Consider the following 72089-nt stretch of genomic DNA (forward strand, 5'->3'; position numbering starts at 1 on the left):
GATGGCTTTGCGAGAGAAGAAGTGGCGACTGGGTAGGTCATAGCGTGGTACTGCATAGGCCATGAGTTCGCGGAAAGCTGTGCTTTCCACCAACCGAAAGGGCATCATCTCAAACGAGATTAGTTTGGCAATGTGGGCGTTCAAACCCAGTGTACGCGGATGAGAGACTGAGTACTTTCTTGACCTACTCATAGTGTCTGGGAGGGTGAGCTGGACTTGAGAGCTACATATGGTGGAAGTAGCGGTGGACAGGGCGGACTGAGAGAGGGTTGATGATGGTGATGGAGTTGGTGTTCTTTCTGATGGCCTAGAATCAGTCTTTCGTTGATATAACAGTGGGATTCCCTGACTGCTGTGGTCTTGCAACGACACCTCAACATTTGCTGCTGTGCTAACCGGTGGGCTTACAGTGGGGGAAACAATGTAGCGTTGCTGACTACCTTCGTTGTGATCAGTTGCACATGTGGCACTTGAGGTTTGGTGTTGTGTCCACGCTTGCAAGTGCATGCTGGTTAAATGTCTAAGCATGCAACTGGTATTCAAATTTTTCAGATTTTTCCCTCGGCTAAAGGTCTTTGCACACTTCTTACAGATAACGTTGGCCTGATCATGAGGATTTTGTTCAAAAAAGTGCCACACTGCACTCTTCCTACTTTGGCAGACATTTTGCGGCCTGGCACACTGTGATCTTTTGACCCTCTGGACAAGCTGTCCAGCAACTCTTTTGATGTTTGGAACCTGTCTTTGGAGTGCTCCGGGCCTGCCAGATAACAGCTGTTGCGATGTCGATGTCTGCTGTGGATGCTCCTCATCTGAGCTATTGGAAGCAGCACCCTCTTCCCCCAATGGATGCCAATCTGGGTCAACAACTGGGTCATCCATCACCTCCTCTTCTATGTTATGTGCACCTTCCTCTGTGTCACCGTGTATGGTGGTATAGTGTGCGGGAAGGGGCACCTGAGTCTCACCAGGGTCAGAATCTGGCTCTGTACACTGCGAGGACAATGTAGTGCTCTGAGTGAATGTACCAGCAGAATCATCCATCAGCGGCTGTGCATCAGTGCACTCCATGTCAGATTCATCTTGGCCTGGGTAATTCACCATTTCACTTGATAATCCAGGCATGGTATGTGAAAACAGCTCCATGGAGTAATCAGTATTATGGCCTGCGTCATCCTTCAATCTTGGTTGGCGTGAAGGACACAAGGAAAGGTGTGGTTCATGAACATGAGCCTCCAATGACGACTCAGTGCTTTTACTTTTTACAACTGAAGAAGAGGAGGCGATAGAGCTGGAGGCTGAGTCAGCAATGTAAGACAAAACTTTTTCCTGATGCTCTGGCTTTAAAAGCGGTTTGCCAACTCCTAGAAAACTAAGCGTTCGAGGCCTTATGTAGCCAGACGATGACGCAGGGTCAGCACCTCCTGCATTCGGTCCTATTTTGCTCTTGCCACTACCATCAGATCCACCACCAACACCATCATTACCAGCTGCCAACCCCCGCCCAATTCCACGGCCTCTTCCACCAGCCTTCCTCATTTTTGGTAGAAATGTAGACAAAATCCAACAAACTATATAGTAATGTAAAACAAGGTACAAGGTGTCTATAGGACAGGGGAGATTTAGAATTTCTGCACACACTTGTGGACAGTGGACACTTTTGGATTGTGTGAGGCCCACTGATATCTGAGCGCTATGTGACAGGCTCGATGGCACAGCTGCCTGTGACAAAAGTGACGAGAGGATAATGGAGATTTTGAATCTCTGCGCACACTTTTGGACACTGGACACTTGTGGATTGTGTGAGGCCCACTGATATCTGAGCGCTATGTGACAGGCTCGATGGCACAGCTGCCTGTGACAAAAGTGACGAGAGGATAATGGAGATTTTGAATCTCTGCGCACACTTTTGGACACTGGACACTTGTGGATTGTGTGAGGCCCACTGATATCTGAGCGCTATGTGACAGGCTCGATGGCACAGCTGCCTGTGACAAAAGTGACGAGAGGATAATGGAGATTTTGAATCTCTGCGCACACTTTTGGACACTGGACACTTGTGGATTGTGTGAGGCCCACTGATATCTGAGCGCTATGTGACAGGCTCGATGGCACAGCTGCCTGTGACAAAAGTGACGAGAGGATAATGGAGATTTTGAATCTCTGCGCACACTTTTGGACACTGGACACTTGTGGATTGTGTGAGGCCCACTGATATCTGAGCGCTATGTGACAGGCTCGATGGCACAGCTGCCTGTGACAAAAGTGACGAGAGGATAATGGAGATTTTGAATCTCTGCGCACACTTTTGGACACTGGACACTTGTGGATTGTGTGAGGCCCACTGATATCTGAGCGCTATGTGACAGGCTCGATGGCACAGCTGCCTGTGACAAAAGTGACGAGAGGATAATGGAGATTTTGAATCTCTGCGCACACTTTTGGACACTGGACACTTGTGGATTGTGTGAGGCCCACTGATATCTGAGCGCTATGTGACACGCTCGATGGCACAGCTGCCTGTGACCAAAGTGACGAGAGGATAATGGAGATTTTGAATCTCTGCGCACACTTTTGGACACTGGACACTTGTGGATTGTGTGAGGCCCATTGATATCTGAGCGCTATGTGACAGGCTCGATGGCACAGCTGTGACAAAAGTGACTAGAGGATAAGGGAGATTGGATTGCTTTTAAAAAAGCAGTTTGCGGAGCAGTGGGTAAACAGCAATGCCAGCGTGTCAGGAAGCCTTAAAAGGCAGCCCAACAACCAACACCACTGATACACCACAATATAGCCTCCCCTTGCACTGCACACACAGTGACTTGCGTGTTGTGCAGGCCAAATCGCTAGCAGCAGAAGCAGTTTTTTTGTCTTCTTCCCTGCCTAACGCTCTCCCTACAGAATCAGCAGCAACCTCTCCCTATACTAAGATCGGCAGAAGTAAGATGGCGGTCGGCGTGCACGCCCTTTTATACCCCCTGTGACGCCCACCAAAGCAAGCCAATCACTTGCATGCCCTTCTGAAAGATGGTGGTGACCCGTGCCTAGGTCATCACGTTGCCCACAGTGTCCGTGGATCCTGATTGGCTGAAAAAGAGCGCAAAACAAACTTTTGAAACGCGACTTTGGCGCGTAAGTCGCCGACCTCGTGGCCGACCTCATCCTAGGGTCGGGTTTCGTTTCATGAAACCCGACTTTGCCAAAAGTCGGCGACTTTTGAATTTTTTTGACCCGTTTCGCTCAACTCTAATTGTCACTGATTAGAACCATCCAATGGACTCCAAAGCCTAAAATGAGCAGAAGTTTAAATGAATAAATTATAGTTTATACTTGATCTTTTCTTAGAAATATTTTTTAGAAATTTTTTAGAAATTAGAAATTTTTTACTTAAATAGCAACAACAAATTCTGCAGCACTTTATAATTTGTTGGGGCAGAAACTGACAGGTGATATCAGTTATTACACAATAAACACATAATTCAATGATTTAAAGTAGGGGAGTGAGGGCCCTAAGCGTAAGACCTTATACTATAAGGATATAGGGATTACACAAAAGGTAAAAAGCCTTATATTGCATAACCCAGTCATCTATATGATAAATTATGGGTATTCATTTCAAGTAGCATGAACCTATCAGCCAATAATTGTGTATGTCCGCATAGAAAGTGTTACTAAGCACATGGAGTTTGTGGGAATAGGTGATAGAAAGGACGAGATTCTGTGGAAAATGTATAAAGGGAGAACTGAGTAAAGCTATATTATCAAGATGATATGATAAGTCAGTCTAAAGAGATGTGTTTTCAGGGCATAATTAAAATTGTAGCCATTGGAGATGCATCAGATGTTCCGGGGAAGTGCATTCCAGAAAACTGCTGCAGCATGAGAAAAGTCTTAGAGATGATAGTGCAATGAGAGGTTTAGATTATGGAGGATGTTAGCCTTAAATCATTTGCAGAATTGAGTGCTCTGGTAACGTGGTTGACAGAGATTAAGAAAGAGATGTAGGGTGTTGCAGCACTGGAGAAAGCATGGGAAGGGTGGAAAATGTATAGCAGACCTGCACTATGGTAAGAATCGGTATGGTGGTAGACAAAGATCAGTGAGGAGTAGAGATGAGCAAACCCGAATTGTAAAGTTTGTGGTGCGTACCTGACATCTACAGTATGTCTGGCACTGAACTCTAAGAACGGACTTCTTCCGGAAGTCGGTTTTAGTGTTTTCAGTCCCGGGAGGAGAGAGACCAAAATTCAGGTCCCATTGACTTCTGTTGGGTTCAGGTTCTGGTTAAAGTTTAAGTTGAGTTCTAGTACCTGAACCGAACTTTGGACTAAAGTTCGGTCGACAAACCCTAACTTCCACGGGTTCACTCATCCCTAGTGAGGAGATGTAGGACATTGCAGTATGATGTAGAACTTTGTGGGTGAATGTTATAAGTTTATAAAAGTCTATAGTGGTTGGGCAACATGTGCAATGACTGGCACAAGGTGGAGGCATCAGTGTAGCAGCTGGATGAAAATATGAGCTTGGTTGATGAATTCAGGACAGGTTGTAGACGGGAGAGTTTAGTGAGAGTCAAACTGATTAGTAGTGAGTTACAACAGTGAAGATGAGAATGGAACAGAGAGACAGAGTATTTGCAGGTTCAAATGTAAAGAAAAGGTTGGCGCCTGGGGATTTTTTGAGGTGCAGGTGACATGAGGGAGTGAGTGATTAGACAAAGTTCTATGCGGGCTGCTTAGGAGTCAAGGTAGTACCAGGAAACTAATTTTTGTTATTAGAAAAAGACAAATGTTGCATCTATTCAGCAAATACTATAGGCCTTTAACAGCACCAGCATGACTCTGAGCCCCCTAACCTACAGTATGTGTACAATTAAAGAATATATAAATACAATTACTTTTTCCATATCTCATTTATTAATTATAATTTCTTTAAAGGAGTCATCTACCACTCCCTATAATCCACTATGTACAATATGGCATAAAAATGAATCTCACCATGAGCATGTGCCGCATTAATTACTGTACTGTACCGTGTGATATTTTCTACTGTATATGATTACCTTTGAGGCATATGACATATCTATTCAAGGCACGGTCCTTGATGTGATTATTTGTTTCAGCCCGGTACACATCTATTTCATTAGTCTAAAATGATGGATTCATACCGTCATAAATACCCGTTGTCAGTCACTTTATAGACATTTCTGGCCTTGATTGCCGGCAATTTTTTCCTTTTAAAATCTCTAAAAGACTTAATCTTATAAATTGAGAGCTATTTTTCATGTCCCTCAAACATTTATGGTGACAACACTTTATAATTTATACAAAGAGCATTGACATATATAAAATATAATAGTAATGTAATTTGCTCATTCCCGCTATAAATCATAGCGTTAAGGGAAGGTAAATTGGTTGATACGGAAATGTACTTTGTTCGTGATAACAATATTAGTGCATATTTCCAGTTACATTTTTCATTTGCAAATTACTTTATCATTTATTTTGTGGTTTCTGCCTCACCATAGCGGTAATTAAAATGAATAAAAACCATTAGCGTTCATATTGCTGCCTCCCAATGTACATGTGAGCTGTCATGTGTAAGGTGCCGTCAATGTTGAGTTACCAACATTTAGTGCAAAGTTTGGGAAATGTTAAGGGGTTATCTACTTCCAGAAAAGTGGACCCCCAAAACACAATAAAATAGCTAAAATAACAAACAGAGCTGGTCATTAGAGTTGAGCGAATATCTTCGGTTCCCCGCTTATTCGGCAAGCTATAGTGCTTACCGATTAAGCTAAAGCGGGAACCCGGCTTCCTAGATCACACCGGCTGAGTAGCTGATCACTGCCGCAGCTGCATGTGTCGCAACACATGCATGGAGAGCCTGTGTGTTGGGCTCTGCATGACAGCGCCAGAAACTCTAGCAGCTCTGATTGTCATTAAGATTATTACCACTGGTTAGAGAGCTACGGTTCCCATGCTATCAGATGACAGTGTGAGCCAGCAACTGTGACTGGTGGTAAAAAGTTTACTGCCAGTCACAGAGGCATCGGCTGTGAGTACTGATAGCAGCGAGAGCAGGAATGGAGCATAGGTTGAGCCTGTTCTGTACTTTGCTTAGACAAAAAAAGGAGTGGAAGTTGAGCATGCTCTATACTTTGTTTAAACATTTAATGGAGCAAAGTTTGAGCATGCTCTGTACTTTGTTTAGACATTAAATGGAGTGGAGGTTGAGCATGCTCTATACTTTGCCTAGACAATGAATGAAACAGAGGTTGAACATGCTCTGTACTTTGCTTATACATTGAATGTAGTGGAGATTGAGCATGCTCTGTGCTTTGCTCACAGTGAAGTGCTGGTGAGAATGCAGCCTCAGTGATCTGCGGTAGCCTCAATGACGTCACTGAGGCTGCACTCACAGTACCTCATTCTACCGTCTTTTTCAGCCTGTACGGTTGCATCATGGCAAAGTCCATGTTGTAAAAGACATATCGCAGACATGATTATGGCGTGGGACATCTCACTTCAGACAGGTGAAGGATATGGCTGTTTATAATTTTTCTATTTTTACAGGGGACAAGGGCATCAATGGAATGGGCGTAAGGTGAATATTATTGTTCATTATTTTATGTTTTTTACAGGGGACAAGGGCTTGAATGGATTGAACATAAGGTGAGTATCATGGCTACATATTATTTTCTGTATTTTACAGGTGACAAGGACTTCAATGGAATGGGCGTAAGGTGAGTATAACTGTTATTTTTAAATAAATTTGTAAAACAGGGTGTGAATTTTTATTTCAAATAAATCACTTTATTCTCAGTGTTTTGTATTTACAATATGACTATGAGGGTAAAAGTGACATCAACCCCACAAATATTACCCCGCTTGCCACCACCACAGGGTAAGTGGGAAGAGCCGGGAAAAGCACCAGAACTGGCACATCTAACAGATACGCCTTTTCTGGGCAAGTTGCGGACTGCTATTTTTAGGCAGGGGGGCAATATCCATGACCCCTTACCACCCTGAGAATACCAGCCCACAGCTGTCTGCTTAGCTTGGCTGGTTGTCAAAAATGGGGGGACTCTAATGCCATTTTTTAAAATTATTTATTTAAATAATTTAAAATAAACGATGTGGGGACCCCTCTATTCTTGATAACCAGTCACGATAAAGCTCAGTTTTGCCTGCACTTCAAAAATAGAAGAGACCCAACATTAGTTTTTAAAAAATGTATTTTTTATAGCACAGGCAGAGCAGCGACAACAGGCATAGTGACCAGTGGTGAACTTTCTACCTCTGGTCACAACTGCTGGCTCATGCTGTCATCTGACAGCGTGGGAAACGCAGATGTTTGGGCCCCCAATTATTCTGAATGGGGTTCGGGTACCATTCTGGTACTCAAAGCAAACTTTTTTTTAAATGTTCGGCCGAACTCGCCGGACCCAAATATCCAGGGGTTCGCCCATCACTAGTCTTCAGCCTGACTAGACTTCATGTTCAACCTTGGTAGTTAATGCATCACCCCTCATGTGATCACGAGGTGAGGCCAAGTCAGCACCGGAAGACCAGAAAGACTGAACATAGATCACAGATCCAAATGTAGCCAAGGACTGGGCGGGAAGCTGCGATGGCAAGAGAGATTAAAGAACTGGGCTAAGACGGGGAATATATTTTATTATTTTTTAACCCCTTCCCGACCCTATTAAAGCATTCAGAAAAATGGCAGTCAGCAAGTTGCAGATTTACTGGATTCATGAAAATCGACCCAAAATTTTGATTCTCGCAAACCCAAATATTTTAGTAAATTATTGTTATGCGCCCATTTGTATAATATTTGATAGTTTTTTTATGATACCATGTCGTTTTCTTAATACTATCTTGATAGAGCTGGTAAATGCTAATGTTATATCCATGAAAGGTTTAGGTAACCTCTACAGTGCGGCAAGCTAGAAAGACCTGCTGGGAGTTACAGTGGAACAACAGCTGGCGAGCCACAGGCTGCCCATCCATGATCTGAAGACACACAACTTTTAAAGGAGTTAGTAGCAGGTTTGTGAAATACATGGAGGTGACTTTCACGAAAGTGAGAGCAGCAGCTGCCACAGGTACGTTCTGCACTACACTGCCCTGATCAATGCTTCGCTTTGTTTATTCCTCTTTGCAGAATTCCAGCTGTCAGATTTTTCTGAAATAACTTACTTGTTCTTCTTGATGGTAAATTCAGGATTTATATTCCTCTCTGTGCATTATATGTTATAAATTATGTTACGTTTTCTGCAGAAAACTGCAGTTTCTTAAAGGGGTTTACCCATAATTGAAGAATATCCCCTATAAGTAGAATAGATGGTACCTCACTCATAGCTGTGGATTCAAATACTGGGACTCCCAAGAACTGGGCTTTGCAGTACCCAGTCTGAATGGATTGAAGGTGCATCTGTTCAACCTCATCTTCATTACATGGTTAAGCAAAGTATGGAGCATGCTCAACCTACGCTAAATTCAATGCCAAAGCAAAGTATAGAGCATGCTCAACCTCCGCTCCATTCAATATCTAAGCAAAGTATAGATATAGAGCATGCTTAATCTCTATATCATGTCTAAGCAAAATATAGCGCATGCTCAACCTCCACTGCATACACTGTCTAAGTATAGCACGTGCTCAACCTCTGCTACATTCAATATCCAAGCAAAGTATAGCACATGCTCAACCTCCGCTACATTAAATGTCTAAGCAAAGTATAGCACATGCTCAACCTCCACTCCATTCAATGTCTAAGCAAAGTATAGAGCATGTTCAACCTCTGCTACATTCAATATCTAAGCAAAGTATAGAGCATGCTCAACCTCTGCTGCATTCCTTGTTTAAGCAAAGTATAGAGCATGCTCAATCTCCTCTCCATTCAATGTCTAAGCATAGTACAGAGCATGCTCAACCTCTGCTACATTCCTTGGTTACGCAAAGTATAGAATATGCTCAATCTCTGCTACATTCAATGTCTGTGCAAAGTACAGAGCATACTCAACCTCCGCTACATTCAATGTCTAACCATAGGACAAAGCATGCTCAACCTCTGCTACATTCCTTGTTTAAGCAAAGTATACAGCATGTTCAAGCTCTGCAAAATTCCTTGTTTAAGCAAAGTACAGAGCATGCTCAATCTCCACTCCATTCAATGTCTAAGCAAAGTATATAGAGCATGCTCAACCTCTGCTACATTCCTTGCTTAAGCAAAGTATAGAGCATGCTCAATCTCAACTCCATTCAATGTCTAAGCAAAGTACAGAGCATGCTCAACCTCTGCTACATTCCTTGTTTACGCAAAATATAGAGCATGCTCAATCTCTGCTACATTCAATGTCTATGCAAAGTACAGAGCATACTCAACCTCCGCTACATTCAATGTCTAAGCATAGTACAGAGCATGCTCAACCTCTGCTACATTCCTTGTTTAAGCAAAGTATAGCGCATGCTCATTCTCCGCTCCATTCAATGTCTAAGCAAAGTGCAGAGCATGTTCAACCTCCGCTGCATTCCTTGGTTAAGCAAAGTATAGAGCATGCTCAACCTCTGCTACATTCAATGTTTAAGCAAAATACAGAGCATGCTCTACCTCCGTTTCAATGTCTAAGCAAAGTATAGAGCTTGCTCAACCTTCCACTCCATTCAATGTCTAAAGCTGGTTTCATATTAGCGTATTTTAGCGCAGCGCATCGTGCTCGTCCATGCGCATGCGAAATATAGGCCCCTATGTTTAACATGGGGGCGCAAGGTCTAGCGTTTGCACGCATTCGTATGTGTTTTCGTGCGCATGCTTTTTTTTTGTAGTGTGCGCCACCGGACGCAACCTGTTGCATTTTTGGTCCGTCCAATCTCTGTCAAAAAAACGGATGCGCACGCTTGCGCACGGAATGCGCCAAAATAACACATTACAGTCTATGGGAACGCAGGCATTTTAAGAGTTAACATGGCTAGAAACTGGTTAAAATGCATGCGCCTAAAAAAAGCAAACGCATACAAAACGCATGATGCGTTTTTTGCATGTGTTTCTAATGTGCACGAAGCGCAGTGCTAAAAAACGGTAATGTGAAAGTAGCCTAAGCAAAGTACAGTCATGGCCAAAAGTTTTGAGAATGACACAAATATTAATTTTTACAAAGTCTACTGCTTCATTTTTTCTAATGGCAATTTGCATATACTCCAGAATGTTATAAAGAGTGATCAGCTTAACAGCAATTACTTGCAAAGTCGATATTTGCCTAGAAAATGAACTTTATCCCCCAAAACACATTTCACCATCATTGCAGCCCTGCCTTAAAAGGACCAGCTAACATCGTTTCAGTGATTGCTCCATTAACACAGGTGTGGGTGTTGATGAGGACAGGGATGGAGATCAATCTGTCATGATTAAGTAAGAATGACACCACTGGACACTTTAAAAGGAGGCTGGTGCTTGGCATCATTGTTTCTCTTCTGTTAACCATGGTTATTTCTAAAGAAACATGTGCAGTCATCATTGCACTGCACAAAAATGGCCTAACAGGGAAGAGTATCGCAGCTAGAAAGATTGCACCTCAGTCAACAATCTATCGCATCATCAAGAACTTCAAGGAGAGAGGTTCCCTTGTTGCCAAAAAGGCTCCAGGGTGCCCAAGAAAGACCAGCAAGCGCCAGGACCGTCTCTTAAAAGTGTTTCAGCTGCGGGATCGGGCTACCAGCAGTGCAGAGCTTGCTCAGGAATGGCAGCAGGCAGGTGTGAGTGCATCTGCACGCACTGTGAGGCGGAGACTCTTGGAGCAAGGCCTGGTCTCAAGGAGGGCAGCAAAGAAGCCACTTCTCTCCAGGAAAAACATCATGGACAGACTGATATTCTGCAAGAGGTACAGGGAGTGGACTGCTGAGGACTGGGGTAAAGTAATTTTCTCTGATGAATCCCCTTTTCGATTGTTTGGGACATCTGGAAAACGGCTTATTCGGAGAAGACCAGGTGAGCGCTACCACTAGTCTTCTCATGCCAACTGTCAAGCATCCTGAAACCATTCATGTGTGGGGTTGCTTCTCAGCCAAGGGAATGGGCTCTCTCTCAGTCTTGCCTAAAAACACAGCCATGAATAAAGAATGGTACCAGAATGTCCTCCAAGTGCAACTTCTCCCAACCGTCCAAGAGCAGTTTGGCGATCAACAATGCCTTTTTCAACATGATGGAGCACCTTGCCATAAAGCAAAGGTGATAACTAAATGGCTCAGGGAACAAAACATAGAGATTTTGGGACCATGGCCTGGAAACTCCCCAGATCTTAATCCCATTCAGAACTTGTGGTCAATCATCAAGAGATGGGTGGACAAGCAAAAACCTTCAAATTCAGACAAAATAAAAGAATTGATTTTGCAAGAATGGACTGCTATCAGTCAGGATTTGATCCAGAAGTTGATTGAGAGCATGCCAGGGAGAATTGCTGAGGTCCTGAAGAAGGGTCAACACTGCAAATATTGACTTGCTGCATTAACTCTTTCTAACTGTCAATATAACCTTTTGTTACTCATAATATGATTGCAATTATATTTCTGTATGTGATAAAAACATCTGACAAACACACATAAAAACCAGAGGCCAGCAGATCATGTGAAAATATAATATTTGTGTCATTCTCAAAACTTTTGGCCATGACTGTACAGAGTATGCTCAACCTCCGCTACATTCAATGTCTAAGCAAAGTACAGAGCATGCTCAACCTAGGGTCCATTCAATACATGACTATGCATAACCCCTTCTTGGGGTCACTGGGGCTCTAGGGGTCAACCCTCAGCAATCAGTAAGTTATCCTCTATCCCATTCATAGAGGATAAGCTTAAATTGTGTAAATACCCCTTTAACTAATTTGTATATATTTATTTTGTACAATTAGTATATACATCTAGTATAGCAGTCCTAAAGACAGTGAGGAACCTTGATCCCTACCTGCCCAGGGCTAAAAATGCACAAGCTGGTACTTAAACATGTTGTCCACCTTCGGGGATAAAATTTATGTTATTATCTTAAATAACAGTTTATAAATCTGTCTTGTGTTGTTCCTCTTTTATCTCTCCTAGAAATATATCACTAAATTGGTGTCAAAGGGGCGTGTCCCTCCACAGTCAACACTGATTGGACTGAATAACACTGTGCATGGATACCACCACACGATGGGCAACACCCAGATGTCAGTTTATTCATACATTTTTTTAGGAGGTATAATAGCAGGAACGGCACAATGTAAAGATCTTAGAGAAAATTATCTAGAATGTGTATTTCATGAGTAATAGAAACATGCGGAGATTTAAGGAAAGTGAAATAGTTTGTGTTGCCCATAGCAACCAATCAGAGCTGAGCTTTTATCTTATGAACAGCTCTGGTAAAATAAAAGCTGCAATGTGATTGGTTGCTATGGGCAATAAAGATTGTTTTGCTTTCAGGCAGTGTTCATTATTCTGACCTAATTGTACCCCTGACAGTGAATGGTTTACGCTTCTCCATAATATTTCATTATTTGAACTGACCAATAATGTCACCCTTCTTGCTTTATACCCAGAAGTTGCACTTATTTGACTCCATCTGAATAAACGTGTTATCGCTAAATCTTCATCTCCTTCCATCTTGCAAACACAAAGTGATATTCCCTCCGAGGTTTTTACGATTTTCTCCGAGTCTCACATTTGTTTCCTCTTATTGCCATTCCCTCTCCACCACTGTTAAAATTAATACTCGCTCCCAGCAGACACATTTTCCTGGGAAAATCACAAGGTTTTATGTGTCGGGCACATCACCGCTCACTAATTAATATCAACACACGGCGCACTAAAAATAACGGAAGGCAAATAACGTCCAACACGGGGGCTATCAACGCCGATCACCGGAGTGCGGGGCCGGCAGAGTTCAAGCCTGGGATATAGAGGAACACCCAGGGCCTGATTATATCTATCTGGTGTCTGTGCCTTGCCGGGGGTAATCGCTGCACAAAGATCTCTTATTGATGATTCAGGGCTTTAGATTTACATTTCCACTACATTTTATATCACCCACATGTTACGCCACAAATTCATAGCATCCAAAATGTGAGAATATCAACCGCATGAGGCACAATGATGGAATAGTGAGATGATGCTGCACTTCCATCCATCCATGCTTCCATCTATCTATTCTATCCATCTATCTATCTATTATCTATCCATCCATTATCTATCTATCTATCATCTATCTATCCATCCATCCATTCATCTATTTATTATCTATCTGTGTATCTTAAAAAAAAACCTGACAGTGCGCTCCACCCATTGACCTGCAGGTGTTCTCAATCAGTTCTACTTGCCTATTCAAATTGTAGGCTTGAAATCCAGGAGAGACATGTTTGTCCATTATTATACAGGAAAGATGAAAGTTGTGTTGCCCTCTGATTGGGGCACACAGAACCAGACCCCAATCAGAGGGCAATAAAACTTTCACACTCCTTATCTATGAACTGTTCCAGCATTGAGGCTGTGTGCCCACGTTGCGTTTTTTTAAGCATTTCTGCAGCGTTTGTGCCGGCTCAGACGCTGCAGAAACGCTTAAAAGATGCTTCACATTAATTTGCAGGCGTTTTTGGCTTTTTGTGCCAATGCATGTGTTTTTAAACGCCCAGGAATCGCTTAGCGGCTAAAAACGCAGCATACTCATTAATTTCCGCATTGCTGAGCGTTTTTAGCCTTTTCCAATGTTCTCAGAAAACGCGCGGAAAAAAAAGCATCAAAAACGTGCGTCTTTTGTGCAAAAAACGTGCGGAAATAAAACGCGCGTTTTATGGGAAGGGGATCAGTTTCCTGAGCGTTTATAAAAGCTAAGGCTATCTTCCCACGTGTGGGAAATTCCCACGCAGCAATGGCATAAAGTGAGACTAGGGACTTTTTTTTTTTTAAGTGGCGGAGGAATACAGTGCGGAAGGATACCTACCTTCCGTCATTAGATTCCTGCAGCCCGTAGAGAATGGCAGCAACAGCTGATGCTGCAGTTCTCTACCCAAGATTGTCGTGGGACACACTCGTGGACTGCTTCGGATCGTGGGTGAGTATTTTTGTGGTTTGTTATGTTAATATTTATTCCGTAAAAGACAATGGCTTCGGGGAACAATGTGACAAGTATTGGTAAGTATGTTACTCTATGTTATATGTACTGTATGTCTATGTATGTATTGTATGAATGTATTGTATGTAGTATGTATGTAGTATATATGTGGTATGTATGTAGCATGTAGTATGTATGTAGTATGTATGTAGCATGCATGTAGCATGCAGTATGTATGTAGCATGCATGTAGTATATATGTAGTATGTATGTAGCATGTAGTATGTATGTAGCATGCATGTAGTATATATGTAGTATGTATGTAGCATGTAGTATGTATGTAGCATGCATGTAGTATGTATGTAGTATGTATGTAGTATATATGTAGTATGTATGTAGCATGTAGTATGTATGTAGCATGCATGTAGTATATATGTAGTATGTATGTAGCATGTAGTATGTATGTAGCATGCATGTAGTATGTATGTAGTATGTATGTAGTATATATGTAGTATGTATGTAGCATGTAGTATGTATGTAGCATGCATGTAGTATATATGTAGTATGTATGTAGCATGTAGTATGTATGTAGCATGCATGTAGTATGTATGTAGTATGTATGTAGTATATATGTAGTATGTATGTAGCATGTAGTATGTATGTAGCATGCATGTAGTATATATGTAGTATGTATGTAGCATGTAGTATGTATGTAGCATGCATGTAGTATGTATGTAGTATGTATGTAGCATGTAGTATGTATGTAGCATGCATGTAGTATATATGTAGTATGTATGTAGTATGTATGTAGTATGTATGTAGTATGTATGTAGTATATATGTGTTATGTATTTAGTATGTATGTAGTATATATGTGGTATGTATGTGGTATGTATGTAGTATGTATGTAGTATGTATGTAGCATGTAGTATGTATGTAGCATGCATGTAGTATGTATGTAGTATTTTTTTTTTTTTTTTTTAACATTTAACACATTAGCCGGATGATGGGACTACTACTGTCCCATCATTGGCTAATGTGTCAATCACTGTCATGGTAGCAGGCATCGCCAGATGGGACTTGTAGTCCCATCGGACGATGCTTGCACAGACCCCCGGACATCAGCACAGCCCCCCGGCAGGCCGGCACAGCCCCCCGGCAGGCCGGTACAGACCCCCACAGGGTGCACAGACCACCGGCAGGCCGGCACAGCCCCCCGGCAGGCCGGTACCGACCCCCACAGGGTGCACAGACCACCGGCAGGCCGGCACAGCCCCCCGGCAGGCCGGTACAGACCCCGGGCAGTCCACACAGCCCCCCGGCAGGCCGGCACAGCCCCCCGGCAGGCCGGCAGAGACCCCCGGAAGGCCCGAAATGATGGCGCATGATGATGCGCACACACCGCGCATCATGATGACTTCAGGCTGTCAATCAACTTTGAACTTCCGATTCCGATGCCGACTTCCGATATTGAAAAAATATCGGAAGTCGGTATCGGAATTCCGATACAGCAAGTATCGGCCGATACCCGATACTTGCGGTATCGGAATGCTCAACACTAATCATAAACCATGACCAGCAATATATAAACGGCATAGCGACCATGACAGAGCTTCACTCTGTTAGCAATGTCCAATACGCAGGCTTTTCAGCCTCACAGTTATATCTCACCCCGTCAAGGTTCTATCATGGCTGCTTCTCCATACTGCAGACATTCATTCCCTCCAGGGAACTCTCAGGCACTTGCAGCCATTAAACACAGCGTCCACACGTGCTGTCAGGCAGGAAGCCCCAGCTCAGCGGGACCTTCCACACTGGACCAACCAGGTCCCAGCATTCACCCCCATGTGACCTACCCTGGCCACATTATATGGTCCATGGCCACGCCCACCGGGTCACATGACTCTGACCTCATCACAGGTCCTTCAAGCCTTTACACACTCTTTACAATAGTGCTTTAAACACACCCCCTGGGTGGGTTTGTAGGTAACCAGGTCCGCCCATCTCTCTAGTTACCTGTAGACTTCTCCCTTACACATTGAAACAACACCTCAGCAGTATCACTGCTGATCAACACATAAGTCTCCATCCAAAAGCCACCCACTTTGAGATACATAATGGCCATTCTGTATTCTGCCATTCTTCCTTTCTCCTGGGACATCCACACAGTGCCCCCTAGCAGACTCAGTGGTTACTACACCACACTATCTATCTATCTATCTATCTATCTATCTATTTTCTATCTATTTTCTATCTATCTATTTTTTAACTATTATTTATCTATCTATCTATCATTATCAATCAGCTAAATATTTACTATCTGTAAATCATTTATCTATTTTTAAACTTTTTATCATCTATTTAGAATAATCAATTTCCTATTTCTTTACTTTTAAAAGGGTTTCCTAGCATACCTAGAATAATTAATGATTTGATACTGTAATATGTCCTGTATATACATATATACACATACACACACACATACGGTGTCAGACTGGAGTGTCAAGAGCCCATCGGTAGCACTGACTCTGGGGGGCCCAATGTTCTGCTATTGCCTGACTCTCATTGATAAATTTACTTATGCTTCCATATAAGAGTGAACTGGGTAGTTTGTTATATAAGTGATGAGGTGATGATGACCTTTTCTGTACTTAGTTAATCAAGTGTATTGTGCTAACTACTGTCCATATAGGGGGTGAGAGCCCACCGGGGGATTCACCGGTTCCCCTGACTGCCAGTCTGATCCTGTATTTACACAGTACTGTGCAAAAGTTCAATGTACTGTATATACTCGTGTATAAGCCGACCCGCGTATAAGCCAAACCCCCTAATTTTGCCACAAAAAACTGGGAAAACTTATTGACTCATGTATAAGCCGAGGGTGGTGCTGCACAAGGGTTAATGGTGGTTCAAAAAGATGCTCCATAGATAAATACCCCCCATAAAATGCTGCAAAAGGGTTAACGGTGGCCCAACAAGATGCTCCAAGGATAAATACCCCCATATATTGTTTCACAAGGGTTAATGGTGTCCCAAGTAGATGCTCCATACATAAATACCCCCATATGCTGCACAAGGGTTAATGGTGGCCCAAGTAGAAGCTCCATACATCAATACCCCCATATGTTGCACAGGGGTTAATGGTGGCCCAAGTAGATGCTCCATGCATAAAATACCCCCCATATGCTGCACAGGGGTTAATGGTGGCCAAAGTAGAAGCTCCATACATCAATACCCCCATATGCTGCTGCCGCTGCTGCTATAAAAAAAAAAAGAAAAAAAAAAGAAAAAGACATACTCACCTCTCCGCCGCTGGGGACCAGGTGCCGATGTAGCCGCTGGCTCAGGCCCCCGGCACTGGCTATATTTACCGTTCCCGGTTCCATTGCTGTCTCCCGGGTCCTGTGCAGTGACATTAGCAGAGGGCGCGCATTGGCTACGTCATCATGCCCTCCGCTAAATGTCAGAGCCAGAGGACCCGGAGACAGTGATGGAATGGGGAGCGGTAAGTATTGCTCTGCACCCCCGTCATACTCACCACCCCCCTCCTGGCGCACGGTCTCTTCAGCCCCTGCTTCCAGCATGATGTGGGCGTCCAAGGCTGTTCCTGCATTCAGCGGTCACGTGGTACCGCTCATTAAATATGCGCATATTCATGAGTTTAATTAGCGGTACCACGTGACCGCTGAATGCAGCAACAGCTGGGACACTGAGATCATGGGGGAAGCAGGGGGGCTGCAAACCGTGCCAGGAGGGGGCAGTATGGTCTCTGACACTCCCGCCGACCCCCGTATATGACTCGCATATAAACCGAGAGGGGACTTTCAGCCCAAAAAAATGGGCTGAAAATCTCGGCTTATACACGAGTATATACGGTAAGTATGTAAAAAATCTCAGAAAGCTCGAAAGTTAGAAAGCTTTCACAAATAGAAATGTGAATAGTTTAGCAATTAACAAAATACACAGTGGACATACAAAAGAGAAATCTAAATCCTGCTAATATTTGTTGTGATTGTACTTTGCCTTCAAAACAGCATCACTTCTTGTAGGTATGCTAGAAAACACATTTGGAAAGAAAGGATGGGAGAATTGATTATAAATATATTTTGTACAGTACTGTATACAGTACATATACTCTATGTAACTGCATATTTGTGAATCCTCACATCACGCACACTGCGCGCCATGAGGTTTCCCTGGTGTTGGTCACGTTACTCCCTTGACCCGTAGTCTCCTTTGCTGTAGGTCACCCACAATGGCAGCACTGCTCTCAGAAACTTCCTAATTGAAGTCGAACTTGTGTATATCTGACTAACTACAGGAAGCAGTGACTTGCCCTAACACTAAGACCTTCCCACTATGGGCTAGTCCCAAATGTTAACTCTATCCTTACCTTAATGTCACTACCTATGGTCACTATCTAATCCTACCTATCTTGTGTCCTAAGTCCTAACCTATGTCTCACTACCTGTGCACTTGACCCGATCCCATCCCACTTCATCCCAAACCTCACCCCAGTCTTCATCCCAACCCTAACCCATCTCTTCAACCTATCACTAACAACTGGTGTTTTCCCCTCAACCTTTAAACATGCCTCAATCACACCTATCCTCAAAAAGCCCTCCCTTGACCCATCCTCTGTATCTAGCTATCGCCCTATATCACTTCTCCTCTATGCCTCAAAACTACTGGAACAACACGTCCATCTTGAACTATCCTCCCACCCCTCTTCTTGCTCCCTCCTTGACCGATTACAATCTGGCTTCCGGCCATACCACTCCACTGAAACTGCCCTAACTAAGGTCACCAATGACCTACTAGCCGCCAAGGCCAAGCAACACTACTCTGTCCTCCTCCTCCTAGACCTGTCCTCTGCCTTTGACACAGTGGACCATTCCCTATTACTACAGACCCTCTCATCTCTTGGTATCACAGACTTGGCCCTATCTTGGATTGCGTCATACCTAGCACACCGGACATTCAGCGTCTCCCATTCGCACACCACCTCCTCACCGCGCCCCCTATCCGTCGGAGTCCCGCAAGGTTCAGTCCTAGGACCCCTGCTCGTCTCCGTTTACACCTTCAGCCTCGTACAGCTCATAGAAAGAATCTCATGGCTTTCAGTATCATCTCTATGCTGATGACACACAGATTTACATCTCTGGACCAGATATCACCTCCCTACTAAACAGAATCCCTCAATGTCTGTCTGCTATTTCATCCTTTTTCCCCGCTAGATTTCTAAAACTTAATATGGACAAAACAGAATTAATCATCTTTCGCCCATCTCATGTGACCCCCCAACGAACCTTTCCATTAAAGTAAACGGCTGCCCACTCTCTCCAGTCCCACAAGCTCGCTGCCTCGGGGTTATCCTTGACACTGATCTCTCCTTCAAACCACATATCCAAGCCCTTTCCGCTTCCTGTCGACTTCAACTCAAAAATATTTCACGGATCCGTACATTCCTCAACCAAGAATCTGCAAAAACCCTAGTCCATGCCCTCATCATCTCCCGCCTTGACTACTGCAACCTCCTGCTCTGTGGCCTCCCCTCTAACACTCTCACACCCCTCCAATCTATTCTTAACTCTGCTGCCTGACTAATACACCTGTCCCCCCGCTATTCCCCGGCCTTTCCCCTCCTCACATGTAAAGCGCCATGGAATAAATGGCGCTATAATAATAAATAATAATAATAATAATGTCTTACCCTATGCTACGCTATATTGTAGACTACCAACATTACTTTTCTTATGTTATCACATCCTACATTATACATTACTACGCATTACATAGGCAAAACATCACATGATACAAAATATACAAAAGACGCACAACACTATTCACATTACGCGATTGGTGTCTTCAGGGGTAGGAATGTGGCAGTCCAGTCCACACCTCTTACACGGCAACACCGCAGAATCCTCACTGTGCGCAGTTGGCACTATGTGAGGATTCATAAGTCTGCAGTTCCATAGGCTACACGTCTGCAGTCACTCTAAGGCCGGACAACCCCTTTAAGCTCCTAAGAATCTATCAAGGGTGAACATTTATTACTTTACACTTGATAAGCATTCTCCATCCCATCTGGCTATTGTTTTGGATTTTGCAAATCAAACATATAAAGACTAAAAGCAAACAGAGCAATACATTCTGCGCAGTCTATTAAGAGCAAAACAAAGCACATAACCGTGAGCGCTGTCAGTCCAAACAGGCAGGTGATCTCTGTGTAGTTTGGCTTGGGTATAGATCTGCATTGCAGTCATTCAAAGTATTGTCTGTAGCATTTTGGCCACTCAATGACATTCAAGCCAGTGATGATACATCTGTTATTTCAGGAGAGAATTATCCCATCCTGGTCTCCATCAGAAGTTTCAATGATGTCAAAAATCTTTTAGTTGTCATTATAAACCAACGGAAAACTTCCAAAATGATTTGAGGCTTGCAAATCTGATTTTTATTTTCTTATTAGAATAGTAAAAATACAATATTAGGCCGGGGTCATATTAGCGTATAGCATCCGATGTGAGTGCATCAGATGACACTCGGCTCAACTTCTGCTCCGAGCGTGAGCCAAGTGTCAGTGCACTGTGCTCCGATCCTCTCGTGTGCGGAGAAGAAGGTGATATTAATCTCTCCATTTTCTCTATTGCTTGTCTCAGCGTATATCGGACTGCACTTGGGTGACATCCGACTGCAGTCCGATGTTTTGCCCGCACTCACGACGATGTGACCAAATGTGGGGTGACGCACGTTATTTTGTCAAGGGAAGACCGGAGTTGCATCAGGCTTTTTTTTTGCAAACGAACGGAGGACCAGGGGGGAGTTACAGCGGCAGGGAAAAGTGAGGGGCAAGAATAGTATGATATGTGATTATTCTTTATCCTCTTCATGGCCCATTCATTTATTATGCATTGGAGTAAGGAGACCTCGGTGATTAAAAAAAATGGCTTTTTCACAGCCATGGGGGCAAACTCAATTTGCATCAAATAAATTCAAATCGAATCTCCCTGAATTGAAGAGAGTACAGATGAGAGAAGCGGTTCGAGGCAAATCAAATTCACCTTGAATTTTACAAAATATTCAGGTTCGCCCAAATCCCAAATTTTTTTATCATTTGCTTTGGGCGAATCCAGCAAAATAGTGGAAGTCTGGAGACATTTTGCTAAATTCTAGGAAGCTGGATAAGTATTGAAATAATAAAAAATATAATTAATTAATGTCATAACATGTATTGTAAGACCTAGAGGCGCTGAAGTTACACTGGTGACCAGACAGACAATGACCTCCAACTGCAGATGGGCTATGTAGCCTCTGATCGCTGTCTCCCAGGTACTATCTAGTTTCACTTTCAATATGATGTCGGCATCTGATTAGTATTATCTAGGCATTAACGCAGGGGTGGGGAACCTCAGGCCCCAGGGCCATTTACGGCCCTCGATGACCTTTTATCAGGCCCCCGAGCAGATTCTCAGGGACCGCATTATTGAGCAGGGAGCTGTATTTTGATTGCCACAATCTCATTAATTGCTTCTTGCTCTGTTAGCACACGCACGCAGTGTTCACTACTGAACATTGAAGGGCATGCAATGAAAGATTAAGTCATGAAACCAGTGCCAGAGTCAGGATGTACTTTGTGGGCGGAGTTTGTGTGGCCCCTGAAGGATGGTGTAAATATCCAAATGGCCCTTGGCAGAAAAAAGATTCCCCTCCCCTGCATTAACGGAATATGTGATGCCCACTTAATTCAAGGTGAAGGGAAGTTTATTGTACTGAGCATGATTTTTTCCTTCCCCTTGTGGATGTTTCACTGCCTGTGGCGCATGCGCGTTCTTCGTCCCTGCTGCTGGGCGTCTTTCGGAGTTTTTATGCTTCCAGGGTTGCCATGATGCTTCCCTGTTTGCATGACGCCGCGCGGTGTCTGGGCCGTCATGATCGATGATGCGTCACATCCGGGTCACGACGCATCCACTTCCGGTATTATCGGTATTTATATTGGGTCTCTATCCTTGATTGTCACGCCCCCTGATGAAGGACTGACCCTCCGAAACACGCGTCGGGGTGGGTGTCTGGACACAAGGAAGCCTCTGATCGCTGTCTCTCAGGTACTATCTAGTTTCACTTTCACTTTCAATATGTCGACATCTGATTAGTAATATCTAGGCATTAACGGAATATGTGATGCCCACTTAATTCAAGGTGAAGGGAAGCTTATTGTACTGAGCATGATTTTTTTTACCTGGAGGTATGACTTGTTTTATTACAATTAATTAATATCATAACAGCTTCTGGAGGTTGTAATTGGTCTAGCACCCCTTGCTTATACCCCGGCGGTCATGGATGTGTCACAATTCATTGCCCCCTTTTTCCCCCTTTTCCTATCCCATTTGTACCTGTCAACTGCCTTTTCTAATGTAATAATAAAATATTTGCATTTTACCTCTTTTTGGACAGTTTGTCGTTTTTTGGAGCTTTGCTCACGTTTGCTATATATATATATACCTTTGCGATTAGTCCATATTATTCCATTTTTTGTCAGCTGATATTTTTATCACTACATCAATGTATCATCATAGTTGGTATGCTGACAATGGTCATTAGCATTCTAATTTATTGTGTTCTTTCTGTGTTATACACAGGTCTCACTTTTGACACCATGGATTTTAGAGCCAGGGAGAAGTCCTGGCTTGGACAGATTGACCAGGTTTTTGGGGAGAATGGGGCCAATGTGCAGCAGCCTGGCAATCATAAATGGGACGAGTTATGTGATTCCATACAATCTCTATTAATCAAACGTACTAGAATTTGGTGGAATCGCGCTTTTTTTAGAAAAATATACCATCCGTAAAATCATTCCCAGAGGGTTAAGTATACGTGTGATCCCTGCTTTTCCAATTGAGGATGAAGGATTCATGTCAAACTGGGAGGAGGCATGCAACAATTGCTCAGCCACCTTTATGCAATTACTGATCGGTCTAAATTCTAAATCAATAGCTGAATTGGATAAAATAATAGATCCAGCACAAGCCGAGTTGAGAGCTGGTTGTCCTCCTGATATTTTACAAAAATTTGAAGTTCAATTGGAAAAATCATTGGACTTGACTGTCAAAAGGATACAAGAATCTCAATTATCCAAGTTAAATAGAGATATAAAGGATTTTCAACTTAAAAATGTGTACTTATGGCGTAAACAATCAGCACTAAGAGCAAATGCATTACAACGAACCATGTCTTTTTCATCCATCTCCTCCCTGAGTGCTCAATCTGAGGCCTCTATGTCATCTGTGAATACTAGATCAGGGAATAAGAAAATGAGGAACTATGGATATCAGCAGTATAAAAGACATAATAAGAGATCTCCTGAAAGCGTCAATAATGACAATAAGGTAATCAATTTGAGGAACCATGAGTTGTCCGATATTGATCTGTCTTTGCTGTCGAGGGGTCTCTCTTTCTCTCCTGATGTGGGTGTTGATACATTTACGGTAATCAAGGATCTCCATATATTTGCGCAGACATTGCTATTTAAACGATTTTATTTTGATGATAATTTACATTAAATTTTCCCCACAGATGAAGAGCAATTGGCTCTAAGAATCTTGGAGGACCTGTCCTGTGAACACAATATGGTGGAGGGAGGTAAGATACCTGCATCTATCCGACCACACTCCAGGCGATTTCCCCCACTCTCTAACTGTAGCAATATTGATCTTTTTGTCAAGGTGGTATCCCAGGAGTTGGTACAGATTAAAAAACAAATAGTCTCTGATAATTTGACAGGTGAGGAGCGCCAACGCCTGAAATTTTTGCAATGTCTCCCTGATGTTATCAAGCCGGCGGACAAGGGGGGCAACATAGTTCTGTGGCCTAAGGTCATGTATGAAAAAGAGGTCTTTCGACAGTTAAATAACACTACGTGTTACAAGAAATTGACCTACCACCCCTTGTCCGCTTTTGAGGTGCAACTCAGGGAGATTATTGCTAGGGCTACCACCAATGGCATTATAACCAAAGATCTGGCGACGGCACTAATTGTGGTTGAGCCTACGATATCAACACTATATCTGCTCCCCAAAATTCATAAGAATAGTACTAATCCACCGGGTCACCCTATAGTGTCAGGTGGGGGAAATTACCTGGAGTGTGTAAACCGCTGGTTAGATTCTATGATTCAGCCATTAGTTGAAGACCTCCGGTCTTATTTGAAAGACACCAACCAATTGCTTCGCAGGATGGATGGCCTTTCTATAGATTCAGGGACGTTATTTGTTACAGCGGACGTGGAGTCCCTGTATACAAATATCAGGCATAGTGATGGGTTATGCGCAACTAAGTATTTTTTGGAGATGTCAAATTTGAGTCAAGGTATGAGGGCTCTTGTCCTTGAACTTTTGGAATTTACCCTTACCCATAATTTTTTTATTTTTAAGGGGTCCTTCTTCCTACAGCTCCAGGGGACAGCGATGGGCGCGGCCTATGCGCCGGCCTACGCTAACCTCTTCCTGGGGCTGTGGGAGAGAGACCTCTTCCTGTCGGATCAATTGGGGTCAATGGAGCGCATCCTCCTTTGGATGCGCTACATCAACGATATCCTCTTGATCTGGCAGGATACCACTACCTCCCTTGACCAATTTATTTTGACGTTGAATAGTAATGATCGTAATATTCATCTTACTGTTAAATATGATTATGATCATATAGAATTTCTTGATGTCAACCTAAGGAGAGACCCCTCGGGAGTGATAAAGACAGACATATTTAGGAAGCCTACAGCAACTAATATACTGTTACATGCAGCTTCCTCTCATCCTGGACACATGGTACGGGCTGTTGCAATAGGCCAGTTCTTTCGTCTTAGGCGAATTTGTTTGACAGAAGCCGATTTTGAACAACGTGCCACTGAATTAAAAGAACGGCTCCTTGATCCTGGCTATAGTCACCGAGCAATTAAAAAAGCCTATCGTAAAGCAAAATACAACTCTAGGAATTCGCTGTTATACAAACATTCTGATCAGGCGAATGTTCCACAACCTATCAGGTTTATTACTAATTTCCATTGTCAATCTGATAGTGTGCGCACTGCCCTATCCAAATCATGGCCTATTTTGATGGCGGATCCTGTTTTGGATAAAATCCTACTCAGAAAACCTCTCATCACATATCGTAGAGCTAGGAACCTACAGGACCAACTTGTGCACAGTCATTGTACCCCTGTACCTCGATCTCATTTTCTAAATCAAATTAGTCCTAGGTGTGGATGTGTTCCTTGTGGCCATTGTGTGGCCTGTACTAACATCGAACGTAGTGTATCATTTATGGACTCTGCAAGATCACGTGAGTACAAAATACGTAAGTTCATTAATTGTACCACAAAAAACGTGATCTATTATGCCACTTGTCCATGCTCCCTGATATATGTTGGTTTGACCACTAGACAACTTAAGGTACATATCAGGGAGCACGTTTTGGGCATTCAGGCTGCCACTGGACACGCGGACGCATCAACACTGAAGACGTTACCTCGTCATTTTAAATTACACCATCAATGTGATGCTAGAGGTCTGAGGGTCAGGGGTATTGACACTATAGAGGCGGGGATTCGTGGTGGCAGGGTTTCCCAACGCCTTGCACAATTAGAGACTCGATCGATCTGGAGGTTGAATACGGTCCACCCAAATGGGCTTAATGAAAATTTGAGCTTTGTTCCCTTTTTGTGATTGCCATGTTTTGCTGTAATGTTGTGCCATTATCCTGGGCCAACTGAGTATTTTTATGATTTATTAATTGGTTTTATTATCTTTTATTTAGTTCGTTTCTATTCGCTTGACCCATACGATGCAGGCTATTTGGAGAATGGATTGAAAATCGTGTGAAATGGATGCCTTCTATCATAAATGAAATTGCTTAATGATAATTGGGGCCTATGTTTGTGACTGCAATATGATACAATGTTCATAATTTGATGTCATGCACCTGTTTAATTGATTATGTGTTAGTATTGATCTATGTAATTGGTGGGTGCATTTGTTAAATTACATATATTGTGGTCTTTAAGTATATTTTATATGACTTTATATGTATATATATTATTCTGCGATGTATTGTTCTATTACTCTGCACCCTATGTACTGTATATATATTATATTGTATATTGCTTTGTACTATCGCCTTTTATTTGTGCATATATTGTTATATCATTGCCTTAATTACCATCTATTATATGCATAGCTTTTTTGCTATCTTAAATCATGTAGGTATATGCCAATATGCCTCTATGCTTATGTTTAGTATTTGGGCAATTTGCCAATGAATTATTAATATCAACATTGGTGTGCATCCTTCATTTTTTCTCCTTGCCCTTGTGGATGTTTCGCTGCCTGTGGCGCATGCGCGTTCTGCGTCCCTGCTGCTGGGCGGCTTTCGGCAGCTTTATGCTTCCAGGGTGGCCATGACGCTTCCCTGTTTGCATGATGCTGACGCTGCGAGGTGTCTGGGCCGTCATGATCGCTGATGCGTCACATCCGGGTCGCGACGCAACCACTTCCGGTATTACCGGTATTTATATTGGGCCTCTTTCCTTGATTGTCACGCCCCCTGATGAAGGACTGACCCTCCGAAACGCGCGTCGAGGTGGGTGTCTGGACGCAAGGAAGCCTCTGATTGCTGTCTCCCAGGTACTATCTAGTTTCACTTTCACTTTCAATATGATGTCGGCATCTGATTAGTATTATCTAGGCATTAACGGAATATGTGATGCCCACTTAATTCAAGGTGAAAGGAAGCTTATTGTACTGAGCATGATTTTTTTACCTTGAGGTATGACTTGTTATATTACAATTAATATCATACCAGCTTCTGGAGGTTGTAATTGGTCTAGCACCCCTTGCTTATACCCAGGCGGTCATGGATGTGTCACAATTCATTGCCCCCTTTTCCTATCCCATTTGTACCTGTCAACTGCCTTTTCTAATGTAATAATGAAATATTTGCATTTTATCTCTTTTTGGACGGTTTGTCATTTTTTGGAGCTTTGCTCACGTTTGCTATATATATATATCTTTGTGATTAGTCCATATTTTTCCATTTTTTGTCAGCTGATATTTTTATCAATACATCAATGTATCATCATAGTTGGTATGCTGACAATGATCATTAGCATTCTAATTTAGATGGGCTATGTAGTAGGATAGGTGAGCGTCGGGGTGAGTATAATTATTTTTACTGTTTTACCTATGTGTATCATACTCTGGGGTATGGAGAGACCTCCTGACATAGTAAAGCACTTGTGATTCATATTGAATAAATTTGATGCAAATTGAACTTTTCCACCTAATTTGAGAAATTTTACCAAATTTGAATTTGGGCATCTTCGCTCATCCGTAGCATGCAGGTATTCAGTCATATTGACATCTTTAATAGTTTTTTTTAATATGCTTGGAGATCACCATTAGGTCTCATGGAGACATCTGTGAATAACTTCTGTGTTCTGTAATTTTCACGGATCGAACAAATTATTATAGTGTATAGGGCTATTCAGGTCTTTTTTTTTTTTTTTTTGTGAAAACTGAGTGTCCGGAAAAAAATCTGGAGATATGTTTGTTTTTGGTCCAATCAAAATTACCCGAACAAGTCTATGGCCTGATGATGGGGAGAGTAACCGCTCTCCAAAACTCTGTCATACAGCTTACACTGACAGGACCGTAATCGCTTCTGTCAGTGTCAAGTGCTGAGCTCCAGTGAGAAACTTATTTACGGCACCGCTCGCTGAGTGAATTAGTTCTCATGCAGTGGTGCCATAAGTGAGGTCATCGGGGTTCAGATAAATCATTTGATTGCAGTGATTGCCTCAAAAGGTTGTGCAACAAAATATTAAGTTAAGGGTACCATCATTTCTGTCCAGGCCTATTTCATGAGCTTTATATTTTTAAAAATCTGTGGAAGCATGGCTGAAAAGCAATGTCTGACTTTCATTTGTTCATTTTCATAGATTTTTGATTTAATATTACTTTTGTCAGATTCAAGTTATTTATGTGACCATTGTGGGTTTTTCTGCCATTAAACGAGGGGTACCAACAATTTTTGATCATGTGTGTATAATTAGCTACTCCCCCATAAATAAATTAATTAGACACTGTACTCCCAATTTTCCCAAATTCATTACCTGTCACTCTCCTGTATCCTCAACCCTCCAACACTGTGTTCCTCCCATTCCCCCGATTCCTCATAATTGCATATCCTCCCTCCAAATTCATTATACATTCATGTACTCTCTCCCATCTTCAACTCCCAATTCATTATGCCATGTGGTTGTAGGATATTGAGTAGAATATCCCTTTAATGCCACTTCCCCTTTAAGGAGTTCTAATATTAATATATATTGTACATGTTGTACAGATATGATTATGCTCCGATACTGCTACACTATTGTGTGTTACCGCCATTTTCATTGGTACTGCCACATTATTACCATGTTGTACATATTGTGATGTATTATGTTCCATATATAAATGTATAAGTTTAGGGTAAGCCGGTGCATCCTTCTGGTTCAATAGTGGAGTGTACTATTAGTATAGAGTTCATAGAAATAGGTAAGTGTAGTTATGTTGTGGGCCACTTGATGGGGGTATACTAGTGGGCCTTGTTAGGCATAGTTGATAGGTAGTTCACATAAAGGTTAACTGTAGGAGGAGCTGCTATGGGTAAAGCAAGTGTAGGTTATAGGAATAAAGCAGAAGGGAAAGCGCGCCCAAAGTGTCCACAAGGGCTCCAAGCCCAGGACACCATAGCAGCTATGCAATGTTGTTTAAAGAAGAAAAGCACGGGCACAGTCAGGCGGGTGCTGGATAAGACTGGAGCACCCAGGAATTACAGTTTATGGCAGCAGCAGGAGCGGAAAAGGAAACGTGGTCCAAAGGTCGTGCAGGGAGCAGAGTGTTCACCATGTGGCAGATCCTTAATAGGGCTGAAGCTTGCAAATCTGGGGCGAAATGGATGAACGGGATCCCCTATGTCTTGAGGTCCTACTACGGCATAATGCGCTTGAGGATATAGACAGTAAGCAAGGGAAAGTGAAGGAGGAATGCTGTGTGGACTGTAATGTAACTGATGTGTCCGGGACCGTTGAAGAAGAAAGTAAAATCATTGATTTAGTATCAGAACCGGTATCTGTGTCCGTTATTTCAACTCTGAGCACTGGAATCAAGTGTGCAGCAGCTGGTTTGCACCGCTGTGGAATCCCTGACTGTGGACCAGCACCCTGAACAGGTATGCCGGTAGAATATCAAAGTTTTCCTGTGGGAGGAGGCCAGGACACCAGAGCCCCGGTGTCCTCGGCTACGACTACTGTCCTGGCACCCTCTTACATGGTCCTCCCACCCACCCCCAATTCATTATAATGTCATGTCCTCTTTCCCACCTCTATTTTTTTCACCTTAAAGAAAACACAAAATTACTTACCTTTCCAAATGATTCTCCCCTACTCCGCTTCCTTTCCACTGTGGTCAAATGATATGTGCTGAATGACGCAGCCGGCATGATGATGTCATTGTGCCAGGTGAGTCATAGAGAAAGCACCGGCTTCCTGTAGCTAAGCTGCAATTCTATGTTGCCAGCAGTGGAGCTAAAGGAACGCTCCCAGCTCGGCGGTGTACACCACTGATGGCAGCGCAAAAAAATATTATAATGAGGACAATCTGGCTATGGGCCCCCTCGGAACCTCAGGTCCTGAAAAATAGCTCAGGTTTCCGTCATCATAATCCACCGTGATCCTATCAAACAGCTGCAAGGAACATTTCAGAACAAAAATTGTTCCAAAACTTTGTAAAACCTCTTCAGGAAACTGTTCAGGAAAATAAAATACTCTTCCAAATTCTCCATAAGGCCTGGGTCAGACTTGCAAGAAATTCGGATGAGTCTCGTATGTCAATACCCAGCACTGCCGCCGGCACTCGGTAGCGGAGCGTGTGGCTGCATGTATTTCTATGCAGCTGCACGCTCCACTCCCGAGTGCCGGCAGCAATGACGGGTATTAAGATGCGAGACTTGTCCGAGTTTCTCGCATGTGTGATCCTGGCCTAAAAAGGAGAGTTTCCTGATGTGGAATGTGGTTTCTGCTTCAAAAATTCATAGTTTTAAAACTCTTTAAAAACTCAGGGTGAGAATAGCCTAAAGGTAACTGCACACAGTCTTTTTGCAGAGTTTTGCATTTTTCGGGTGTATGCATACGGTGCCTTATTTTACGCCATCGCAGCCGCTCAGTATTCAAGTAGGAAGTAACATGAGACGGAACATGGGCAATCAATATCGTTTTCACATTACTGTGCACTATGTTCATTTTATGGGGAGCTTCTGGGAAGTATGTACATACCACTGAGCATGATTTGGAGAGTTTATGCTCAGATTCCGAATGATTTCGGCTCCAAAAATTTCTGAGAAAAACTGCGTGTGCACATAGCCCCATAGACATCCAAGAAGACGAAGCATAATGATACACACTGCGCTGCCATCGCCACAGCGCACTTTTTCTATGCACAATACACCCGGCTGCTCTCAGTTCATACTTTTGCTCTACAAAAGATAATAAATTTTTTCCAGCGTGCAGAGTAGAACTACTAAATGTGCATTAATATTTCAGATGCATTATAAAGCAATCTGTGGTTGAGGGGATTAATCAGACAATATTGCATTAGATATTAATCTCTGTCTGCGGATTTGGGTTTCTGCAAATTTATCGCTTGCAATAATGTTGCAGTTCTGATGGTTTTTAAATGGCTGGTTTTTCATGTGAAACATATTTCAGAGCTGAACTTTAGATTTGGCTGTTGAATAAATCTCATTGATGTGTTCAGTCCTCTGGTGATGGGCTCATATCATGTTCCTGTCTGTCTTTGTGTCAGGCTCCTCTCCTAGAAGCACAATGCAATTAAATGTTAACGATATTATTCTCCATCCATTTACATATCGCAAACATCACTATAAATAATTAAAGGGACAGTACGCAAATAAATGTTTTTCTTTTGTACAATGGAAAGTAATGCAATTGTACATGCTATAGACTTTCTGTATCAATTTCTCATGCTTTACAAGTGTTAGGAGTCTGATTTCTTCCTTCCCTATGATGAAATCTAGACCCTTACATGCTGCAGTCTCCTGTGTTTCATCTGCGGTAGAGGAGATTGCAGAGGAGAGTGCCTTGCAGCAACTCTCTCCAGAGGCTAAGTCCTCTGTTCCCTCCACTGAGCATGCTCATGGGATGAGCTCCCATTGGAGTTCGAGAGTCACATGCTCAGGTCCTGTGTCTAATCCTATAGGCTCCTCCTGGAGCCTTGGAGACTTCCGGAAGGTCCCGTTTGGTATAAAAAGCGCGCATGGCTGTTCCGCCATGCGCTAGCATTTCATACTTGCTGCTGTATGTATGGTGATAGATGCTTGGACTGGTGATGGACTTATTAAGAAACCCCTTCCCTCTGATAATACGATTGTGTGAGTGATTGGGCAGCCGCCAGTAGCAGCGCTAGTGCCAGCGCGCATATGCTCCATCTTGCTCAGCAGCTTAGCGTCTGCATTGCGCCAGCGTTATTGCAGCGCCTTGCCGGCGGCTCAGTTCTTGCCGCGCTGCAGTTGCAGCTTTCTCTGCGTCTGCGGTTGCGACGCTTCATACCTTATTTGACGGTAGGTCTAGACGGAGTAGTCCTGCTGTTTAAGGCTACTCCCGTGACCGCGAATACCGCGACTGTATCGCTGTGTGTCTGTGACTCTGAACAGACTCAGCGTTTAATTTGAGCTTATTTGCCTGCAGCTCTGTGAATATAACAGAGCTTGCTTTTGTGCACTGGGTGCCGTTTAACCCTTGTGCACATTACCGCCTTGTGCTCTGCCTCTCTAGCAGCGGTTTTTCCATCCACCGCACAGTGGACCCCGGGTGGCGAAGGCACTTTATTTATTTTTTTAGTGTCTTCCGCCACTCCTAACAACAAGATCTCTGCTTGCAGTCTTTCAACAGGAAAATTCATTGTCTACTCACATAGGGATACAAATCTTCCCTGGTCATGCAATGGATGCACAGGTGCAAGAGTTGCTTAAAAAACAAAACTATAGTTTACATACTGCACCTATAATCAGTCCTGTATAAGCATAACCAAATCTATGGCTGCTTTTAGAGGAAGGCACACTAGGCAATTGCCCAAGGGCCTGTTTACAAGGGGCCCCAAGGACTGAACACCATCTGAAAGTGGAGCTAAGACCGGGGTCACGCGAGCGATGACTCTTTCGAGAGAATCAGAACAATTACGGTAATGACACTCAGCTCAATCTCTAATCAGCTTACTGTGGAGAAGATGGAGAACTTATTTCCTCCATCTTCTACATTGACTGTGTCGGCGTAAATCAGATTGCACTTTTGATGAGTTCCGAGTCCACTGCGACGTTTTACACACCACCATAGAGTTGTATGCGTGCGCGGAATCCAATTTGTGGAACCACTCGCATCATGTTGGAATTTTTTTACCCAGACCAATTCTGTCTGTAAAAAAAAATGGCGGACCTGCATTACTCCGCAGTATAACATTAGTCCTATAAAGCAGCGAGGCCTACAAAATTACAGTCCCATTAGTAAATACTTCAAACAGCTCCAAGAATGTGGCAACATAAAACCAGTTAAAAAATTTGTAAACCAGTAAATCATCAAAATACAAAAATGGAGTGAAACATTAACAAAAATGAATACTAAAATGCCATTTTTACTATTTTTCCAACATAAAAGTAAATGTGTTTATCTACAGTTTTCCCCCAAATGGTGCTATTAAAAAAACATAACTGATCACAAATGAAACAAGAATGCAAAAAAACTGGGTGTGACAGTAAGGGGTTAACAGAACCCTAGGACTCAAATCTCTGTACTTGTGCAGTTGAATATATCTGTTCCATTGGATTAGTGACTTTTAGAGATGAATTACAGTAATTGATTTGATGTAAATGGAATATATATTTACAATCTTTAAAAAATTGCTTAACTCGGTGAATTTGAATAATTTGAGATTAATAAAACTGGCCACCACTATGTTACTTATTGCATAAGTTTGCATCAGCCATAGAAAGGACACATGATCTCAGACACGACGGCATGTGCTTCTCCATAATGCCTTGCAGCTATCACATTACATGATATATCACAACCAATGAGTCAGGGAAAGCAGCAGTCATTTTGGGGTGACTCTGGATAGTGAGAGAATACCATAGCTTAGTCATAGAGGTAAGGAAAAAAAAAAACGTAAAACAGTGGATAAATTCTGCAAATAATATACAGTCATGGCTGAAAGTGCTGGCTACATTGAAATTATTCCAGAAAATAAAGTATTTCTCCCAGATAAATATTGGAATTTGAACAGAAAAAAAAAACAGAATAAAAAAGGCAAATTGGATGTAATTTTACACAAAACCCCAAAATGGACCAGACAAAATTGTTGTCACCCTCCACTTAATATTTGGTTGTACGCCCTTTAGAATAAATAACTGCAATTGGTTCCTATAACCATCATCTAGCTTCTTACACCTCTCAACCAGAATTTTGGACCACTCTTCCTTTGCAAACTGCTCCAGGTCTCTCATACATGAAGTTGCCATCTCCCAATAGCAATTTTAGGATCTCTCCACAGGTGTTCACTGGGATTTAGTTCCGGACTCATCACTGTCAACTTCAGAACTCTCCAGTGATTTTTTCTTCCATTTTTGTTTGCTTCTTTAAGTATGTTTAGAGTCATTGTTCTGCTGGAAGACCCATGATCTAGGATGAAAACCCAGCTTTCTGACACAGGACATTACATTGGAAACCATAATCCTTTGGTAATCTTCAGATTTCATGATACCTTGTGCACAGTCATGGCACCCAATGCAACAGGCAGCAAAACAACCCCAAAACATCTTTGAACCTCCACCATATATGACTGTAGGTACTGTGTTCTTTTCTTTGTATGCCTCATTCCTTTTTTGGTAAGCAACAGAATGATGTGCTTTATTAAACAGCTCTATCTTGGTCTCATTTGTGCACAAGATGCTTTCCCAAAAGGATTTTGGCTTACTCACTTACATTTTGAAAAACTGCATTCTACCTTTTTTATGTCTCTGAGTCAGAAGTGGGGACATTTCATTCAAATGTCGTCGGATACTTTGCTGCTATGATTCGGTCACCGAGGAGGATTACTGGGGAATTAGCTAAGCAACTAGGAAACCAGAAAGGTTGGTAACTTAGCAGATTGCAGACCCCTAAACCTAACAACACAACTAGCATTAACTGTGGGACGTGCCTACGATGCCCTAGACGCCTCGACACAGCCAAAGAATTAACTAAGCCTAAAGCAAGAAAGGGGAAAGCTAAACTGCCCCGGAGTAGAACCCCAAAGGAATAGATGGCCGCCAAACTTATATTGTCAGTGAGACAAGATGAGGCACAAATGCAGGCAGAAAATAGAGTGAGCAAATGATGGGGCCCAAACTGTCTAGATAGGACAGAAAAGATACTGTCTGCAGTCATGCAAAAATCCTAAAAAATCCAACACGTCTGATATACAAAAACACTGAGGCCACACGACCTCTCCCCCACTAGATCAGCATTCTGGTGTGAACTGGAAGCAAAGCAAAAGATACTAATATAACAGGGAATTAGCAATACTGAACAGAATGACATAAGCTGTGACATATGAGCGGGGTCCAGCACAAACCCCAGCAGGGAATAATGCTGAACTCACACAGCAAATCAGAAAGCAGAGAAAGGCAAAAACTATATCAAATGCAAAAGATTCCAGCAAACAAATAACTTATCTGAATGATGCAAGACCAAGGAGGGGAAACAGCAGACTTCACAATGCACAGAAAGAGAAACCAAATCACCAGCAGCAACTGAAGGAAGCTTGCTCACTTAAATCCTCCCAGTCTGTAACCCCTGACTTCCAATCATCGTCTTCAGGTGATAGACTTCTGTCAACACGACCAGCTCCACTACCCACAGCAACCACCAGAGGGAGCCCTGAATCAGAAGTCAGATCAAGAGAGTTCACAACAGTTTGCGCTGACAATGATGCACCCTAAGCCTGCAGGACAACTTGAATTTTTTTGGAACTTGATTGGGGCTGCTTATCCACCATCCAGACTATCCTGTATTGCAACCTTTCATCAATTTTTCTCTGCCATCCACGTCCAGGGAGATTAGCTACAGTGCCATGTGTTGTAAAATTCTTGATTATGTTGCACACCATGGACAACGGAACTCCAAGATCTCTGGAGATGGACTTGCAACCTTGAGATTGTTGATATTTTTCAACAATTTTGGTTGTCAAATCCTCAGACAGTTCTCTTTTCCCCTTTCTGTTCTCTATGCTTAGTGTGCCACACACACACACACACGTTATGAATGAGTCACCGAGGAGGAAAAAACAAAAAGAAAGCTAAGCCCAGAAAACCGGAGAGGTTGGTAACTAGCGGATTGCAGACCCCTGATCCTATCCACAACTAGCAGTAGCCGTGGAGCGTGCCTACGGTGGTCCTAGACGCCTCGTCACGGCCAGAGAACTAAATAAGCCTAAAGAAAGAAAGGGAAAATCTAAACTGCCCCAGAGCAGACCCCAAAGCAATAGACAGAACCCCAACATGTATTGTCGGTGAAACAAGATGAAAACACAGACACAGGTAGAAAGATAGGCTGAGCAAACGATGGGGCCGTCGCTAACTAGAAAGGACAGGAAAGAAAAGCTGCTGTCTGCAATCATGCAAAAAACCCTGCCAAAAAGAATGTCCAACACGTCTGATAGAAAAAGGACGTGAAGTCGCTAGACTTCAAATCACTATATCAGCACTCAGGTATGTTCTGAAGACAGAGCAAAAGAGATCAACTGATCAGAGACAAAATGAGGATTCAGCCCAGTCCCAGCCAGGGCTGGCTGAACACAAAAACTAAGTAAACCAGACAAAAACTCATAAGAACAATAGCAGAGAAAACTTAGCTTTAGGAAGGCAGGAACCAAGCTGGAAACCAGGAGCCACAGTCAGGAAAAATCACCAAGAAACTAGGGAGTCGGCTGCCTTAAATCCAATCAGAAACTCCTGATGTCCAATAGCAGTCCTCTTCCTCAGGTGGCCTGTCTCTGCCATTTAGATCAGCTTCATTACCTCCCTTGACCAACAGAGGGAGTCCAGATAGAGAACTCACTACTCCTCTGTCAGCACAGCCAGCTCAATAACCCTCACCAGAAGCCAGAGGCAAACCCGAAAATGAGCTCACAACACACACACTTAATGCAAAGATTGAGTCCACTTCTATTTTAATCTGGTTTCAGTTGTGATTTTTATATTGCCCACACCTGTTACTTGCCACTAGTGAGTTTACTTTATGGTGAAATTGTGTTCTTTCCACTTCCAGATTATGGCCCCAACAGTGCTCACTAGAACATTCAGTAGTTTAGAAAATCTTCTGTAACCAATGCCTTCAGTATGTTTTGCAACAACTAGGTTGCGTAGGTCTTAAGACAGCTCATTCAATGAGCTCATTCCAACATGCAATTTGTAACTCTTTTTTTCTATCTTTTTCTGAATTGCTCTGTGTTGATTTATGATTATAGACCACATGAAAATAGCAGAGAGGAGCTCTGAAAAAGACAGATAAAAGAGTTACAAACTCCCTGTCACAAGAGTAGAACTGATGGAAATCAGTTAACTCATTCTGCAAACAAGCCTGCAATGTACGGGGAAACAAACATCCTTAAGAGTCAAACGGTGCAAAATTTTGAATGTAATCTAATTACGGTATGAAAATTATTTTTAGCCCAAAATAAATGTATTTGAATAAGTAGAAAAAATTACTCCAAAGAGGTCCGAATCCCATAAAGTTGACTCAAAATTATTTACTAGAACTGCTTGTTTTCATAATTTTTTTTAACTTTACCTACATTTATGAGAAATTAATTTTATTGAGCTAAAAAATTTCTAAGAAAAACTGCAATTTTTTTTCATATATTTTGCCTCTCTATTTTAACTGTAAAAGAACTGTGGGAAAGTATGATGATAAAGCAGATATTTTCTTTATGGCAGTATTAAAACTTAAATTTCAGCTCTTACTATAATTTAGTATTTTTCAACTTTTCTGTCATAAACGTACATTGACAACATTATTGATGTTTAAATAAAATCCTCATTTCCTATTCTAACGTTAGCTTTTTATTATGCCTCCACATAAAATGGCCTGCCTATTTTTCTTTTGATTGAGTACTACTTTATTGAACCAGGCAAAAAAAAAAAAAAATCTTTATTTTTTTTTTTACTTTTGACAACAATATATTACTTTTGTGATAGTAGAAAACAGAACTTTAAAGTATTGTGAGTCAGGCACTTTGGTTTTCCGCACGGCTAGATTTTACTGTGCTTTTTTTCCTCTAAGATATGTAATAAATTATTTCTGTAGCAGTCGTAATATTTTACAAAGTGCACCAAGAACTAAATTTTTAGCCATACTGTCCATATTTTGTCAAATTTTACAATGGTTATAGACAGTCGCTATGTGATTTATACTGTGATAGTTGTGTCATGGTAATAGTACTACACTACATTATGACTTCACACTAGACAGCTTTTGGAATGCCCCCATTAGCACAACAACTTAAAGGGCATCTCAACCAAAATATTAATTTTTTTATGGGCTCATTAAAAGGGTTGTCATTTAGGGCAATCACTACTTGCTTGAAAAGTCCCTTAAAAATTAGCTGATCTCAAATGGGAAAACCTTGCAGTAAATTTCCCTGGAGCGCTAGCACAGTGCATCGTACCAAAATCATCGTTACAGGCTACAGTTGAAAAAATACAGATGTCCATCAAGTTCAACCGAGAGAAGGGAAAGGATAAAGAGAATGGGGTTTAGGAACATCAAGACTGCATGCACCAATCTGAACTAAATGTTTTTCCCTCCTAAGCCGAAGTCCATTACAAGATCAGCTGGATCAACCTTCAGCTGAAGTGGATCAACATTCAGAACAATAATTTTACCCAATCACATATTTATGTTATTTTCTTTTAAAAATGCATCTAAGACCTTTTTTTAAACCACTCACCTCTTCCACTTCCAGCTCCAGATGTAAACTATTCCTAAGAGGAATAATTCTCATGGTAAAGAAGTATTGTATCCTCTGGAGATTGAACCTGTTTTACACCAGAGTGAATGCCACCTTGTCTGATACATAAAACTGCTTTCGACCATATTTTTTGCATGGGCCATTTATGTACTTGTTGAAGTTAATCATATCCCCTCCTTAGACGTCTCTACTCAAAAAATATGTAATTTTTTAAAATCTTTCTCATAACTTAGATCCTACAAATGTCTTCTCAGTTTTGTGGCTCTTCCTACTTTTTCTAACTCCAGGATATCCTCTCTGTGAAGCAGTGCCCTAAACTGAGCTGCATATTGCAGATGAGGTCACACTAAGTTTTTAAAGTGGTAGTATTACGCCCCTGTCCGGCAATCACATGCCTATTTTAATAAATTCAATATCCTGCTGAGCTTAAAAGCCGCTGATCGTCATGCTGTTATATAGTCAGTATTTTATAACTACATCCTGACCCTTCTCTACAAGTGACTCTCCTAGTTTTATTCCCTCTAAACCATATGATGCCTGCATATTATTAGTGCACAGTGTCACAGTCCAATTCTTAGATCTGTGTCAGATTCTGGATTCCCTCATTTAAACCTTTTTTTTCCCTTTTCAGGCCTTTGGGGACTTAATATGGGTTTTTGCCCCCAGTGGCCATAGGTGCAATTACATGTATGTTTTGGTTTCCCTGCTGATGTGACCACTCCCTTGGCTATATAAGGTCACATGGTGTATCAGCAGGTGTTGGTAATAGCAGATCGTTTCTGGGTTCCAACCATGGTGAATTTAGCAGCTGGCTCTCAGCTGTTTAGCCACTGCTGAAACTTGAATGGTGCTGAACTCTGCCTGCTCGGTGTTTGCAGCAAAGAGTTGAAGGTGGCAGCTGGCTCTTAGGTGTCAAGTCACTGCCGAAAGTTAATCTGGTGATGAACTCTGCTGCCTGGTGACTGCAGCAGAGAAAAGATAAGTGTTTTGGTGTTTCCCCCTTTTTTCTTGGTGTGTATTACTGCAGCGGTGGGACCAGCATCTGCACTATCCAGTTCCCTAGTAAGGGATAGGTGCAGGGATAGTGAGGGATTCAGGTATCCTGCTCAGTGACAAGTGAAGAGCCTGTATAGGGAACGTTAGGAGTGTTCAGGGACACTGCCTCAGGGGAGTGCAGGAGGTCTCCACATCCCCGTTCCTTATTGCACGGCCCACCGTTGTAACTGCTTCCCCTTTTGTCTTGTTTGAGTTACCGACCTGCGGGTCGTGTCACACAGGACAGGTACATGTGACACACAGATGCATCACTTTAAATTTATCTAAGTTGAATCTCATCTGCCAAGTGGATGCCCAAACACCCAGTTTGTCCAAGTAAGCCTGTAATTTACAAACATCTTACATATACTGCACAAGAAGAAGCAGAGGATGTTGCTGAGTGATAACTGCAAACTGCCATTGTAGTGACCAGTACATTGTAGTAACCAGCTCATGCTTCTGCATACATGCACCTGTAAATTAGGTGGGGTGCCATTGCTACAGATATGCCAAACATGTGGAGGCTAAATGTGGTTTAGGCACACTGGGACTCCGTAGGGAGGAGTTGTATTTGGATTTAGCAGGGCAGAATTTGCTGACTTTCTTTTTAGGGCGAGGAGCCATTGAACTACCAGTAATGTGGAAGCCCTCTATATTTCTGATAACAGATGATGGAACTAAGTGGAGACTTGTTTTTTTGTGGATTGATTTGAAGCTTTTTTTTGAACATTCTACATAACATTTGGGATTAGTGATGAGCGAGTATACTCGTTGCTCGGGTTTTCCCGAGCATGCTCGGGTGTCCTCCGAGTATTTTGGCGTGCTCGGAGATTTAGGTTTTGTTGAAGTAGCTGCATGATTTATGGCTGCTAGACAACCTGAATACATGTTGGAATTCCCTAACAAACAGGCATTGCTCACATGGAATGGTATACTCGCTCATCACTATTTGGGATCACATTTATCCTGTGCTCTACATTGAGCACTTACTCTGGGGTTTCCATCTAAATCTCTAAGTGATGTAATTAAGATGAAGCTCCTGCAGGATCCAGTTAATAAAATGAGAAAGCAGAGTTACTTTGGACTCTGGCCTCTGTTCAGCATTGTCCTTTTATTCAGATGTGCATAAATCTGTAAAACTGTGGTGGACTGTGCTTTCATTTACGTCTAAAAAAGATGCACACTGCCGCATTGTAGGCACCCAGATGACGTCCACAGTGCCTTCATCTGCCTCTTTATAGGAAATCTTCTGTCGGGCGTTCTGTTTGAATTTAAAAAATATTTTTACAACATTTTTTTTTTTTTTTTACTTTTTTGCTTAGTCCCACTATGGGACTTTCACTTTTTCCAGGCTGATCGCTGTCGTAAAGCATTGCAATGCATGATTGCTGCAACGCTTTTAACCTGTCAGCCCTGCAGATGCAAGTTAGTTAGGTCATGGACTGCCACTGCTGGATGTCATCATGATTAGGTCATCATGGCAATGATTGGGCCCCTGCGATCACGTCGCGGAGGTGCTGATTGGAGGGCAGAGGGGGCCTGCTAAATGCTAGCAATCACAACATTTCAGGGGCTAAAGTGCTGGGAGTGGTGCGGACATTACTCTTGACACTGAGTACCTGGTGTCAGCTGTCAGAATCAGATAACACCAGGCGGCGATCGCATGCGGCACAGCTTCTGTGTGCGCAAAATTGCTATGACAAATTCATATGTCCAAGGTTGGTAAGAACCTACTGGCCTGGAAGTATGGAAAAATCCAAGGTCGTAAAGGGGTTAAACAAAAGTGGCAAAATATTAACAAATCTGTAAAAATAATTGAGTATTGGTGTGATCGTACTAATCCGCAGAATTAAGAAATCATGACAATTATACCAAATAGTGAGCAATGTGAAAAAAAATAAAGCAAATTCAGAATGACATTTTTTAAAATATTGCCTCCCAAAGAGTATAGTAAAAAGTGATCAAAAAGTTCCATGTACCACACAATGGTACCAGTAAAAACTATAGTTTGCCATGCAAAAAATAAGCCTCAACATAGCTGTTCTGATGGAAAATTGGCTTATGGTTCATGGCGAACATGGAAACCCAAAAATAAATGCTTTATTTTTTGCAAGAGTGTATTTATTGTACAAAATAATAAAACTATATAAATTTAGTATCACCATATTCATACTGACCCACAGAACAGAGTAATCACTTTATTTATACAGCACAGATAATAACGTAAAATTTAAAACGCAAGAAAACTGTGACAGATTTGTTGTTTCGTGCATCTTCCTTTCCATTAAGACTTAGTAAAAGTTTGTTAAGAAGTTATATGTATTTCAAAATGATACAACTGAAAAATACAACTCATCCTAAAAAAAAACATGTAGCTGAAAAATATATATAAGGTTATGGCTTCTGTAGAAAAGTTAAAAACAAATGATCTGGCATGAGGCCAAAACTGGCTGTTAGGCTGCTTTTACACTTACCGTGTTTTTGTGGGCCGATTTTGTGGCCCCCAATAGATTTCTATGGGTCTGCAAAATGGGCTCGCAAAAATTCCACGGTGCGCCGTATGCTGTACGGCCGTGAGGGCCGTATTTGCGGCCGTGATAAAAGATCGAGCTTGCTCGATCTTTTTCATGGCGTACAAACACGACCTCCATTCTAAATCAATGTGGCCGGTGTACCGTGACTTTCAGTTTTGCGGAACGCCTTTTTTTTTCCCAATACTATTTCCATAGTATTGGAAAAATGAAAAACGGTGATCCGCAAGCTTTTTTGCAGTCGGTTATTGCGGCAGACCATAAAAAAATGCCGCAATACGGCCCGCAAAAATGGGCCGCAATAACAGGCTGCATAAAAAGTGGTAAGTATAAAAGTAGCCTTAGGGCTTAAAACTGTGCTGGCTGTCCCTTATGATCAATTGATTATCTTTGTCCTGCAGGACAGAACAATTCCTCCAGGGTGAAAGGTACATAAACAGGTTCTCTGGGAAGAAAAGACAATATAACTAAAGGAAATGTCATTATAAATAAATTCCTAGATGCCTTTAATAAACAAATCACAATTGTTTATTCTAGACAGGTAATCAATATAGAATGAAAAGGGATGCCTCTTTTTATATATCACCCATGCTCTCCCCCCAGCAGTGCTGGGAGCACCCTTTATGGAAAGTTGTACATTTAACTTTGCCAAGCTGTGACTGTTCAGTCTTTATATCTACAAGCTGAGTGTAATCATGGCCACTGCACTCTGTAAACCTACTCTTATGATTTCAAGGGACGATTTATTATTCTGGAATCATCCGCAATTTCTCATGGACTCCCCTTCTTGGAGCATGATTGCTAATTCAACAATTGAGCACATAAAATCCATTACTTCTGTGAAACCTGTGGAGGTGTACTGCAAGAGAGGTAGGAGAGGAGGAGTCCTGGCACGCCTTCGGAGGAGAGGGTTCAGAACAGCTCTTCCTTCACTCCACTTGGCTAATGTCCGTTCCTTATCTAACAAAATGGAGGAACTGAGCTTACTTTGTAACATGAGATCTGATATGGCCAATTCAGCTGCTCTTTGTTTTATTGAGACCTGGTTGAATGAGACCATCCCTGATTGTAGTCTGGATCTACCTGGTTTTGTTATCTACAGAGCTGACCGTGATTGTGTAGCTTCAGGTAAACAAAGGGGGGGTGGGGTATGTCTCTACATCAACACTAACTGGTGCTGTGATGTTAACATACTGGGAAAAGGCTGCTCTCCAGATCTAGAGTACCTTGCACTCAATTGTAGACCATTTTAATCTCCAAGAGAGTTTTCATCTATGGTTCTGGTTGCAGTATATATTCCCCCCCAAGCATCTGTTAAAGCTGCTATTGGTGAATTAGCATGCAAAATATCAGAATGGGAGAAAGGATCTCCAGAAGCATTTGTGATCGTAATGGGGGACTTTAACAAAGGAAAACTCAACCTGGATCTCCCCAAATTTACTCAACATATAAACTGCTTCACGAGAGAGAACAATACGCTTGATCACTGCTATTCAGTCATAAAAGGCGCCTACAGGGCAGTGAGGAGAGCAGCAGTGGGCTTTTCAGATCATTGTCTAATTCATTTAATTCCAGCCTACAGGCAAAGGTTGAAAACATCCAAACCTACAGTTTATACAAAGAAGACATGGTCTGAGGAGGCAAAATTGCAACTGCAAGCATGCTTTGAATGCACGGACTGGGAGGTATTCCAGGAAACATGCTCGGGTCTGGATGAATGGGTTGATGCAGTGTCCTCATATATCCGTTTTTGTGAAGACACGTTTATTCCATCCAAATCTGTCCACTTTCGGGGAAACAACAAGCCGTGGTTTACAAATAAAGTCAGGTTGATCCGTAAGAGAAAAGAGGAGGCTTATAAAGCAGGCGATATTACTGAATTCAAGAAACTTAGGAACTCGCTATCTAAAGAGATCAAGTTAGCCAAACACGAGTATGCAAAGATTCTGGAGGAAAGGTTCTCATCAAAAGATACTAGATCTGCATGGAGAGGATTAAGAGAGGTCACCAATTATAAAAGCCACCCCACTATAGTGAACCCCAGCAGAAGTCTGGCAGCAGAGTTAAATGAATTCTACTGCAGATTTGAGGCAAGCTCTACACACAGTGGCTATTCATCTCTAAGCTCCTCAGTATGTTCATATAAAGATCATTCATTGTGCAACACCCAAGTAGTGATCTCCGAGGCAGAGGTGCTACGCATCCTAAAGGGACTTAAGGTCAAAAAGGCACCTGGCCCTGATGGTGTATCTCCAATGTGTCTGAAAGTATGTGCTACCCAGCTTGCCCCTATACTGACAAATATATACAATGTGTCACTGAAAGAGTGCGTTGTACCTCAGTGTTGGAAAAATTCCACAATTATCCCTGTCCCCAAGAAAGTGGGATCCTCTGAGTTGAACGACTATAGACCAGTAGCACTCACATCTGTAGCTATGAAAGTCTTCGAAAGAATTATGATGTCCCACCTGATAAAATTCACGCAGAAGCTATGGGACCCACTTCAGTTTGCCTATAAGGAGAATCGTTCGGCAAACGACACTGTCAATCTGGCACTGAAGTACATTTTGGATCATACAGATGAACTGCACTCATATGTCCGGATTCTTTTCATGGACTTTAGCTCAGCGTTCAATACCATTGATCCGAATTTACTTCATAAGAAAATGGTAGCTCTTGGAGTCCCTCTTAACTTATGCTTGTGGATTTATAACTTCCTGACAGCCAGGATACAGAGTGTAAAAGTTGGACCATTCACTTCGGACACCTTGGTCACAAACATCGGGGCACCTCAGGGGTGTGTTTTGTCCCCGTTACTGTTTTCTCTCTATACGAATGATTGCATCTCTTCAGCAGACTCAGTAAAAATCTTGAAATTTGCCGATGATATGACACTGATTGGTCTCATCAGGGGAAATGCTGAAGACTTGTATCGGAGTGAGGTGGAAAGAATATGTGACTGGTGTAAAGCCAATAATCTTGTACTCAACACTAAAAAAACTGCTGAGATGGTTGTGGATTTTAGGAAAGATCAACATGAGATACTTCCAATCTACATCCATGACGAAGTGGTTCTTAGGGTCACAGAGACCAAATTCCTTGGTGTTATCATCTCTCATGATCTTAAATGGGGGGAAAACGTGGATGCTGTTATAAGAAAAGCACAACAGAGGATGTTCTTCCTGCGTCAGCTGAAAAGATATGGTTTGTCTAAGAATCTGCTGATCTTATTCTTTAATGCTGTCATCAGATCTGTGATTTGTTCCTCTCTGATAGTCTGGTATGGGGGAGCCACTGCGCATGACAAACTCCGCTTACAAAGGACTTTCAGAACAGCAGAGAGAATTATAGGTTCCCCCTGCCTAAAATCCAGGATCTTTATGAGAAGAGTATTCGATCCCACGCATTGAAAATTTCATCCGATCCCTCTCACCCGGGACACTCCTCATTCCAACTACTCCCTTCAGGACGTCGCTTCAGAGTCCCCAAATGCAGCACCAACCGCCATATGAACAGCTTCTATCCACTCTCTGTTCAACAATTAAATCGTCATGTGTAGACTATATACTGTATCTGTCTTGTTAGATGTTACTTGTTGTATCTGTTGTTATATATTATGTTGCCTCTTTGCCACAAAGAATTCCTTGTATATATGTAATATGTACTTGGCGATAATAAATTTGATTGATTGATAATGAGAAAAAACAGTACTAGCATGTTAATAGTACAGATGCTATGAGCATGTGCAGTAGACCCTCCATAGATTCCCTTCATGTCTTCAAATATGTCCTCCCAGTGGATATTTACATATAATACTGTAGAAATCATGGATGCTGAGATAAAAAGAGAATGCTCACACTGCTATCCACCCTGTCTGTCTGATCTAATACTGGAGATACCAGGGGTGCTGAGGGAAGAAGAGGCTGCTCACACTGCTGTCAACCATGTCTTCCTGATCTAATATTCAAGATACCGAGGGTGCTGAGGTAAGAAGAGGCTGCTCACACTGCTGTCCACCTTTTCTTCCTGATCTAATATTGGAGATACTGGGGGTGCTGAGGTAAGAAGAGGCTGCTCATATTGCTATCCACCCTGTCTTTCTGATCTAATACTGGAGATACCAGGGGTGCTGAGGGAAGAAGAGGCTGCTCACACTGCTGTACACACTGTCTTTCTGATCTAATGCTGAACATACCAGGGGTGCCGAGGTAGGAATGGTCTGCTCACACTGCTGTTCACCCTGTCTGTCTGATCTAATTCTGGAGAAACCAGGGGTGCTAAGGTAAGAATAACCTGTTCACACTGCTGTCCACCCTGTCTTCCTGATCTAATACTGGAGATACCAGGGGTGCTGAGGTAAGAAGAGGCTGCTCACACTGCTGTCCACCCTGTCTTTCTGTTCTAATACTGGAGATACCAGGGGTGCTGAGGGAAGAAGAGGCTGCTCACACTGCTTTCCACCCTGTCTCTCTGATCTAATTCTGGAGATACCTGGGGTGCTAAGGTAAGAATAAGCTGTTCATACTGCTGTCCACCCTGTCTTCCTGATCTAATACTGGATATACCAGGGGTGCTGAGGAAAGAAGAGGCTGCTCATACTGCTGTCCACCCTGTCTTTCTGATCTATTACTGGAGATACCAGGGGTGCTAAAGTAAGAAGAGTCTGCTCACACTGCTGTACACCCTGTCTTTCTGATCGTTTAATTCTAGATATACCAGGGGGCTAGGATAAGAAGACACTGCTCACACTGCTGTACTCCTTCTCTATCTGATCTAATACTTGAGATACGAGGGGTGCTGAGGCAAGAAGAGGCTGCTCACATTGCTGAGGTTTAGTGTATTGAGCAGAGGTTGGACATGAATGACCCTCGAGGTCCCTTCAACTCTAACATTTTTTTATTCTATGACTCTATGATCATGACATTTTGAATGACAATACATGGAATGGGTATTTCCAGTTTAATATAGGTGCTCACATTCACCTGTCCTAATATTCTAGGACTACTGCGTACAAAATTATTATGATTTGCTAATTAAATATATATAGGAGTTTATTTATGAGATTTCATTCCGTTATTTTCCTTACTACTTTTTTTATTCCTAGAAAACTATTTTAACTGAAAACCATACTTTATAAAATCATAATATTCTAACAGGGTTATATGAAAATTGGTATTTTAAATTCAACAGGAGAAAGAAAACCAAATGTAATTACACTTAGAAAATGTAAAACTAACAAATTCTTCATGAAAAAGGTTCTTAAACGAAAAACATTATTGCCATGAATTTCTGATTGAAATAATAAAGGCCATTTCAATTGATGTGCATTATTACACAATAGTACACAATGTAACGGTGGCTCAGTGGTTAGCACTGCAGCCTTCCAGCGCTGGAGTCCTGGGTTTGAATCCCACCAAGGACAACATCTGCAAGGAGTTTGTATGTTCTCCCCGTGTTTGCGTGGGTTTCCTCCGGGTTCTCCGGTTTCCTCCCACTGATAGGGAAGACATACTGATAGGGAATTTAGATTGTGAGCCCCATCGGGGACAGCGATGATAATCTGTGCAAACTGTAAAGCGCTGTGGAATATGTTAGCGCTATATAAAAAAAATAAAGATTAAAATAAAGAATGTAATATGAGGCTGTGACTATTGCTTGCATCCACATTGTAAGGGCAGGTGGCTGAAACTTTACTTCCTTGATTGCCTTCATTAGAGCTAGTTGTGGTGCAATAAAAGGGGTGGAAACTGGAGTTAAAGCAAAAAGAATGACATGATTTCCAGAACCTTGGTCCAGTGGCCACTTCGGTAATCTCTGGCATTATCGGAGCAGGGCACTGAGTGGTGCTTCCTACCTGCCGTGTCCCTGGTGCTTGTTTTCATTAGTATTCCTTCTTTCTTCCCATAAAGCATCATGCCGCAAAGTAATGAAGTTACAGGACCTACTAATCAGAAGAAATTCTTGGATGCCGCAGGTTTGCAGAACTCTGGTCCACCTATCACAGAATGCAGATGTAGTGACTTGACCACTAGGGTCTTCAGATACTTTTTGCGTTCCAGCTACCAGTGAGGAGCCTTGACAGTCAATGGTTAAAAGATGCTAAAGGTTGTCTTTCTACATTGCCAATTGTTAATGTACAGAAGATGTGTCCATCCTTATCTTTGCTGAAAACTGGTTAAGATTAAGAACTCCAACTTCTTGTGATACAGTTTCAATATGCGACAAGCTAGTTAAACCATGGATAGGCTAAGCGTGCATTACATATACATACTATATAAATATGTAGTATATACTATATGTATACATGAAGCCATAAAGGGAACGGAGACACTGCTGAGCAGCCAGAGCAGTGAGTGTGCCGGTGTCCATGCCGGGAAGAGGGAGAAGCAACATGCAGGGACGCCGGCGTTATCGTTGCATGGCTTTGGGAGATTTAAACAATCAAAAGAAGTTAATAAATGCTCTTGTTTTGTGTTTGAAGTATGCTAAACAGTGCTTACTGTGTACCTGTCCATAAGCAATTCCCTAAGAAACCTCAGGCATTGTAGGATAGGGCAGGTTAACATGGTTCCAAGGTACCGATTCCATCGTTATTCCAAGGATCCATTGTGCTGAGATTTGTGCTATATTCATGTGCAACTTAGGCTTCTCAAGTGCATTGATGGGTGTATCAGTGCACTTGCAGTAAGCGGCTCCTCATCGCTTTCCCCTGCCAGGACCGCTGCCCACTGCTTGACAGTGTAGAGCAGAGGTGACGTCATACAGTAGAAACTCTGCCCCTGATGTCAATGTTAGGATTAGTAGTGGTGCCAGCGGGTAGGAGTGAAGAGAAGCCATAGACTGCAAGTGCACTGATACTCCACACTAATGCACTTGTGAGTCTATTTTTCTTATGAGAAAAATACATTTCAGGTCAACAGGATAGAATAGATATCCTTGGAAAGGTGTTACCCTTCTCTATTCTGCAGTACTTATGACATGACTTATTATGTATATTCTTACTTCGAATTAGAGTTGATACAAATTGATTTGCACCACTCGGTCCACTGGCAATGTCAGAAATCTGTGGCGGCTGGACAGGAGTGGGAAAACCACCTCTTTCTCGACAGCTCTTTTTCTGACTAGCTAGCCTGGTGTGACGTCAACATTGTGGAGTAGCGCATATGTGATGTTGCACTAATCAAAAGTAAAGTCACGGATGCCATCAGCTGAAAGGTGGGTCTCATGGCTCTCGTCCAGCGGCCACAGACCACTATCGCAGCTGATGAACTGGGTCGGGCGAATCTATTCGCACCGACTCTATTGACATATCTACAAGCTAAAAACTAATTTTACATTTTTGAACAATTTTTCAAAACCAGCTGAAAGATCTCAGAATGATAATTTTCGTTGTGTTTTGCGCGGTTACGGTCTATTGTGGAAACTGTACATCAATATGCGCTCTTTGGGTTACTGTTCAGCTGATACATTTCTAGTGCCCGTAAGTGCAAATTTCAATATGGTAGGCAAAAAATACTCATGCATAGTGAATTAAACAAGAGGTACATAAAAACTCATGCTTACTGTAGTGCAGTAGAATAATAAATGAGTGAAAATATCCCCTGCGTGGTTGAGGAAGCCATAATTACCAGTTCTAATCTATTCATAATGGCAAATTTCTGTTTTAGTCAGTGACGCTTGAGAGATCTGTGGAGAGGCAGACCCATGATACATCTTGCAAAATGCATATATTGAGGCCTATAATCTCTCTCCTTGGTCTACTTAAACACCACCTGCTTATGTTGCGAATACATTAAACACCATTATTATCATTTTCATGGCTTTGTTATTCAAAATAGTAAAAAAGTGGAGCTTGAAATCTGTTAAATTTTGTTCTTTACGTATTTATTGTATTTAAAGATGCTAATATGTTCCACAATTTCTCCCCCCAAATATGAAATTTCACAGTTTTTTAATTCATTTTCCCTTATTGCATTTATTTTACATAGCCGCTGCTAAGATATGACCTTAACTATGATTTGCACTTGTTCAGGATTCATGGTTATTAACAGTAGGAAAATGAATCAATAGAGCTGACAGACTTATTCATCTGTGTGAAAGTCACGAGAAATTGAGATTTGTGAAGCAAAAAAGAATTATTAATAGGGTCAATTTCTAAGGGCAAAATAGGGTAATATAAGGTTTCATCAGTGTTCTCAAGCAGAACCAATGCTACATGATAAATGGAAGTTTAAAAGGGCAAATTTTGGTTAGTCGGAAAAATGTTAATTCACCCTCTGCCCCTTAGCTTAATCATTATAACTGAAACACGATGTTTACATAAATGACCCCCAAAAACTAAAGTCTCAGACAGATATGGAGGGCTAAAAGTAAAAAAAAAAAAAAAAAAAAAGTTTTGCTGCCAGAAGGCAAACAGGTAAAAATGAGCAGATCAATCCACGGGGGATTGAGTTCAAATTGAATTTCCTGAAATTTGCAGTTTCACGCAAATTCAAACATTTTGAGATTCGCGGTTTGCAAAAAAGCCCCCCAAAATTTACCTGACACCATTTCCTACGCTGCTGAAGGATCAGGGCAGGGCTGAAGTCATTTTGCATCACCGTGTGGGTGTCCCCATACTGCCCTGCAGCTATGACATCTAGTCGATTATCAGGCAAGAATATGCAAATACATTGAATAGAGCTGGAGCTCAATCTTAGAAGGCCATGTTTGGTCAGCGCAATGCAACTAATTTTCTCTAAGTAGATTGTTTAGCAGCACAAATGCCCAATGAATCAAAAGGAAAAAAAAACTCTTCTCTTTCTTGGTATCTTATACAGGAGTGCAGTAGTCTACACAGCCTGCAATAGCCGGAAGCATATGGCCATCAAGCCAGCAATTGAGTATGACTTGCCAACTAAAAATTTTGAACCATTTTGTTTTCACAGGTTTTCTATTTCCCTACTCATTGCACTTTGAATTGGTCTGTGGTCATAAATCAGCTGAGAAATAGACAGATAAAAGAGTTACAGACTGGCATGGCTAGCTAACTGACAGATTCCTGGTTAAAGAGGACCTTTCACAACATTTTTCATGTTGAACTGGACACATGATGTAATACGGTAGTAGCTGCAGAGGGAAAAAAAAAGTTGCTGCTTTTTTATTTAATTTTGCTTATCTGTTCCAGAAATATTGGCAATCAAAGTATTTGACATCTAATGAGTCACTTTTTTAAAGTCCAAGAGGGTGTTAGAACAAGCTTCTTAGTGTGTGAGATGTACTAAAATATGCCTGAACTCCTGGTCTAACCTCATGCATGGCTAGAAAGTGCTGGAAAATTGGATCAGACAACTACCCTATTTTCAGATGAAGTGAATGTGTGGGAAGGGTCAGCACAGTTAAGTTTAGAAGTGTCACATTACAAACCCTGCTCTCAGCTCTTCTCATCTCATCTTCTGTCACCTCTGCTGTACTGCCCCTCCCCCACTGCTTGTCTAGAGGTGTGTCAGGATTACACTTATATCTACTGTGCTCAAGGAATTTCTAATCCGTCTGCAGTGAGAGCAGAGCAGGATCTTGCTATATCTCACATAGGATTATCCCACCTCCTGTGTGAGATGTAATGACAGCTCTGATCTCACTACAGGGCAATTTCAAGTTGCTTGAGCACAGAAGACATAATTGTGATTACTAACACCCAGTAATCAGGAGACCTAATAGAACCATTTGTAATGTGACAAAGCCAAAATCTGCTGCACTGCCCTTCCCCAGAATGAATCATGAAGGAAGTTAGACCAGGAAATCAAAGCTTTATCATTACATCTCACACAGAGAAACCTGCTCTAAGCTACGGTAGGCGCATTTACTTTTGCTTTTGAGATTTGCTGCCTGCTTATTATTGGTCAGCATCATATAGGGAATAAAGGAATAAAAGTACACGTCTCCAGTGAAAACTGTCTTATAGCACCCACTTGGACTTAATAATAATAATCTTTATTTATATAGCACCAACATATTCCGCAGCGCTTTACAGTTTAACAGTTTCAAAACACAAGTCATAAGTAACAACGTTAACAATACAATAATTAAAGTAAAATAAGATTGTCATGATCACGTGTGTCAGGACGCAAATGATGTCGCAAGACGAACCCATAACACGTGACCCTGGATACACCGCCTCCAGTGGGGCGAATTTAAATAATAAAACGTGCAGGTGGATACGCCGCCTCCACCTGGCGGATTTAGGTATTACACGCCATGCATACATATATCTGGAAACACCGCCTCCAGAAAGGCGCATTTAAATAATAAGGGGGGAACTTGGGTAACTTTAACAATGGTGGGCCCTGCGATAGGAAATGGGGAAATGGAGACCTCCTGCACTCCCCTGAGCCAGTGTCCCTACACTCCTCACATTCCCTAAACAGGCTCCACACCTGTCGCCGCACGCGTACCTTAACGCCCTTGCTCACCCTGAGCCTAAACCCTCACTAGGGAATAGGTCGGTGCGGAGACTAATCCCACCACTGCACTAACAACACACATGAGGAAAGAGACAATACAGGGGAAACACCACTTATCTTTGCTCTTTTGCGTGCGCTCCTAGCAACAGAGCCCACCACCTGTGTGCATCTTCTCCTCCACCCTGATCCATCACATAACTGGATCCATCACCATCGGGCAGCCTGGGAGCAGAGTCCATCACCACTTGCAGCCGTCCAGTACACAGAGTCCCAAGATGAGTCCAGCCTCTGCCAAGAATCCAAGCATGCTCGAGTCCAGTTCTCAGCAACCAAGTAGAGCATGCTGAGTGCAACTCTCTTCCTAGTCGCCACTCCTCTAAACCATGCCCGCACTTCCCGCCGACACCATAAACTGCGACTCCACCAAGCCATGCCAGTCCTTCCTGCAGACACCATTAGCTGGCACTCATTCTCTCTGGCTGACTGCGCAGGACTCCTATCCCGCTCCATCCTTCCACCAGGCTCTCCAACAACTCAGCAAGAAATATCACCAGTGGTGAGTGAACACCCTGAGCACACCTTTATAGGGAGTCACACCTGATCCATAATTAAGTGAACATTAACCTAAACCTAAGGTGCGATACCGCTAACCACCACCGGGGACAGTCAAAACACCTTTGAACTCAACCAAAGTAAAAAAAGTTCACTTTGTGCTTTTAATACTGCCAGATCCAACACTGGATCATGACAAAGATGACCCTGCTCGTGAGAACTTACAATCTACAATGAGGTGGGGGAGATACAAAGTACAGGTGTGTATTTACAATGGGGTATTTACAATGATGGTCCAGCCATCTTGAGAAGGTGGTGGATGGAGATAGTGAATGGGCTACACACGCACACTTAAACATAAAATTACTTTGATTAGTGAACGTGATAGGCTGCTCAGAACAGATGTGTTTTGAGGGAGCGCCTAAAACTGTGCAAATTGTGGATAGTCCTAATTTCTTGGGGTAGAGCATTCCAGAGGATTGGCCCAGGGCGGGAGAAGTCTTGGAGTCGGGAGTGGGAAGTACGGATTAGTGCAGAGGTTAGTCGAAAGTCTTTTGCAAAGCGCAGCGGTCGGCTGTTATGATTGGGTCACTGAGGAGGAAAACAAGACCAAGCTAAGCCACAGAGAGGTTGGTAACTAAGCAGATTGCAGACCCCTGATCCTATCCACACAACTAGCAGTAGCCGTGGAGCGTACCTACGATGATTCTAGATGCCTTGACACAGCCGGAGGACTCAATAAGCCTAAAGCAAGAAAAGGGGAAATCTAAACTGCCCCAGAGCAGACCCCAAAGGAATACATAGCCCCCAAACATATATTGCCGGTAAGACAAGATGAAAACACAAACACAGGTAGGAAAATAGACTGAGCAAACGATGGGGCCCACACTAACTAGAAAGGACAGAAAAGGAAAGATACTGTCTGCAATCATGCCAAAAAATCCTGCAAAAATGTCCAACACTTCTGATAGCAAAAAAACCCTGAAGTCACTAGACTTCACCCACTATATCAGCACTCTGGCATATTCTGAAAACAGAGCAAAAAGAGGCCAATCTAATAAGGGACAAAAAGCAAACTGGCACAAACAGTAACATAAGGATGGAAATTCAGCACAGCCCCGGCCGGGGCTGGCTGACCACACAAAACTGAATAGACAAAACCAAATCAAATGTGAACAATAGCAAAGAACACTTAGCTTGAGAATGCAGGGACTTATCTAAGACCTCAGGAGGCAGGAAAAATCACCAGCAGGGATAGAGGGAGTCAGCTGTCTTAAATCCAGTCAGAGACTCCAGATGTCCAATCGTCGTCCTCATTATCAGGTGGCAGGTCTCTGTTAATTAGATCAGCTTCATTACCTCCTGCAACCACCATAGGGAGCCAGGAAAGAGAACTCACGACTCCTCTGCCAATACAACCAGCTCCACCACCCTCACTAGCAACCAGAGGTAGACCAGAAAGTGAATTCACAACAGTCGGCTAGGCCGATAGACAGAAATGAGGGAGGAGATGTAGGGGGGTGCCGCACTGTGGAGAGCTTTGTGGGTGAGTACAAGTACTTTGAATTGGATCCTATAATGAATGGGCAGCCAGTGTAATGATTGGCGAAGAGCGGACGCATCCGAGTACCGATTAGCCAGATGGATGACCCTGGCTGCTGCATTAAGAATGGACTGGAGGGGAAAGTTGAGTAAAGGTACTGTCACACTTAGCGATGTACCAGCGATCCCGACCAGCGATATGACACGGTCAGGATCGCTGGTACATCGCTAAGTGGTCGCTAGTGAGCTGCCACACAGGCAGATCTCACCAGCGACATCGCTGGGGACGGGGGTCGCTACTTACCTGTCACACTAGGCGATCCTGCGTCCTCCCGCCCAACTCCATGCTCGTCACTCGTCTCTCCACAGGAAGCGCCGCAGGAAGCTGACGACGAGAAGCGGTCCTGAACGTTCTCGCGCGATCAGCGATAACCAGCGGGGGAGCGGGTCGTAGGTAAGTATCAGACACAGTGATATCGCTAGCAATGTCGCTATAACGTCACAAGTTATAGCGATATTGCTAGCGATATCGCTTAGTGTGACAGTACCTTTATGGGTAGGCCAATTAATAGAGCATTGCAGTAGTCCAGGCAGGAGTGGATCAATGTGACAGTGAGGGTTTTTGTTGTTTCCATGGTGAGAAAAGGGCAAATTCTGGAGATGTTCTTTAGGTGTAAGTGGCAAGAGCGTGCAAGAGATTGTATATGGGATGTGAAGGAGAGATTGGTGTCAAACATAACACCCAGACAGCGTGCCTGCTGCCGAGGTGTTATTATGGTGCCACCCACGGAGAGGGAAATGTCCGATTTAGGGTTAAGAAAAGTTCTCATTAAGTGCCAAACAACCTTTTTGCAAATATCTCCGCAACAAAGAGGTGAAATTAAATTGAAGTAAAAATTGTTTTATTTTGTTTTGCAGTCACTATTACATCATACTATATGTCCAGTTGTAACGCTAGCGACCCTGCTTGCTTCCCCTTCTTTGCCCTGACATGCTCACCACCAGAGTTGCTCGGTGACATCTCCTGCTCCAGCTCCTGACGCAGCTCCCAGTTTCCAGCGCCCGCGCATGTTGCGCAGGTCCCCCAGCAATGTGCTTAGGGCTTGCACTCACTGTTTCTACTTCAAGAGGCTGCAAGCGTACTCTGGAAATGTCCACAGCCTATAGCTGGGAGGTGTTAGATATTTAAGACACCCTCTCTTGTAGGGAGGTGCCTGGGCAACTTAAGTATCTAGTGTTTCTCTAAGCTACTAGTCCGTTGTTAGGTCCCTGCTCCTGCATCCATTCTGTGATGTTGCACAAGTTTCTGTTCAGAGATCCTGTGCTGTCCTGTCTAAACTTTCCATCCTGTCCAAACCCGAACCCTTTCTGTCTGAACCGGCATCGGTACCCATACCCATACCGTCAGTGATCCTGATCTTTCTAGAGAAAAAAAATGTTCCTCTTCCAAGATGGAGCTGCAGGCACCTGCGCAATAGAATCATAGAATCATAGAATCGTAGAGTTGGAAGGGACCTCCTGGGCCATCTGGTCCAACCCCCTGGTCCAACCCCCTGCTCAAAGCAGGATTCGCTAAATCATCCCAGTCAGATGTCTGTCCAGCCTCTGTTTGAAGACTTCCATTGAAGGAGAACTCCATCGGATGACCAATAGATGCTACTGAGAAGGCGCGGCCGGTGCCATCTTAGTGGAAGCAATTTTTTTTCCTCTAGCAAGATGGCGCGCCAGCGCCTGTGCAGTAGCATATATCGGATCAGACTTTTTTTTTAGGAATTTATGGATACCATCAAAAAGAATAGTTAAATGCACAATATGGATGAGATCATGGTGCAGCGCAGGAGCCACCGCCAGCACCTGCCTGCAGAAAGGGATTTTTTTTACTGAGGGATCAGTGACCTGTCAGAAGCCATACTGATGAATACCTAATCAGAGCACCACATGAAGACCACCCCACAGACCGTCCCGGAGCACGAGCATATCATTAACTCAAAACTGAAAATAAAGATTAAACAACCACAAGACGGATTTCATCACCAGATATCATTGTAATCATTATAACGGCGCCGACCTGACACTGTCTGTAGGTTACTGTGCACCATCCTGCTGACAGGTTCCCTTTAACCCATTCTATCTGAACTGGCACCAGTACCCATACAGCTAGTATTCCTGATCCTGTCCTGCCTGACACTCCGAGTCCATACCTGCATTCCTGATCCCCTGGGGTAAGCTGCTGCAGTACCGGACTGCCCTGGAGTTTTACCTGGCGTCTACCTGCAGCACAAGCCTATCCTCACCATCAGAGGCTCTAGTGAAGAACCAGGTAGCCGCTTAGTTACACTCCTCAAGAATAAGCCCGGCTCTGGCGCACTGGGTCCACACTCAGCAGCGCCACATCAGTTCAATGTTAAAAAATTGGTGAAAGATCCTCCTTAGCTCATTCTGCAGCCGGGAATAGACATAGCAACACAAAAGCTATAGAAGACAAATTGTGCAAAATGTATAATGAAGCCCAATTACAAAAGGTAGAAGATAAGTAACAAGTAGCTGACTGCAAGGAAATAGATGAGACTGTGCTAGGATGTCGCTGCACTGACCTTTAAAGTTTAAAGTTGTGTCATTCACTGCACAGAATTTTTCAATTTTACTCAAACCTGCTAACAATTTTGCATTGTATATAGATTTTTTGAAAATATAATCTAACCGTGCTCATATTTTGTAAGCGTGCAATAAACTAAAATATTTTTGTATAACTTCCTCAAATAATACATTAGATTTTGCCAAAAAAGAGAGAACATGCATTACCAACACATTTCCCATGTTAGCTTGAAGTTCTAACGCTTGGGATGCATTGTGATTATTTAGAAGTCTATTCTCTGGCAAATGCAGAAGCGAAACTTAAACTTGGTAAACAAGTAGACAATGTGGCCCAAGGTAATTACTTGGCAAAAATATTCTTGCTCCTATCCAAAATAACTTAGAGCTGTGTGGCATTTATTTTAGCTCCCTCAGATAAGCTCCTGGCTCCTAGAGCTTAGTAAGCAAAGCAAATAAAAAAAAATGAATGATCATTAAAATTGGATAAGAATATTTCAAGAAAATTGTGAAATCCTTAAAAAGAAATTGACATTTTTTAGGGCAGCTGCAGAATGCCTCAGATTCTCTCTTTTGAGAGAATCGGGCCAATTATGCAAATGACACTCTGATTAAACTCTGATCACAGTGTGATCCGATTCCCTCAGATGAAGAGAAGATGGAGAAAAACAATTCTCCTTCTTCTCCGTTCTGTTGTGGGAATTGAACTGCACTTAGATATCATCCAAGTGCCGTCCGATGATTTCCATAGACTAATTGACTCATCAGATTAAACTCGGGCATGCAGTGATTTTTTTTCTTGGACTGGTCCGAGTGTGATCCAATATTTTTTCGGATTGCACTCAAAGTGAAAATATGCTCATCTACGCTTGCCCTAAGACAATTTTCTAAATTTACCCTTAATGTTCGGCCTGTCTGTGGTTGAATGGGCAGCAATGAATCCTTGGGATCCTAGGATTGAAACATATTCAAAAGAGGAAGTAAGACGACAAAAGCAATATAATTAAGCCAGGATGCAAAGGTCCAAGAACCCACATTCCCCCATGTGAAAAAAAAATCCCCAAGCGCAAAAATAAGCAGCGTGTTAACAACATATCACTCTACGCAGTGACCCTCAAATCCTTGCAGATCGGTATGTGGAGACATGCTGCTAGTCCAATAAAGAACCCTGTTTCGAACTTTATCCTTTTTTATGAATTCTGATTAATCTCTTTTTGTTTGTGTCCTTTTCACTTGTATGTCACTTTGTACTGTATTCTCTTTTGAAATCCAATCTGGAAGGTTATTTGTATTTCTGGGAAATTAAAAGATCTCCCCTCGTCTCACTTTCGAATCGAAAGATTAATGAGGCAGGCGAGGTGACGTTACAGATGCTGATACCTGATAAGATTGGTAGGTAGAATGCACCTGTCCCATCCATAGTGCACAATACCTACCGATCGGTACACTTCTCGATGTGGAAGTGAGGTGAGGTACACTGACCCTTTAAGGCAAAATGTAAAAACAACCTTAATTATTTTTGTATTACTTAACAGAGCGCATAAAACATTTGGCATTTCCTTCAAATCTATAGCTTAATTTTTATTCAGAAACTCTGTTGTGTAGACTGAGACAACATCAGCAGAGTCATCTCATTTTTACTAAAAAGCATAAGATTTAATGATAAATCACAGCTCTATTATAAATCTATACACACAGTTAAGCGGTATTCTCATTCAATATAGAACAAGGGTCTCTTGACCCCTGACCTGCCTGATGCCGTGGTTCGGACCTCTCAGAGCCACACACGTGATGCCAGCTCTCTGCTGACAGTGAATATAGGTAGGAGGCAACATGGGGGCTCAAGGATTCCTGTTCTCAGGATGTGAATCCCAGTGATTTAGAAAACATTCTCCATTATGGGTTTCATACAATGTGTAATAATTCTATTAGGAATTAAGTCAATCTTGCATCTATTCTAGAAAAAAATCTAACATTGATCATAAGAATTACGGCAGGACTTATTGACCATTAATTAATATGTAAGCTCACCATGGTTCATTAGATACCACATTTCATCACTTTGTCACTTTAAGTAATTTCTAAAACACTTTTAATTGGGGTGAGCATAAAAGATGAAGAACAATTGTAGAAAATACATGTTGCTTAAATGTCATGAAGAAATATACCCCTGACATCTCCAAGAGATTGCAAGCAATGTGACTACAAATAATGTGTGAAAAACTAATTAATGTCTATTGATCTATTTTGGTAATACAAATACACCTGACTTTTACCTTAATCTTGCTATATACAGTGCCTTGCGAAAGTATTCGGCCCCTTGGAACTTTTCAAACTTTACCCACATATCGTGCTTCAAACATAAAGATACCAAATGTAAATTTTTGGTGAAGAATCAACAACAAGTGGGACACAATTGTGATGTTGAATGAAATGTATTGGTTATTTTACATTTTTGTGGAAATTAAAAAACTGAAAAGTTTATTTTATTATGCGTCCCCTTTAACTTAATACTTTGTTGCGCCACCTTTTGCTGCGATTACAGCTGCAAGTCGCTTGGGGTATGTCTCTATCAGTTTTGTACATCGAGAGACTGAAATTCTTGCCCATTCTTCCTTGGCAAACAGCTCGAGCTCAGTGAGGTTGATGGAGATCGTTTGTGAACAGCAGTTTTCAGCTCTTTCCACAGATTCTCGATTGGATTCAGGTTTGGACTTTGACTTGGCCATTCTAACACCTGGATACGTTTATTTGTGAACCATTCCATTGTAGATTTTGCTTTATGTTTGGGATCATTGTCTTGTTGGAAGACAAATCTCCGTCCCAGTCTCAGGTCTTTTGCAGACTGCATCAGGTTTTCTTCAAGAATGGTCTTGTATTTGGCTCCAACCATCTTCCCATCAATTTTAACCATCTTCCCTGCTGAAGAAAAGCAGGCCCAAACCATGATGTCACCACCACTATGTTTGACAGTGGGGATGGTGTGTTCAGGGTGATGAGCTGTGTTTGGCATTGTTGCCAAAAAGTTTGATTTTGGTTTCATCTGACCAGAGCACCTTCTTCCACCTGTTTGGTGTGTCTCCCAGGTGGCTTGTTGCAAACTTTAAACAACACTTTTTATGGATATCTTTGAGAAATGGCTTTCTTCTTGCCACTCTTCCATAAGGGCCAGATTTGTGCAGTGTACGACTGATTGTTATCCTATGGACAGACTGTCCCACCTCAGCTGTAGATCTCTGCAGTTCATCCAGAGTGATCATGGGCCTCTTGGCTTCATTTCTAATCAGTCTTCTCCTTGTTTGAGATGAAAGTTTTGAGGGACGGCCGGGTCTTGGTAGATTGGCAGTGGTGTGATACTCTTTCCATTTCAATACGATCACTTGCACAGTGCTCCTTGGCTTGTTTAAAGTTTTGGAAATCATTTTATATCCAAATCCGGCTTTAAACTTCCCCACAACAGTATCACGGACCTGCCTGTTGTGTTCCTTGGTCTTCATGATGCTCTCTGTGCTTCAAACAGAACCCTGAGACTATCACAGAGCAGGTGCATTTATACGGAGACTTGATTACACACAGGTGGATTATATTTATCATCATTAGTCATTTAGGACAACATTGGATCATTCAGGGATCCACAATGAACTTTTGGAGTGAGTTTGCTGCACTGAAAGTAAAGGGGCCACATAATATTGCACGCCCCACTTTTCATTTAGCTGAACAATATGTGCAGAAGTTAATCTTTCCCATGTATAACGCTACATATTTTGCCTCTGTGTTCTCCATTAGGGATTGCCACAATTTCCACCCAAAAACCTCAGACAGTATTTTTGGTAAAGTTGCATAAAAAGCCACAAAACTAGCACTTATAAATACACACAAATTGTGTAAAAAGTCCATGTTGTGGGCTTTAGAATGACGCGCACAGTGTGTGATCAATGAGTTATGTCTACGAGCATCAAAGAAACAGTGACTCCCTTTAACGTAGAAAAATATTCAGAATTGAGAGTCCTCAGTGGTTGATACCTTTTAATGGCTAACTGAAAAGATGGTAACACATTGCAAGCTTTTGTATAGCTTTTTGTAATAGTTCTATCAGCTGCCACCTGCTGTCTCCGTTACAAGTTCAATATAACTGTCATCATTCTGCCATGCTTTCACTGATCCCTGGAAGAGCAGGGGAGAATGATGAGAGACGTCTTCAGCATTCGGCGCCAGGGAACAGCGGTAACTGTATCACTGCTTTTCAGGTGCCAATGGGTCTGGTACTGATGCAACACAAGGGCGGCACACGGTTGCCACACGTGTGCTGCAAGTATTATACACACGGACACATGGACACATGAACACTGACATCTCTGGTACCATTTTTTTTTTTGGTTAAAAAAACGGGCTTGTGAAATCGGCCTTAGATTTTTAGTTTTTTAGGGATTGTTCAAAATGGATACTCTCTTTAGGCTTTCCGTAGCTCACCACATTACATATACTTCTACATCTACAAAAGGTTTCTTCACAATCTTCCTTTCCGTTCACAATTTACCCTTGAATCCATATTTCCTGACCTTTAGCATAATAGAAACTGAAAGTTAGTAGACATTTTTTATGGCTTTTCTGCAGTATAAGGACCATTACCATGTACAAGAAAGTTTGGGTCACCTTTTATCATTATTGTACAATGGTTGGAAGTAATTTAAAGGAAGAATAAAGTAGACATGCCTACAAATATTCCCAGTAACGAAACGGCCTATTCATATTTACTTTAGACAAGTGGTGTCATGAAGCCTATTTCTTGAAGGAAACCTCACAGGCTCTAACCCTGAGTATTCATATATTGCACGAAGCCATTTTTATTCGCTTTGTTAGACTATCAGTATGACCTTGAGAAGAGAACGACTGAAAGTGGAAACTTGGTATCTCGGATAAAACCAGCTAATTGAGCTTTACAATCTCTATGTGTAAGGACGGATCATAGCCAAGGTATTATAAGCTGAAGTATGTTTCAAGAATTCTATGTAAAGTCTACAGTTTATTCACATTTTTGCACTTGCCTTGGTATTTATTATATTCACATATTATTCCTGCTGGTTTTGATCATTTTAAGGAGATTTTTACATAATAAACAAGCTAGAATGTTGCCAGCACAGTATTATAGCATTCGTAAGCTCCTTATTGCAGAAATCTAACTTTCCTCTCCCATCACTGACTTTTATGGCATAGTCACAGGATATTCTACGAATGTCTAAAAGATGCTGGTCTCATCTCTGTTTCCTTCACCCTCCTCTAGAATGTCTGGGATCGCTGTCAGTGCAGAGATCACCGCGCACGCACAGCCCACTCCATTGACATTTATGGCATGGTCTCACAATATGCTATAAATATTTGGTAGAAGCAGGTCCCACCTTTGCAACCTGCACTAGACTGCAAGTCCTCCTTACAAAGTCTAAAAAGGCTCATTGGGCTTCCTTCGCTTCAACCAGCCCGTGCCCTGTCTGTTGTATTAGGACAGGCTAACCCCTGTCTGTATGTTAGTACTGAAGCAACTGCCAGGCTCACACACCTTCCGTTAACCACCGCAGTCATGAGCAAAGTCTCCTCACAGATCTTCAGTGCTTGACCAACAGAAGATATTTCATGTTCCCGGTGGGATGAGTGCTGGGCCTTGGGTCTTGACTGACATTGTCTGGGCTCCGGGTATTGACCAACACAAGTCTGGTCTTCAAGCCATGACCAGCATAGTCTGGGTTGCAAAACTTGTCTGGCACTACCTGGGTTCTGCTTTCAGGCACGCCACAAAGCGCTGGTTCATGCTTCCTGCCACGGCCTCCACCCCGCCTTATCTTCTTCCTTAACACACTTTCTGGCTGTCCCTACTCTTGGCACCAAATCCTCTCCCATTTTGGCATGCTGGCCTTTTATACCCAGGAAATGTCATGAAGATCTCCTGACCTGGCACTCCATCCAAACTCTTCCCTCCTGAAACTCTCCCTCTTTCGGTCAGTTACGCAGGGTCCTGTTTGGACAGTTGATGGCTGTCCTCATGCACAGATGCCACACATCGCTGGAATTCTAATCCTTTATGTCACACCCTCTTACATTTGCTATCAGGGCAAAAATCGCTGCACATGCGTATCTTACTTTATTGCGTTTTATGGCTCGATCTGAGGATATGGTATTGATGTTCGGTAGATGTTCGGTAGATGCAGGTACCACAGCTGTGACCTGCAACTTTCTTGAGAATTTCTAGGACTGTTGTCAGTGTACAGGTCACTGCGCATGCACATCTTATTCCATTGACTTTATGGGAGTTTCCAAAATAACTGAGCAAGTACGGGTGTACCATAAACATCTCATAGATACAGGTTTTAAGCTGCAAATGTGCTTAGCTATTTTCGGGACTCCCATTGAATTGACATTAAATAAACGGGCATGCGCAGCCTCCTATTGATTACTGGAGGCATGAAACAGTATGTAGTTGTCATTCAAGATAGGTATAGATCCCCGAAATGGGACCCTCGTCTATCCGCTATTTATGACATATCTTATGGAAAGGAAATGGGAGTATGTCTTTAAAGACACAGATGCTCACAGAGTCCCTGTTGGTCTATATTACATAGCAGTAGATACTCCACTAGCCACCATATGGTGCTTATGTATGGGCCTTATCCACCCCTCAAACAAATACTTCTAGGGTGGAATAATTCTATCATACTACATCTGATGGCGGATATTTCCAATGATTACATAGTGTTTGAATCTTTATGTGATCCCTTTTAAAGCTAGATGCACACCGATGTAAAGTATGGGCTTATAGTAGGCTATGGGAGCCACAGTCCCAGGGATGATTATCTTAGCTACATAATTAGCTTGGAAAGGTAAAACAATCATACTGTGACGTCCGCCTGCGGGTCTGGGCTGCAGCCAGGCAACACCCCGAGAAACACTGATACCCTTTACCCCTATACAGGGATCTGGATTTATAGCAGAGCCCAGGAGGCGCTGTCTGAATAGGAGCAGTGACCAGAGCAGGACAGTCGCCAGAAAGGTGTTCCAATACAGGACACAAACGTGGAGATATGCGAGTCTAAACCAGTCGGGCAGCAATGGTACAAAAACGGTAGACAGAAGCAGAGTCAGATTCAGGCCAAGAGTCATAAACCAGGAGAGTAGCAGAGGTACAGAATCGTTAGGCAGAAGCAGAGTCAGATTCAGGCCAAGAGTCATAAACCAGGAGAGTAGCAGAGGTACAGAATCGTTAGGCAGAAGCAGAGTCAGATTCAGGCCGAAAGTCATAAACCAGGAGAGTCGCAGAGGTACAGAATCGTTAGGCAGAAGGAGAGTCAGAAGTCCAGGCCAAAGTCAGTCAGTCAGAAAGCAATTCACACAGTAACACACAGGGGAACCAAGAATATATCCGGCAGCTTGCAAGACCAGTCCCAAGGTATTTCAGGGATCAGGTCACCCCTCATAGGTTCCTGGACTGATGATGTCATCAGTACCGCCCCCAGGACCAGGCCAGATGGAGATGCAGTAACCTCTTGATGACTGACAGAGGGGTGGAGCCTGCGTCCACCAGATGTCTGCGCAGGTGCCCTTACTCTTTCAGCACCATAACTCCCGGGCGAGCCATGGCGCCTCCTAGTGACCGCGACAGGAGCAGCAGACCCAGAATTTAACGGCGACGTGACAGACCGGCGCCTCCTAGAGGCTAAAGCCGGGACAGTAGGCTCTGAGCCTGACGTGACAGAACCACGGCCCTGTCCAGTGGCCGAGGTAGGAACAGCCGTCCCTGAGTCTGACGATAAAGTGGCGGTCCGGCGCCTCCTAGAGGCCGCGACCGGAACAGCAGGCCCTAAGTCTGGCGGAAACGTGACACATACATTCCCAATCACTAGATTTTTATAGATGTTTATAACCCACAGTGCAATTTCTTAGAAGAAAAGCCTCCATCCCTTTTTAAATGCTAATATAGTATCGACCGTTACTACTACCCATTGTTTTTAGACATTTCAGAGTCTGACTGCTCTAACTGTAAAGAACACTTTCCTATTTAGATCTCAGAACTGCCTTTCCTTCGCATGTAATGAATGCTCACTGGTCCTTTACAAGGTCCTTAGAAGTAATACATCACATTCTGCATCACCTGTAACTTCTATAAGTAGAGCCACGAACCTTAATGTCCAGGGCACCCATAGCTTGCACATGAGATCCGCTGCTCCAACCTAGGGTAAAGGAAGGCTCAGGGATCAGGAAGAAACTGCATCCTATGCTTTATTGATTTGGTAGTGTTACTTAGGCGGCTCTCTGAAGTGTATTACCTTCCAACTGTTCCAGATCCATTGGGACAAGCACAGATTTGGAGCTAAACTTTACTTGCATCATGAATACAGCTGTATACAGGAGAGGACCTACAAGAGTCATTGTGGGGACATCATTGTGTGGAGGGAAATTTTGAGGAAACATACATTTGTTACTCCCTCAGGTGGCGCCTGTGGTTCGTGGACCCACTGTGCCACAGGGTTGGACCTGCCTAAGAAGAGGCATAGCTAAGCAGCTACCTGGTGTATCTCCTGATGGTGGAGACAGACCGGGATGCAGATAGTCACCAGATACCACTCTTAGGCAGGTGCCGGTACTGCAGCTGCTGATCCCAGGGGTTGGGTTTGCTGACACTGGGAGATGTGACCGAGGTCACTGACTAGCAGAAAATGGAGACTGATGAACAACTTGGATATTGAGGATAGATTCTTGTTCCCACACGTAGATGTCAGGAAACAGTTCTGGAGCTGGCCACACTAGGACCAGTACTGGCTGCAATGGGACCAGGAGACCGGATATAGGTACTGCAGACATGGTTACAGGATTAGCATACAGCCGAAGCGGTCACAGGAACACTGACAAACTATTCTAGGCTAATGGGAACACAGGATACGGAAATAACTTTAAGAGACTAGGGACGGAGGACCTGGTAAGATACAGTTGCACACACCAACACCACTAAGGCTAAACTATAAAGGTTACTCAGGCACCTCCCTAATGGGGTGGGTTCCCTTTATACAAGATGCCTCCCGGCTATTGGCTGGGATACACCATGCAGGTGCTCACTTTTACTAAATGCCTCCAAGCTGTCAGCTAAGGGCATTTTACTTTGTATGTGTGCTCCCTCTTTAAGAGCTCGAGCATGTGCACACTAGGTGCGCCGCCAGAACGCAGGTGTTACAACTTTGTTGCTGGACTGTAGGGGCATCATGCTATATGGAGAACAACTTTGTGTGTGGGGGCACTGTTAGGGGCATCATATTGTGTTGGGGGTCTTATTTTATGTGGTGAGTGTTATTATTTGCAATACGGAGGTATAATGAATGTAGGGCGCTGTGGGGGCATTATTGTGTGGTGAGACACTCTGGGGTTTTCATGATAAGAGTGGCACTGAGGTAAGGTCACGATATGTGAGAGCACTGAGCGCATCATGGTGTATGAGGGTACACTTTGCTGGCTGTGTAGGAGGGGCCCTGTAGGGGTGTTATACTGTGTGTATAAGGGGGCAACAATGTGGATAAGCAAAAGAAGATTATTAAACTATGCCAGACACCAAGGGCCTACACAAGAGGCACTATTTTTGTGGGAGGAGTGTGCTAGTTGTAAAAAAAAATGTATCCCATTTTTCTGTCCTTCTGGGCTGGTATATATGCAGCATTATTCGGGCATTTTATGGGAAGGGTATTTGGGTATTATACTATTACATTGTTTGAATGCTATATGGTACATCATATCCAGCAAAGCATCAATAGCAGAAAGTACCGCATTGTGTCCCGAGAGACACCGTACACCCCTGACATCTGCTGCCTTAGACTTAGCGGGAGAAAGGACTCCATAGGAGAAAGGACCATTAAAAAGATGAATATGGTACAATCAATGTAAAGCCATTTCGATGCTGCCCTGCTCTGCTGCCATTATCCTAGACGGATGGAGGGATGCTCATCTGCCGACTGTCATGTAGAAGGAAGTTTCATCATCTGTAAATAAAAGGTGAACATAATTAAAATCGATAGAGACATTGGTAATTCATGCACATACAAATGTATGACATTTACCGAGAAATGATGAGCAGGCAAATCCATTCCTAGAATTTGTACAAGGATTACGTGATGCTGTTTATTAGTTTTCCTCTTTATATGCGGTCCTATTATTTGATTAAAAAGTGTACGAAAAAGATTGTATCCGTAGACATAGCGGACCTTAAACATCCACATATTCTTGCAATAAAATAATGTGATAAAATACCACGCATCTATGAAATGGTGAAAAGAAATCCGCACTTATTATCACTTGTGCTTCTTGCTGCTTTTATAACATTAACCCCTTAAAGACCCAGTGACTTTTTTTTCCCGCTTTCATGTTTTTCCTCCCCTTCTTCCAAAAGTCATAATTTTTTTAAAATTTTCCGTGGATATATATAACCTTATAAAGTCTTGTTTTGCTTTTTTTTGGCGGAACGAGTTGTACTTTTGAATGTCATATCCATTTTATCACGTGATGTACTGGAAAACAGGACAAAAATTTAAAAGAGAGGCAAAATAGCAAGAAAAGAGTGCAATTCCGCAATTGTTTTTTTATTTACTCGGTTGATTTTACAGTAAAAATTACTCGGTAATATAATGCTCCAGGTCAGTAAAATTATGCAAATACCAAGCAAGCAAAGTTTTTGTGTTATTTAAGTGGTGAAAAAAAATTACTTTAGTCGACACTTTATGAAAGCCATAACTGTTTAAATCTTCGAAATATGGGGCCGTTAGAGAGCTTGTTTTTTTGCGCACTGAGCCATTTTGTTGTATGTGTGATGTTTTGATCACCTGCTGTTTCATTTTTTTGGTTTTTGCAGTGGCCGAAAATTGTAACTCTGGTGGTCTCATTTATTTTCCCATTACGCTGTTTATCAATATGATTAATTTATTTTGTATTTTGATAGATCAGACTTTTACGAATGCAGCGGTATCAAATTTTTTTTTTTTCAGAATTTTTTATGGGGAAAAAGGGTGGTGATTTGAACTTTTATATTTTTATTTGTTTCACAGTTTGGACAGTGATGACAAACAAAGGGGTCTTCAGCAGACCCATGCTGTCATGGCAACACATTGGTGTCCTGTGAGTGTATTGCGGCACAACCTCCACCTGAGTGCATTAAATGCCGCTGTCATAGGTTGACAGCGGCATTCAACAGTTTAACAGCAGAGGGTGGAGCTCCACACAATCTGCGACTGTTGGAGGCAGATGATGGCTGATTATTACAACCATCATCTGCTGGGAAAGCTGTGGGCTCGAGGTGAGAGCCCATATCAAAGGCAGGGAAATTGCTTGTGATGGACACAAACATAATTTTTACAATTTGGTTTCTTTAAAAGTTTTGCACCGATTGTCTCCTATAGCCACAGTATTTCACCGTCTATTACTGGCTGCAAAATGAGTCACCGATGTCGGACGCACAATCTTTATTTTATATAATGTGTTGGGGACATGATTTTGTGGCAATTACTATTATACAGATATGACAGATTCTCCTCCAGCTCTTGTTAGAGCAGCTTTCCTCAAAGACTGCACAGCTCTCCGGTCCATATAATGGCTGATGGTGGGGGAGCATGTGACTAGACCTGTCAATCATCCTTGTCCAATAGAAAAAGCAATTTTCTCATGTGAAATTTTCAATTGGACAAGGCAAGTTGATGGTCTGGTATAGTAGTAAGTGCAACAAAAATGTTATCCCCAACATAAGACTCCCTGTTAGTAATGAGCAAATTGTTTTGTAATCAAGTTCATAGCTGATTTTCCATCTACTAAAATCCCAAATTTTCTTGATTTTATTTACATCAGTACAGCAAAATGACAGCCGGCCGTTATTTTACTGGATTCTTCTGAGTGCTAAGAAGGGGTTAAATAACAATAGTAAAAAGTTATACTTGATTGTGGAGATGTAAGGGGGATGACCGTACTGCGGGTACCTGCGTGCCGGGTCCCGAACTGTTGAGACTGCATCCCCTGTTGCCTGGGGGAAGACATAGGAAGCAGAGCCATCCTCTGAACCTGGGGAGGCGGGGAGATATAAAAGTTAAAGCGCACGCAACAGCGTGGTGTTTGGTGCCAATCCAGGGCAGCGCGCGGTCAGGTGAGCTCCCTCTCCCCATCGAGTACCGGCGCTGCAAGAGGCCATATTGGGAGAGTCCCCCGTCGTCTGCAGAGGGACTGCTGCGCTCAGGGGAGCCGTGTGTTCAGCAAGTCTAGAGAGAGGAGTGCTTCGTCCTGTTAGCACCAGCATTGCGCAGGCCAGCGATCGCCATCTCCTACCGCCAGCAGCAGGGATCAGAGAGAGACGTGCAGTGGGTGCCCGGTAACTACCAGAGAGCAAGGTGCCATACACTCCTTGTCTGCCGCCAGAAGACGGGGCATTGTTGTCTACAGGACCCCATTGGAAAAGACACTGCGCCTGCCATTGTTGGCACTATTGACTTCATAGTCTGAGGAACTACTGACTTTCTAGCCAGAATTCAGCAGAAGTGCCGTTACCCGATCCGTTGTTCTTTAACCCTGAATATCCTTTACAAATTGTAAGGTTTTGTCCTTCCTTTAACTGTTTGCCTCCCTGCGTGGAGTATTCCCCTGTTAAGTAAAACTGTTAACCCTTGCTCTGCTTCCTGTCCGTCGCAGCGCTGGTGGGTCAGGTGCTGCCTCCCTGCAGCTTCACGCGCTTTGTCCCTCAGCTTCTGGTCAGGTTCTCTCACTAAACACGCCCCCAGCTTCCGGGTCAGAGCATCGGTCCTTTTCCCTTTTTGCCTTCCCCCTGGAAACAAGGGACGCAGCCTCAACAGTTCCAGACCCGGCTCCAGACAGGTACCCGCAGTCCAGTCTTCCTCCATACACTCCCCCTCTCTTTTAGCGCAAGCTGCTTACAGAGACAAGAGGGTCAATGAGTGCTCTCGTCCCCTGGCCTGGCTTTATTTAGAAAGTTGGCAAAAGCCAGGACTAATCCCACTGAATGCCCATACTCCTTCCCCATGGGCAGAATCCTGCTCGGACAACAAAGGATGAGGGTAACACACTGTGGCAGTACTCTATTGGATCACCAACAGTCAACAACATATAGTATAGTCCCAGCAAGTACACAACATGGTGCAATTGACAGTCTCATCCTTCCTCTGGCTTGCAGTGTATCCAAGACCAATTACCCCAACCAGCAGCACCCCGATTTTGGCAGGTAACCACAAAGAAGAAGTAGCGGCAAGCTTATCAAGCTGACGAAGTACAGTGTGGTATGTGGCCAGGTGACCTGATTATCCTAATCTGGTTTCTCCAAACATCTTTGTGGTTTTAGTTATGGGTAGTAGAGCAGATCCGTATTCCACCAGCTGGAGCCGTGGTCTCTCAGTTGTTATCCTGTAGAGTCTCCCTGGAGAGAGTGATCTGTCCCTTTTAAACCCACAGCTCACATTCAGGGCATTCTCCCACAGAATTTGGGGAGGGTGGGGGGAAGTAATGTCTCATTGGTCGCTTGTTCACTTAACCTGCATATTTGTCCTCCAAGGTGTGTGAGTGTGTGTGAACAATCTGAGAGTTTGATGATGACCCCTAGTTTGATGGTATGGGACCATTGAAAAGATACGATGAATCAAGGAGACCAGCATCTGATGTAAAAAAGAGAAAAACAACTTTACTAAAATTCCTCAAATAGAACTGAAGTTTGTATCTTCTAGGACCAGCTAACATGATGTCCTTTGAAGCCCACTCCTTCTAGCTGCCTTGGAGAACTATGCCTCACACATCTCTGTTATGCTACGGCCGTACTCATTGCAGGTGGATAGTAACCATCTTAATTCTCTTTCTGCACTCTGGCTGTATGGAAATCAGTTGCTGGTAGAGATTGATCAGAAAGTAGCTATCTTTAATTCATCTGAGCTAAGCACCTTCTCCAACTTGTGGCCTTTTCCTAAACAGCACTGCTTCCTTTTTCTTCAGAAGCTGCTCTACAATTCACTGCTAACAGGAATCTAGTTTTTATGTGCCCGTTTAACTCCTGCACACAGCCTAGAGAGTATCCCACATAAAGTCAATTAAACCATAACCTTTAAAGAACCATTAAAAGGACATAACACACAAAAACATTACAAAAAAGTGCTCATGTGAACCAGTGCTCAATAAAAAATGGTTTGGTCTCACCATTGGTATTAGATATACAGTAGCATTCCAGCATCAGGGCGTATCCTGCTGGAGAGATGATCCACTCGTGGGGAGCCGAGACATGGGATAACCAGTGTTAATGTAAAGTATTCCCCTACACTCCCTGTCGTGCCCCAGTGTTACTCCTTTCCTAACCAGGACAGGCCCCAAGTGGATCCTGTAGTGGACACCCCCACTGATAAGGGGAAAAATAGACAGAAGCACCCTACGCGTTTCTTCCCCAATGGTGGGGATTCATCAGGGGAGTCAAATAGATATAAAGCAGGAGGAAAGGATATATAGAATTAGTGTTATCCGGTAAGTCCACAGGCCCTGCAGTGGCAAGGTGCCAAACAAACTAGTGTGACTGTCCCTGTCACTACCAAGTGGGGAAGAAACGCGTTGGGAGCTTCTGTCTACTTTTCCCCTTATCAGTGGGGGTGTCCACTACAGGATCCACTTGGGGCCTGTCCTTGATAGGACAGTAGTAAAGGGGCCTTTACACATAGCGATATCGCTAGCGATATCGCCATAGCGTCACCGATTTTGTGACGCAGCAGCGATATCGCTAGCGATATCGCTATGTGTGATACTTACCTCCGACCGGCTCCCCCGCTGTCTGTCGCTGAACGTGCGAGATCGTTCAGCTCCATTTCTCGTCGGGCGCTTCCTGCTGGCGCCGACGAGCGACGCGCGGACACGGGCGGGAGGACGTCAGGATCGCTGCGTCTGAAAGGTAAGTAACGACCGCTGCTGCTAAGAATATGGGATGAACTTGTAAAAGTTAGGAAAGTTTCCTTGTCCTTTCCTTGGAACCAGCACTAAAATTTCAATACTTTCAGCTATGGAGAGAACTGAATAGAAACTTTCGGACAGACTGTAAGCAGCTCAGTTCACCTTCAGAAACCAGGATATTCCTTCAACATCAATACGACTATACATTCATCTGTTATGCAATATTTATAGGGTTAGTGCGCCTTAAATAATTTATTTTCTGCTACA

This window comes from Dendrobates tinctorius, unplaced genomic scaffold (assembly GCF_039654945.1).
Source record: "Dendrobates tinctorius isolate UK_male_01 unplaced genomic scaffold, ASM3965494v1 ptg000070l, whole genome shotgun sequence".
NCBI classification, from domain to species: domain Eukaryota; kingdom Metazoa; phylum Chordata; class Amphibia; order Anura; family Dendrobatidae; genus Dendrobates; species Dendrobates tinctorius.